The sequence below is a fragment of the Aegilops tauschii genome, chromosome 7, assembly GCF_002575655.3.
Source record: "Aegilops tauschii subsp. strangulata cultivar AL8/78 chromosome 7, Aet v6.0, whole genome shotgun sequence".
NCBI lineage: Eukaryota > Viridiplantae > Streptophyta > Magnoliopsida > Poales > Poaceae > Aegilops > Aegilops tauschii.
In genome coordinates this window covers 623,711,792-623,783,490 of record NC_053041.3, presented here as the reverse complement: position 1 = coordinate 623,783,490, position 71,699 = coordinate 623,711,792, and the positions used below count along the sequence as shown (strand labels likewise).

The following is a 71,699-nucleotide window of genomic DNA, read 5'->3' as shown; positions in this document are numbered from 1 at the left end:
CACTACCGGACGGTCTTCTCCGGCCCGAGCCAGATAAGCCCGTGGATCGACCCGGCGGTGCTGAATCTGAAGCACCGGATAGGGAGAGGCCCCTTCGGGGATGTGTGGATAGCGACACACCACCAGAGGACGGAGGATTATGACCGGTACCACGAGGTCGCCGTGAAGATGCTGCACCCGGTCAGGGACGACCAGCTGCAGGTGTTCTCGGCGAGGTTCGACGAGGTGTTCGGCAAATGCCAGGGCCTGGGCAATGTCTGCTTCCTACATGGCATCTCGACGCAGAATGGGAGGGTATGTTTTTGTCTGGCATAGCCTTGCTGTTGGGTCGCCTGTGAATGAAAGATGGCGTTGTGGCTTAATTTTTGTTTCATGGATTTTCAGCTTTGCATAGTGATGAAGTTCTATGAAGGATCCGTCGGGGACAAGATGGCTCGGCTTAAAGGTGGAAGGCTCCCTTTGTCAGATGTTTTAAGGTATGGTGGAAGTCTCCACAGTTTTGAACATATTTGATGTCCTGAATACTGAATGTTCGTCGGCTTATCTTAAGAATACAGTTTACCACAGAGGCAAATATACAGTTTTTTAGATGAAGTGTCACCTAAGCATGCAGTTTCCAACTTTCTACCAGTGAACGTGTTGATTGATTAACTGGCAGATCTAGTTTATCACCTTAGTGCAGGCAAATGATCCTGTTGACTTTTGAGAATGCTTATGATGCTCTGTTTAGAGTAGTACATATTTTTATGAATTCTTATAACTTGCAGATATGGCGCTGATTTGGCACGTGGTGTGCTGGACCTACACTCCAGGGGAATATTTGTTCTTAATCTCAAGCCTTGTAATTTTCTCCTTGATGATCATGACCATGCTGTGTTGGGGGATTTTGGGATTCCATCCTTGCTGTTTGGGCTGTCGCTGCCAAACCCAGAGCTTATCCAAAGACTTGGGACTCCAAATTACATGGCCCCAGAGCAATGGCAACCAAACATCAGAGGTCCAATTAGTTACGAGACAGATTCATGGGGCTTTGCCTGCAGCATTCTTGAGATGTTCAGTGGCGTTCAGCCTTGGCGTGGCAAATCACCAGACGAGATTTATCAGTTGGTTGTCCTGAAGAAAGAGAAACCGATATTCCCGTACAATTTACCTGCAGAGGTTGAGAATGTCCTTTCTAGCTGCTTTGAGTACGACTTTCGGGATCGCCCCTTGATGTCAGATATCTTACAAGCATTTGAAAGGTAACATGCTAAAACTCTCTTTCTTCTTCTACCTTATCAACTTGCAGTATTTGGTTAAACTGCCATTGGATGGGTGATTTTACTATGGTTCTTCCCTAAATTTGTTTTCTTTTTTCATTTCTTCAGTGCTAAAGATGTGGATTATGACAACAATGGCTGGGATAGTTCTGAAAACCCAAGGGCAGTAGTGCCAACTCACACTAATTGGTCACACTTCAAGGATAAGCTGCAAGTTGGTGACAAGGTCCGCTCGAGAAAGGTTAAAAACTCTTGTACTCCTGAAACAATGGAAATCCCTGATGGAACCATAGTTGGCATGGAGGATGGAGAACGCGATAGCTACATTCTTGTACGAGTCCATGGAATACATGACCCTCTGAAGGTCCGTTCCTCAGCAGTGGAGAGGGTGACCTATGGTTTCGCTGCCGGAGACTGGGTAAGGCTTAGGGAGGAAGACAAGAAGCGGTCTCAGGTCGGAATTCTTCATAGCATTGACCGTAATGGCACCGTGTATGTTGGTTTGATAGGAATGGACACCCTGTGGAAGGGGGAATATTCAGATCTGCAAATGGCCGAAGCCTACTGCATGGGACAATTTGTGAGGCTGAGAACTAACACTTCAAGCCCCCGGTTTGAATGGCCGCGAAAGAGAGGCGGAGTGTTCGCCATAGGCCGTATTTCACAGATACTCTCGAATGGATGCCTTGCTGTGACCTTCCCTGGCAAATTCAGCCTTGGCGAAGTGTGCAGCTGCTTGGCCGACCCTTCAGAGGTGGAGGTGGTGAGCTTCGACAAGTGCGAGGGCGTTGTGAAGAAGTATGAGCACCTCGAGGACTTCCATTGGGCGGTGAGGCCTCTGTTCATCGCCATAGGTTTCTTTACTGCTATGAAGCTAGGTGTCTTTGTTGGGAAGAGCATCACAAGGCCAAGGAGTCGAAAGGTCGCCAGCGTCTCTGATCAGGGTGCCGATCCTCAGAAAGTTCAGCAGCAAGAAGTGCACAACAGTGTCAGCACGGCATGGCTCCCTCCACCCGTCGCAAACATGCTTTTCGGGGACGGTCCTGCGCCTTCCGGGTAAAACTGCAAAAGCAATGTTCGGCAGAGCCTGAAGTATATCTCGATCATGCGACGCTTTGAACAAGTCGTGCTGTGTATATTTAGGGCTGTAATTGTCTACCTTGCCAAAACCTTGTAAATTATCTGCCTCTGCAACTCAACATGCCTGAGCCCAACTGCTCTAGGATCATTCCTAGATGTTTCTAGAAGCATGCAACTACATGAGGTTCTCTTTTCATGCATGGCTAGTTGGTAGTTGGTACTCCCTCCGTTCCTAAATATAAGTTTTTTTTAGAGATTTTCAATATGAACTACATACAGATGTATATGCATATTGAAAATCTCTAAAAAGACTTATATTTAGGAACGGAGGGAGTAGTTTACAGCTACTTCATGTTTCTGTAAACTTACCAACCTTCACAAGAAGAACCATCTTAAGAAACACAGAACCCTGGTAATCTGTTATCACCAGTATATATCATGGTAGTACAATCTAAACCTTTCAGAATACAGGTATGTATGCTGAAAGTTGTATACACCAAAAACTGAACGATACATGAGATGGGAATGGATAGGCTAAGCTGCCTCCATTGCAAAACCAAAACAAAACCTCTAAAAGTTGCATTTTCAGTAACAAATACACACAGCAACTAGGAGCCTTTCTCAGCTACTTTCTGTTTCCAGTATCCTATAATAAGCTGAAGAACAGTGGATGCTTCCTTCTATTCTCGAAGGGAAGCTCCAGGACTCCCACTAGAAGTCGAGCTGCGAGCCTTGCGTCGAGGACGAGCAACTGCCTGATCCACCAGACGAGGGCCCGCTCGACCCATCCACCGGGGCCTGATTCAGCCGTTCTAGCACCAGCGACCTCCTCTTTCGCAGCTTCAGAGAAAATGTGGACGCCTCTAATATCACAGGAACCTGCATATCGATGTAAATGCCATTGTTAAAACAGAAGGGCACAACAAGTTTTGTTTACAGCAGCTATGAGCCTATGTCATGTTGACCTGGGTTGGTACCTGGCTGTTGGTCTGTGCCACCTTATGAACATGTAGAAAACCAACCATATCCTGATACCCTGTGAGGAGTTTCGCCAAGTCCTTGTCCTCATCTAATGATCAAGGTGATGGACAATCAGGCTTTACGATCGGCAGTCGAAGTTGCAAACAGGAAAACATATTTCGAACTGTGAGGCTTGCCTGGGATTGCTTTTATTGACAGCAACGTGTCTGCTAGGTGCTGCCATCTCTTGCAGAAAGAATCTGATAGGACTGTGTATGGAAATGTTATAATGGCAACGGCGTTAGACGAGCGCACCATGGCCTTCAGTGATCTGAGAAACGAGACCATGTCCCAGTCCTGCAATGCATAAACAATCTAATATGTCAAAACTGAGTTGGAAGGGAGGAAGCATATAACTTGGCTTCAAATTTTGAATGTGGCCATCAGCCAGTCAGCACACATCATTTCAAGTAAAAACTTACCTTCCCAAAATATCCACACTGTGGTGCACAGAGTGACTGTATAGCAATACGTCCTGCACTCAGATTCCCACCCTCTTTTCTGAATGCAGAAAACACGAGATATGTCAGAAGCAATACGGCAAAATGCATCAGATCGTATACAACTCCAATTTTGTGGTAATTAAACAATCATAGTCATCTTGAGGCAGATCATTCTGTGATAACAAGCTCAACAATATGTCCAGGAATCAACCTCACCTTTGATGTTTGGATAAGAAAGCAGAAGAACGATTCTGGAGATCATGGAGAGTATCCACATCTTGGGTGCTCAAACATTCAATATGCTGTGCATTAAGTAAATGCCGTTCCAGGGGCTTCCGTAAATCAAAATCGTGGCTAAATTCCTGCTTGTTGTCTGCAACATTGCCAAATGAGTCAGCTCTGTTCAAAAACATCTCGAAAGACAGTAACGGTAGCTTAAATTAAATAACAGACTTCGAAATGATGCTTACACAAGTAAACTATAACAGGTAGCACGAATATAGCTGTTGTTCCTTTAGCATCAGGCGGGAATTACAATGACAATGTGATACTTCTTTTATCTTAAAACTTCCTAGAACATCATCTAATTTCCATTTTTGACACAGAGACAATGGCTCTTTACGACAACTAACCATCAAGTAAACAAAGGGAAGGGAAGTATTCGATATCACCTCTGTGTTCAGCATTGGAATTCCTCTCGTCCCCGAAATATTTCCTGTACTGCCAAGCTATCCTCAAACCCTCATCCTGCACAATTACAGTACATATCCAGATCAATAAGGAAACATGTTCAGAACACATATTCACCACAAAACACATTTCTTCCACGAGACAGACATACGCTTGCCCGTCCGTCGCCAGCTGCTCCGCCACCCATAGCTCTCTGCCGCGCGTCCTCCTTCGAGGACGCCACCGGAGCAGGCAGCGCGCCGAGGAACGAGCGGGGCTCTTTCATAGGCGCGGCGAAGAGCAGGGGCTGCTTGTGCACGACGCCCTGCGCCATGAAGGCCCGGAGCAGGAGGAGGTGGTGCGGCGCGTCGGAGTCCTCCATGACCATCACGACCGAGCCGAGGAGAAAACCGCCGTCCAGGATCCCTGTGACAGAAACGCTGGTAAATTACCAAGGCCTGATGAGCGCCAACCGAGCCACCTAATCGGCCAGTGCACATAGCCATTCTTCCATAGCAGACCATTCTCTCTCCCTGTTCATAATCTTTCCTTCTCCTGACCTCAAGAACTTAGCTTTCAATTTTCATCATACATATTGCAGGCAATTTAGGCATCTACTTGACAGTTCACACCCAAAACGCAAGATTTGAAATACAGATATGGCCTCAGTCGGTTCCTGGTGTTCTTTGAGACTAAGCTCGATAAAAAATACTTGCTTGATCTGAACCGAGGGTATGAGCAGGGACATGCTTACTGTCGAGGTCGGGGATGCCGGAGGAGACGAAGGCGGCGCCGTTGGGGCCGAGCTTGACGCCGGAGGCGGTGGGGGAGGAGGAGGAGGAGGCGGTCTTCGATGAGGCGGCGCGCGAGAAGCTGCTCCGGCCGAGGGTCTGGCCCCCTGTTCCGGTGGCGGCGGCGGCCATGGGCGGCGGCGCTGCGACTCGGCCTGGAGAGAGAGAGGTGGCTGCTGGTGCGAACAGCGAACCGCTTGGGCTGCTGCGCTTTCATTGCATACGTGGGCCGTCGCCGTCGGGCCGTTTGGGTGTTGTCTGGGCTTCGTGGATGGGCCGAAAACTGGGGTGCTGACTGCTGAGATAATAAAGTTTAGGGGCGCTGTGGACCTGCAAATGCCGAAATCACTAATTAAGGAGCACTCGTTGCAAAGAACACTCCATCTTTTCAGGTCGCGACAAGCGACGCATATGCAGTGCGCCACTTGTCGCAACCTGGGAGTTTTCCTTTTTTTCGTAGATTCGTTTATTTAAAATGTTTTATCTCTTAAACCGTGCGTCCAAATCTCGAACCGTTTTCACCGTTGGATTCCTCGCGTGAGATCTTCAAAACTAAATTCCATGTTGATAGGTTTTGACGAAAAAAAAATGCACGAAAAAACCGGACGAAAAAATCAAACCGGGAGCACGGGTTTTTTCCTTTTCGAAAGAGGCACGCCCGTGCCTCTCACGAAATCACAACCGTGCCTCTCGTGGAAGCAAATCCGTGACTCTCGTGGAAGAAAAAAAAAAGAAAACGCTTTTTTTTCGTTTTCGAGAGGCACGGCCGTGACTTTCGCGAAAGCACAACCATGCCTCTCGCGGAAGCAAAACCGTGACTCTCGTGAAAGAAAAAGAAAACAAAAAACGGGTATTTTTTCCTTTCCGAGATGCACGGCCGTGACTCTCGCGGAAGCAAAACGGTGACTCTCACGAAAGAAAAAAAACAGAAAACGCGTTTTGTTTTTCCCCTTTCTGAGAGGCACGGCCGTGACTCTCGCGAAAGCACAACCGTGCCTCTCACGAAAGCATAACTATGACTCTCGCGAAAGAAAAAATAATAAAAAACGTGTTTTTTTTCATTTCCGAGAGGCACGGCCGTGAATTTCGCGAAAGCACAACCGTGCCTCTCGCGGAAGCAAAACCGTGACTCTCGCGAAAGAAAAAGAAAACAGAAAACGCATATTTTTTCTCTTTTCGAGATGCACGGCCGTGACTCTCGCGAAAGCACAACCGTGCCTCTCGCGGAAGCAAAACCGTGACTCTCATGATAGAAAAAAAAACAGAAAATGCGTTTTGTTTTTCCCTTTCTGAGAGGCACGGCCGTGACTCTCGCGAAAGCACAACCGTGCCTCCTGCAGAAGCATAACCGTGACTCTCGCGAAAGAAAAAAAAACAGAAAACTCGTTTTTTTCGTTTCCGAAAGGCACGGACGTGACTCTCGCTAAAGCACAACCGTGCCTCCCGCGGAGGAAAACCCGTGACTCTCGCGAAAGAAAAAAAAGCGTTTTTTCGCGTAAAAGTTTTTGGGTCAAAAAGCTAAGGAAGACCGGGGGAAAACCAAAACGTCGAAAACCCCGGAAAAAACCGTTTAAAAAGCCGAAAACGCGTACGGGAAAATAAAAAAAAACAAAATCTGGAGGGAGCGTCCAGAGCGCGACACATGGCGAATGGCTGAGAGCGCGCCAAGTGGCGCTGATCGCTGCGAGGTTCCCCAAGGAGCGCTCGTTAACTAGTTGCTATCTGCAAATGCTATATGTCGCCTGTACCGATTAATCGCCTACGGGCGACGACTAGCGGGCCCGCCCATTAGCGCCGCTGAGCCAATAGTATCGCGATGCAGCTTCGCTCTGGTACGGTGCTTTTTTGTTGTTTCTTCGTTTTATTTGTTTACTTTTCCATTTAACTTTTGTTTCTTTTGTCTTCTCATTGGATTTTATGGTTTTTCTTTCTTCATTTGTTATACTTTTTTCCTTTTTTCTTGCTTCTACGGTTTTCTTTGCTTTTCATTTTGTTTTTTGTCGGTTTTTATCTTTATCTTTATTTCAACACGTATCTGCTTTTTCTTAGTATGCAATGTACATTTTTAGAGCACACGTGAAACATTTTTTAATACACGTTGGACATTATTACTAAAACACATGATGTACATTTGTTTTAAAATACATGTTTTGAAAACTTTTTCAAATAGACGACGTTAATATTTTTCATATACACGTTGTACATATTTTAGTGGCAATAAACCATTTTATAGTACACGAAACAATTTTTCACATTGTATAATTGTTTTTGAACATTTCATGGACATTTACGGAAACAGTTGATATTTTTTTAATATCACGTACATCTTTTAATGGAAATAAACGTTTTCCAAACCTACATACACATTTTTTACATTCTATATAACACTTTTAAAAATGTCACAAAGGTCTTTTTAAATGCAGTAATATTTCCATACAATCTCAAGTACATTTTTTAATGGTACTTAACATTTGTTTTACATTACACAGATATTTTTTTACATTGTATACACATTTTAGAAAAAATCACATCATTTTATTAAACATAGGTACATATTTTTACATTGTATACACATATTTTTGAAAAAAAATCACATCATATTTTTTAAACGTAGGAACCTTTTTCATTGTGAAAAATATTTTTTATGAAGTTATCAACATTTTTTAAAACTGCACTATACAGTTTTTATACTATGATTACATTTTTCAAATTCATGGATTTGAATTTCTTAAATAATTTTTTTGAAATATATGCATTTAAAATATAACTAAAAACACGGAAAAGTAAATTCAAGTTTTTTTAGACATAAAAAATAAATTCAAGTGATATCAGTGTGACAACTCAGGTCCTACTGGGCCGTCCATCACAGCGCCCTGTAGGTGAGGCAGTTGTTTGTCTTACCGAATCTAAAAAAAAGTTGTTTGTCTCACAGCAAGCGGCACATAGGCGCTCCTTTCTAGACCACTGTTATAAAACCATTTAAATCCACTATTCTTATAAAAAAAGTCTCCACCCCCAAAAAGATATTCCAGGCAATTTTAAATGCAAAAACTAAAGTTAGACACGAGGACTTGAAAGTGCCTAGTATATAAGTGTATGTGGCGGTCTCAAGTGGGTGGGAAGGGCGGCCATCTCCGACGTACGGTACCTGCCGTTGGGCCGCTGTCAGGTGGGCCAAGTTTCAGCCGGGCCGACGTGCCAGCGATGGAACGACACCCTGCTATACGTCAGGGGATCCTCGTCCGAGTAAGGTGCGGTTGCCACAGCTCGCCGATTTCAATGCCCGAGAAACGTGGCCGTGAAGGGAGTAAGTTGAGGATGGGATTTTGTTTGAGTGATATAGAATTAATTTATTTCTGTGATAAGAAATATGAGGCAACAAATGTGTGTGTCACCTAGGAAACTCTGTGACCTTGCCTCCGCCCAAAGAATGGGACTTATCGCCAACGAAAAGACCGCTATCATGGAACAAATGACCTTGCATTACAAAAGGATGTACAAAATAGCCACAAAGGCAAGAAATGGCTGGTTGACCGAATGATAAACTTGGTGAATATCCTACCCCTCCGGCCTCTTTGACCTAGCCAGCCGCCCCTCAAAAAAGCTAGGGTACTCTGCCTCCCGCCGCCGCCGGCGCCGGTCCGTCCCGTCTCCGGTGGCCTTAGGGCCATGGAGGCGGAGTGGATCTCGCCCTTTGCCGGTGGGAGGGCTCCGTTTTTAGATCTTTTTTCGAGCTTTGTTAGGGTTTGTGTCCTGCTCAGGAAGGTGAGACGGCGGAGGCCCCATGAAGATGGAATAAAGGTCTCCCCGCCTAGCCCCCATTCCGGTGATGCGTCCAGCATCATCGGTGGGCATGTGGAGTTGTGTCTCCGGCTGATCTGTCATTGGTGGATTTGCTCGGATCTATTTGTCGTTCGCCTTCGTTCGTGTGCCTTCAGGTTGGATCCTTTTAATCTACACTCTTCATCTGTGGCGGTTGCTGTTCTGGTGCGTTGGTTCTATGGAGCCTTAGCACGACGACTTCCCGACTGTCTACTACAACAAGGTTTGCCTGGCTCCGGTGAGGGAGGGGCGATGGCAGCGGCGCGCCTTCGGCTCGCTTCAGTGCTTGTAGTCGTCATTAGGTGGTCTACGGATCTGGATGTAATTTTTATCATTTCTAGTGTTCGTTGTACTACCATGATTAAAGATGAATAGATTGGAAGTTTTTTCCGCAAAAAAAAAATCACAATGCCAAAATGGGCCCAACAAGTCTAGAACAAGGCAAACAAGTGACGATTAATGTTTTTCAGCTGAGAGAAAAACAAGAAGCATCTACATCCTCCTTCATGTTAGATTTACAAAGCAACTATAGTTTTTCTTGTCGCTTCACATTCCACACACTATATGTCGTAGCTGTCTCTGTCTTCGGTACTGCAGATAGAAAAAAGAATGGAACGGGATGAAATTGAACCCATACAGGCCGGCAGCCGGCCGGAGGTCACATCACATCATCCCCATCACCAGACCTGGTACACCGTTTTTGTTATTTGAGACACGCATTCTTGTTTGAGTTCTGTTGATTCTAGCTGCCATATTCTTTACCCAGAGAGGACAAAGACACGTTACAATATGCTAATCATAGTACTTAGCTACCAGCCGAGGCATGACATAAGCTAGCCAATTGTTAAGGTGTTCAACCTTTGCAGCTGGCAAGCAGGCAACATCTTCTTGGTACCATACTCCTGGAGCGACGATGCATGCCAAGATTGTTACAGGTACACAGAGAGTTGACCAAGAACTCGAAACTTGTTTATTTAGGATCTGCTTGTGGCTAACAAAATGGCCATCACAAATGTGGCAAGATTTGGCAAAAAATTGAACCTATGACACATGGACCATATAACTAGAAAGGTGTGGCAAGCCACAAGTGTGGCAATGAACTAAACACATGTTTAAAATGTTGTGGCAATGACTAAGATTAGGCGTGGCAACCTTTGGTTGAACATACAATCAGGTAAAGCCAAACCTAGTTCGGCAGAGATAAAACCGTCCACACGATTGTCATATTGCCATACCTTAAATCACCCATAAACTGATTAATCACTAGTTCGGTAGGAGTGCCCACTTTCCCGTTCGCTCGCTTTAGGAAATAATTGAAAGACAACAGTGCATTCAACAGGCTCAAACCCACAACCTTGAAGGCAGGACGACGCTTCCTAGGCTAGTCATAATGGGAGTAACTTAGCTAGTAACATATTTTTAGAAAGGAGCTTAAACCCCCGGTCTCTGCATCAATCGAAGCATAAAATTATCTTTATTAATTATTCCACAAAGGTATGACAAAAACATATATCAATCGATCTGAAGCCACTATTGACACCTACAAACTCGATAATGTGGAGTGCTCTTACTCCCCATATCTAAAACCGGTGTCGTCGACGATCCATCCACATAACGTATCAGGACAAACAGGCGGTGCAGCCTACCTAAAGCGCACACCACATGCACACGTTTTAGGAGCCGCCATCGTCATCGGATTACTGACCCATATTCAGGAGAGGCTTAGCTAGTAACATAGTGCATTCCAAAACAAATTTGCTTATGTGACATGTATTTAATGAGGGGAGATGTGTTTAGAGTAACATAATATCTTACTGTCATAGCGCTTCCCAAGAGAAGATGAGTTTACAGGCTAATAAATGAAGTCATCTATGACACTACTACTATGTTACTTTGCATTATGAATGTAGTAACTTAGACTAGTGGCATATGCATGACACTAGTACAAGTTACTCCCCATTATGACCAACCTAACCACTAGGATGCTACTGTAAGTTTGTGGAATAATGCTACATCTACAAAAGGCTACTTCATTTTTTTTACGCGCAAACTAATGTGAGGGATTATGATTGGCAATAGAGGGATGAAGTGGCCCACCATAGAAAAATACCTTCTCAGCCTGAGCTTAAATGAGCTCGAATGAATAGTAAAATTTAAAAAAAAATCAAAACAAAATCGAAAAAATCTGAATTTTTAGTGACAAATATTCTAAAAGCTTGAAAATTTTCATCATGAAATCACATTTGTGAAAGTCGTGGCAAAAAAAGAACAAAATCAGTGCTCCAAAGTGCTTTCAAAATTAGCATTTTCAAAGTATCGATTCTTTTGCCACGCCATTTCAGAAATGTGATTCAATAATGAAATTTTACAATATCTTAGAACCTTTGTCAATGTTTGTCACAAAAAACAATCAGTTTCTTTTTTCAGTATTTTTTTGATTTTACTGTTCACCCGAGCTCATTTGAGCTCGGGCCGAGAAACTCCACTCCCCCACCCAAGTTGGATTCAAGGGAAGAGAATTATATTTCAAAAGTTAAGTAAACATTTGTAGATTCTTTATAGGCCTAGCATTATTGGTACTTTTGTGTACGGACGCATGAGCGCCTTATTCACTCGTACTCCCTCCGTTCCAAAATAGATGACTCAATTTTGTACTAACTTTAGTACAAAGTTGGGTCATCTATTTTGGAACGGAGGGAGTACGAAGGAAGTATTAACAACTCCATGCATCTACATCCTTCATGTTAGATTTACAAAACAAAACAATTATTAGGTTGTTAAAAGAGGACAAAGACATGTTATTATACTATACTTGAGCTAATAATGCAGTCATTAGTTATACTAGTACAAATGCCCGTGCGTTGCACCGGGCAAAAAAAATTGTACCAGTGTTCATTTCTTATATCCAATCCAATAAACTGTCAATTGGTTTTATCTTTTGCTTTTCTGGAAAACACGGATATTTCTTTACTTTTTAAGAAACTGAACATTTTTTAACTTTTTAATTAGAATTGGAACATGTTTTGAACCGAACATTTTATGAACACACATATTTTTTGTTTTTTTAATGATTTTGTGAACAAATTAAAATATGAAAAAAATTGAAACCAAGAACAATTATGAACACTCATTATCTTTAAAAAAACTCACACTCAGTGGCAGTAACTAAAAAATGAGTGTTGGTGTCCGGACCATGGAGAATAGAGTTAAGATATTCTACCGGCTGGAGATGAGTGGTGTATTTATTTTTAATGGGACATACAGATGTTGGCATGTTCTATACTATTCGAGAGTTTAATGACTAATCTATTTCTTTTTGGAAATTTCAAAACATTTGAATGCAAACAGACTTATACTATGTCAAATTTTTATATTTGTGAGTCTATGTTTGTACTGTGGTTTTCAAAAGAAGGTCTCCTTTAACCTTTGTATGCCACAATTTAATATGTGGTGTGTTGCACCAGAAGGAAAAAAATCACCACATGTTGTTTAGTGATTCATTCATGTTGCCACTTTCCATGTTCGCCACCGTCGTCAAAGATGATACAATTTTTGGTGTCCGCGGCTGAAAAAAGTTGATGAATCCACATTCATGTCCCTCACCGTTGCCTCAATCAGCATCACACTATCAACGGATGGGAGAGTAGTGGTGCATTGAAGTGTGATTGTTTATATACACAGTTATGTGTTAATATTCATAAGCGAAAAGGGTTTTTCTATGCTATTTTTCTTTTTAGAAAATGTTGGTTATCTGGTTTGCAAAATTATATTATGTTCCTTTTCTTTTTGCACTTTTTGGACTTGGCCAGACACAAGTTTCTCACGTAGATTGCAGGCTCTCTCTTTACAAAAACGTGCATGCTTTGGAGAGAGCAGAACTGCACCCACGCATCTCTTTCTGTTCGATATCACAATAAAAAGAAGAAAAGGTTTCCTATCAGAAGATCTTAGTGTGCCTGCATCCAATGGCTTGGAAAGGTGACGGAGACTACGTTAAATCTCAATCAACTGAAATTTAGCGAATCTATTTAAAATTAGTAGCTAAACTCATTAAAAAATGGGCAGCCAGTTCAAAGTACCTAGCACAATGGCCCATGTTACAGGCGAAAGGTGATGATCGACATTTTTTTTAAGAAAACTTAGTCGGCACTTTTGTACAATTACAATAGTTCTTTTGGACAAACTAATTGTGTCAATGTTAACAAATACGGATCATATGCATAGCCAGCACAACTTCATACATAGATCCATTCATCGCCCACAATTGGTCCAATCCATCATTACTGATTTAGTTAATCCATTTAATTCTGAAAGCAAGGCAACATGCTTCTTTAGAGGAAGGTTAATATTTATTACTTAACTCAGATAATAAAAATACACAAAATCTTATAATTACCTATTTTCTTGAGTTTAGATATTGTAGCACTAAACAACAAATTAAATTATTGTGACTGCATTCATCTTCGAGAGCACACACACATATATATACACAAGACATACATCTGCAAGTGTTTCTTACCGCTCATATCACCCTTGAGCTAAAATTAGTGGACCTAGCATAAAATTTGAAATGAGCATATGGCAGAACAGAGACCTATAAAGAGTTCATTTTGTACCTTAGATATGTATAGTACGGTACATCGGGAAAATGCAGACTTTTAGTTAGAGAAATATGTAAGTTGCAAAGTATAATTTGAACCAATTTATCAAAGCTTCGTACCCAAAAGATAGACTTGCGAGGTATAGCGCTGAAAATACTTGAGTATGGGGACAACATTCAGACTGCATCAGAGTCATCTCGTTTCTAGAGTACGCGCTGAATTTGCCCGATGCCAATTGTGCTATTCCCAGGTTTGGGATCCCGCTTTAGATTGGAAAAGACCTTCAAGGCATCTTTGATGACACTCAACGAAAGGCTCTTAATTTTTAATTATGAATTTGCCCGATGCATTTTTCTAAAAATTAGCAAACATGCCCGTGCGTTGCAATAGGACTTTTAGAAAATAGCTCACAGTCCTAGATCCTAATCCAATAAGCATGACTGAAGACACCCCCACCCCTGAAGTTCAAAATCTCAAAAAGAAAAAAACATCTAAATATTTGATTCATCGGTATGCCCTTACATATCAGTTAGAATCTAAACAGAAGAACCTCGACACAAAAACTATTGCCAACAAATTTCCTAGTTTTACAACAGATTGCAAAATAAACATTCACATGGATAACATTTCGGATCATGAATAACTTAATACAGCCATTCCCTGGATTTAGGTAAGAATCATATCTAACGTTGTATGGCTCGTGTGTATCAACTACATTTCGTGGTCTATACATGGTTATTCATATCAATGAATATTTGAAATATGAATGCTATTAATAAGCAATCTAATTTGCATAAAGGAAAATCTTACAAAGCCACGAGAGAATACTTTTTAAATGTGATATAGATAGGGGCTTTGGTAGCAATATACTGCAGTAAACAGATGTCGTATATCCTAAGATTGCAAAGTACAACTCATGGTGGTAACAAACATCATTTTGAACATCTATGATCACTCGAAGGATAATATACTATCTGATTGCAACAAATATTTAATATTATATCTGATTGCAGTGCTAACAATTACATGAGGCAAGCTTAATGATAACGACAGGAACACAAACAAAGGTCATAAAATCCTTATTTACAAATGAATGCACTACAATGGGATATATATCAACACTATTAGCTACAGCAACAAATGGGGAAAATAGCAAGGTAAAATGTCATATTAGGCCGTGAAGACGAAACATAATTCAGATGTCTCACCATATCTTTTGGAGATCGAATGTACCAAACCTTAACTTCATGTGCCAAATCTCCCTAGAGATCCTTCATAGAAATTTCTTTTTCGCTTTATTTCGTCTCCTAAAACAGAGCAGTATAAGAAAGTACTGAATTTCACAAATGAATCGGATGAGTAACTTGTTTTTTCTTTATATGTTCTCCTCAATTGATTTAGAAAAAAAATAACAGTTAGATGGAAACAGTCATTTCTTATCCTAAGCCATGGATGCATCATGCAGGACCAAAATCTGTGTAGAGTGGAGAAGAAAGCTCATCAGCTAACATAAAAAAATGGAGGAACTCGTATGGCGTATGGGGCCTACATGTAGTAACGTATATCCACTCTGAATCTCTACTACTATTAAACAAGCAAACATATTCTTCTCTAAACGCACCCCGTCTAATGTACACACAACAGCCCGTAGCAATTAGAGCCACCTGATTAGATTCAGTCATTTAGATCAAACCGTCAATATAACAATAGGCCTCGTCAAAGGTGCATTTAGCAATTTCTGGAGATGGACGAAAACTCTACCATCCCCATGCGCCCCGCGGTCGGGACACCTACAATCACGCACGGAAAAGAGAAACAGATCCCAATCGGATCACCTCACGCTCAACCGGGCGTTGCAGCTCCGGCTTGCCATCGCAAGACCTCCCATTGGAGTGATCCTCCACCCCCTCCTCACCTGATTTTGTCCTTGCCATCAAGTGCTCTTCAAGGGGACGCCGGTGACTCCACTACTCCTCCGATGATGGTTGTGGGGTCGTCCGAAGAGGCGGGGAGCAGCGGCGCATTGGTGGACTGACCGGGAGCTGCCTCGCGCTAGGGTTCCTCCACACCCCCGCTGCACCTCATCTCCCTCTCGCTGTACCCCTCCCATCTATGGTGTGTCGTGTGTCTCTCCCAGTGGCGGAGGCATAGCGCGGGGCGACGGCTGTTGTGGCGCGTGCGCAGCTCGACGGGCTGAGGGGCGTGGGGTCGATGGCCGGAGGTCAAAGGCGAGCGGGGGCGGTGGCTGGGGGTTCGCGTGTGGTACGCACGGGCTGTGTGCTGGCTGTGTGCGTGGTGCAAAGGCGGTAGTAGCAGCAGCCATGGGCTTTTCTCTGAATTTGTATCGCAGGGTCACGGGCAGGACCATCAAATCTCTCTGAATTCTTCCCGGTTCAGGTTCTGCCCATGCACCGGCTGATCGAGGCGGTGAAGCACATGTTGGCCGTGTGGAAGGACCTCGACGACCCCAGCTTAGTCAATGTTGCCGGCAACGTGTCCGAGATGATGTCGCTCGGAGTTCTTGTCTTACTATGTTGTCTTCTGAACTACTATCCCTGAATTTATTTAAGGTTACTTCTCATATTTATGTTCTAAAGTAAATGCATCTTGTCTTTGTATCTTCTATACATTTATGTGCTACAACATGTGTCTTGCTTGTTATGTGGATGTGCAACAGATTTCTCCAACAAAGAAGGGTTCGTGTGCAAGGAAGCATAGAAGATATGAGGCAGAAAAAGAAAGAAAATAATAAAGGGTAGAATAAATTCAGTGTGAACTTAGAATAAACGTAGTATGGGTGTTTAAAAATCTTCCCTTTATGACTGTTTGGAAATCTGAAGTATCAAGATTGATCTATTTATATATGATTTTTTATTATGAGGTACAAAACACGCTTGCTGATATATAGTTTTGAAATCATGCTTGGGATTTTCTTCCTCCCATGTTATCTCCAATATTTGTTGTCAAACCTGAACCCGAACATCCAAAACCATTTTCATTTGTATTTGATAGTAGGATAAATAACTACTCCAAAGTCATCAAGCCATCATCATTCATGGGTTTAATTTGCAGGTAAGGAATAGTTGATTTCTTATTAGATTAATAATTTGCAAGTGAACACGTGTATAGCTGATGTTTGCATTATTTTGTGAGAATTATTTAGCTGCTCTAAAAGAATAGAGGTACGGTTCTGAAAGAATAGATGTTGATCCAAACCTTGCTTGAGTGTAGGTGTGTCATGTTAATCAATGATTTCGTATTTGAGTGTCAGAAATGCTTTCTGAGTGAATCATTGCTATTGAGTGCTCCTTCTTATTACCATGTATTTGTAATGAAAGGTTGTACTTATACTTTTTCTTCCTCACATAGGTCCATGAGTCCAGCCTAAGGAGACAACTCATACAACAAAACAGACTGAACAACTTAATCTCTTATATGTCTAACTATGCGGATATAGGTAACACAACATATATTTGTTTTCTATAACTTTACTGTGCATATGTGTATGAGTATATATTCAGTTTGTTCCACACCCCTCTTTTTTATATAATCCCGTGCCATTTTATATTTGTACAACTTGCATGGAAGGAAGTGAAGCAAATCTGGGTTTCACCATGACGACGTGCATTCTAGGATTCACCATGACGTCGCGCATTATAAAAAAGCATAAACAAATTCCTATCACTTAGAAGTTAAGATACATTTACTACTAGCGGAACAATGGAATGTAGTGTGCAAAGTCTTTCGTGCCAATTATTCATGCTGATGGAATATCCATCCTTCATGCTTTGCAGAACCATGGAGTGGAATGTACAAAGTCGGTAACCTCATGACGAGAAGGGGTACCCTTGGTTGGTGAATAAGACATACTTAGTCCACTCCTTGCTCTGCTTACTAATGATGTACGAAGCTGCAAAATACTAATTCTTTTGTTTTATGTGCGTGCAACATTTTTTATGCAGATGTAGACCAACATCTTTGGCTCCACTGTTATGGATGAAAACTGGTTGTGGTGAGTGTCGTCGAAATTTTATCTATTTTTTATTTTATTCACATTTTTAGTAGAATGACTATTCAGGCAAGATTAGAAAATAGAGCAATTGGTTCCATAACGTTTGGATTTTGGAGGCTTGTAATGCACTGCAAGTTTTACATGTTGATAAGTTGTCTTGCATATCAACGAAGTTATTGAGCCAGTGCTCGCATACATACATTTGGTTTTATTGTAAGAGCTCTCTTCATAAGTCTTATTTTCAAGGCCGAGAAGGTGTTGTTGTTCATGACATGTGCTGTAACAGTGGGACTTCTATTGTTGTTTATCTTGTAATAATAACTCAATTTGATAGCTCAAACTGGTTGAATTATCAATGTACATTTGGGCGTAGAGCATGAGGATGGATGAAACTTCTGTACACTTTCAGGTTGTCTATAAATTAGCAGTCTTGGCCACTTATGAAAAGCACGTTATACAGGCGAGTTCCAACACTGGATGGCAAGGCAATGCTTGGAAACAGTTATTCACTTGAAGGAGGTAGAAGGCGCTGCAGCAGCTGCAGTTTTCACCTCACTTGTGCTAGCCATTTTTTCTTGAAGATTTGTGCTAGCCAATTTGGGTACGGGTGATGCTCACGGAAGCCATCCTAGATGTAGCTCACGGACTGTCTTGTCTATATAATTCTTGATGTAGATGATGATTGAGTCGTGGAATGCTAGGTTTCCATGAAAGGAAAATGCGTGTGCAAGATTGGTACATTTTGTGATGGAAGGATTAATAGATTTGATCTTCTTCTTTGACAACCCGTGAGAACATTGAATAAGTGAAACAACAGACGTTATTGACCACAAATTCGCAATGGTTTCTCACTATTGGAAACACAACTTGGGTGGCATTGCAACATCGTGTATTTTTTAATTCACATGTTAAAAAAATTCATGTTTTAATTATATACTTATTATGAACTTGGTTAAGGCTTGAGACATGCGTTGCATGTGCACACTTACTAGTCTAACATATAAAGATCAAAGTCTCCTCACCATGATTCGCTGGAGTTATGTATGTACGTAGCGGCTGCCACTCCATGGCCACCAGATCCCTACCGCTGAAGCATCAATTCCTTGTCACCATGATCAAGGGTACATAGCAGCAGCATACATAAGGAGATGTACATATCATGAAGCAATTGTAATCAGCAAGCAGCAGCCTTCTCTGTGTTCTCTGTATAGATGTGTAGCAACCAAGCAGCAGCATGAACAAAATTGCAGCAGCGGGCTGCTGCTCTCCTCTCTGATCTCTCTCTATATGCAATAGTAGTATAGCAGAACATCAAAATTAGCTTTTTTTTAGAAAAGGAGGACGACCCCCGGCCTCTGCATCTGGACGATGCATACGGCCATTTTATTAATTATTGACACAAGACCTTACAGAGTCATACAACAATAAGCCTAAAGCCACCAAACTAAGCAACATATGTCGCTATCCCTATCCAGTTGATGTAGGGGCGCTGAAAGTCTTGGCCTAATACCAAACAGACCTCGCAGCCAAACCTAACATCTAAGACTTGAGGTCCCAACCAGGACGCCTGCCGGGTATGGGCACCCATCAGTCTGGCGTGCTTCTCAACCAGGACGCCTGCCGGGTATGAGGCCGCCGCAGCCACCTGCCACCAATCCATCTTCAGAGCTGTACTGCTGCATCAACCTTGCCCGGTCTAACTGCCGCCGACGCCACCACGATGCCAGGCAGCGTCACCCTCCTGCGCGAGTCCTTCTCCGCTCATCAGGCGCCGAATCTCCATTGCGCCACGCCGCCGAGATCCGCTGTCATCAATGGAGCAGAGGAAACACCGCTCCTCCTCTTGTCCCCTCCAACCAGCACTTGCTCCAAAACGATGCCCCCATGAGGGAGAACGATACCGAAGGCACCGTCATCGTCCGATCCGGTATACCCAGATCTAGGGTTTCCCCCGAAACTTCCCGATCAGGTTGATGTGACCTGCAACGACGATGCCTCCAGAAGGGAACGACGTCTGAGACGCCGCCAAGACCGCAGTCAGGTGCGATTTTCACCGGAAGCCACGTCTTCCCGACCTCGTGGCTGGCTGGAACCGAGCGGAACCTCGCCACGAAGACGTATGTCGCCGTCGGTACTCCGGCGGAGATCCGGCATCTCCTCACCGGTCCCTCCACGCGCCGCCGGTCGGCGGAAGGCCTCCCCGCGACGGATCCAAACGGGGCGTTGGATCCGCAGTGACCGCCATCACCATCACGACCAGGACAGCCCACCCCGCCGGATGGGGCGCTGCCACCGCCGCCGTCCATGCAGGGCCGCCGCTCCGCAGGCGATGGTGCTCCGGCCCCCGCCGCACAGCCCGGATTCGCCGTCCTAGCCGCCGCCGTTGGATCGCACGAGAGGAGCCGCCCCCGCCGCCTCAGATGGGATCCGCCGCATCCACCCGCCCAGAAACCTTCGGCACCGGGCCCGCCGCCACCGCGGCCCACGCCGGCGGCAGCGGCGGCAGGAAGGGGCGGCAAGAAGGTGCTGGCGGCGCTAGGGTTTCGGGGCCCCTGGCGGCGCCTGGGAGGAGGCGACGCGAGGGGGAGGGGGAGGGGAAAGGTTTGCTCTCTCATCAAAATTAGCTACCGCAGAGCAATCTCGAAAAAATAGTAGGAATATAATTAAAAAGATTCTAATGTGTTTATTTTGGCATATCGGAACATTCAGTGTGTATATCTGAGTTCTACACCAGCTATAATGGCTGCCAATCTTGGTTAAGTACTGATCAAGTAGCATTCGGCTGAACAAAAGCAATAAACTTCAGTCTTTATGTCCAGAGAAAATTAAGAATAATAGTGAGCAAAGCATATGAACATATCTCATTATTCAAAACTTAAGTTAACAGATCTACAATGTGCATCCTTGTGCACAACCCATCTCTAAGAAATTGTTTGGAACATCGTTGATAGAAATTTATTAGCAGAATTTAAGCTATAACATTGTAGGCAATACAAAGGAATTCAGATGTAAGCTGAATCTTCCTTGAACTTTCAGGCCTGGCCACTCCGACCCATTAGTCATTAGTTTAAAGTTCAAAACTGATGATAGAATTGGACGATGGCGTTCCTTGGATGGAGCACATGCCGACAGTGTTTCGGCGAACTAAGTGGAGCAGCGAGATTGAAAGCTTCGGGCGCAACTGGAACTGATGCCAGACGGTGTACAGGAGGAGTTTACCTGAGCCGATTGCACTCTCCCTTGTCCCGCACTTCCATCTTGTTGAGTCATCACAGCTACTGTTCTCCTGCACGCAGCCATGCAAATCATATCAGAACAATGTAACAATCAATGATTTAATTAGCATGGCACAAAGAGTCAGATCGACCCATAATCAATATGTCACGGCATGCATGCATCATGAAGATGAATCAAGCAAGGATATATTACATACCTCGAACTCCGCCGCGGCGGGATCCATCTGCCCGAGCATAGTTATCGCCGCTGGTCGCTCTGTGCTTGTCCTGCGCACTCGAGCCAGTCACCGTCTACGCCGAGGCAGCCCACACCGTATTGAAGAATCGAGACGGAGAAATTGTATAGCGAGACACACACCTTGGCCCAGGGTGGATGGCCATTGTCTCGCTTGTCCTCGGCTTCCGGCAAGGCCCAGTACGCCGTCCCGGCATGGCGGCGAGCGGCAGGGGAGGAGGCCCGTGGTGGCTCGGCGTCGCGTGCGGGCCGTGGATCACCTTCTGCTTCTTCATCTTCCCCATGAACCCCACCATCACCCTTCCTACTCGCTCTCCTAGGAAATCCACCTCAAATCCCATGGATTCCTAGCGGGGGTCACTCGAATCGACCGCTGGTTGCTTTTGGTGCCGGCGGGCTTGAAGATTGTAGGCGGATTGGGTGCCGGCGGGCTTGAAGATTGCAGGAGGTTGGAGACCGAGAAGGCTCAGGGTGGCGCAGGAGAAGATTTGGGCAGATGGAGAGGGGAAGGAGACAGAATTGCAAAGGGTCGGGGTCGGGGAAGAAGATCGGCCGTGCGGCCGCGCGTGGGGGCGGCGGCGGCGGCGCCGTGCCTGTAGGCATCGAGGAGGAGAGCCCGTGCTGGTTTATTTCATTTTACAATTCGAAGGACGGACCAAAACTGTTACGGACGAATTTACGGGCAAGTTAGAATAGTACCACCTCGTTTATATTACGATTTTGTCTATACAAATTGTAAAAGCGTATTATGACATGAGAAGAAAGCGTGTTGTGACGGTGAATCCGACAAAGTCAATCCGTACTTTATTATTATTATATATATATTATATATATAAAAAAATTAGGGAAAGATGTTTTAGCTACTAGATAGATTAAACAAGCCAATTAGTAAGCTGGTCAACCTTCGCAGCTGTCAGGCAGGGCGCAGCATCTTCTTGGTGCCGTATTCCTGGTGCGTCGACCGTCGATGCATGCCAACCGTGTCGTTACCCGCACGTACGCCGCGGCAGCCAAGGCCATACGCGCGCTGGCCTTGACGTGTCTAGCGAAAATCCTGGGCACACGGACAAGCACGAGCGTCTTATGGGGATCTTCACGCTAATTAACCTCCCTGTGAAATTTCAGAGAGATGGCCCTCCCCATTGATCTGCAATCAAAATAGGCCAACTAGTAGGTTAAAAAAAATAGGTCAACTAAGGGCATCTTCAACTCCGACCCTCAAACCGTCCGCATACGTCCGGACCATGCTGTCCGGATCATGAAAACCATCCAGCGCGGTCCTGTATCGGTTGCGGTGCAACTCGGACGTACTTTCTTCCATAAATCGGAGACAAACGTTGGGGGCTTTGCGGGCGTCTGGACAGCACCTATATGCGTTTGTGACCACCCTGGCCCACCAAAACCCCCTCTCTTGCCCGCTTTTGACCACCGTGACCCACCCAAACCTCCTCCCTCGTCCGCGCACGCTTTCCCGCTCGAAATGGTCAGCGTCGCACCAGAGTGTCACTGCCCGCGTTCATGCCCAGTCAGAGCAGACGTGCCCATTGTAGCGACCCGGTTCCGATAAGGATCCAAGTCTCCTATGCTCAGTGTGCTATCCCTGGATAAGAAGTTAGAACACAGTACTCGATGAAATAGCAGAAAATGACATGTTATAAAGTAACGTAAATACTATTAGCTGATAGTCCACACAGCAGAAAAAACAACAAAGATTATGGAGTCCCATCAACACCAACGGCAAAGTTGAGTATAGACATTATAACCCTACAACACATCACGTAACCGTCGTTTAAAATTCCGCAACATAATAAGTTGCAGGCATGTAGGTCAGTACGTTGAATGTACTGCCAAGTTACACTATAAGAGAGAATAATAATCCTATCTCTACATGCAATTTGGCTGGTGGAAGGTTCTAAGTTTAATTTCGTATAAAGCCAATTTTGTCCTATTTTCATGAATATCAATTTATTACTACGAAGCTTATCACAATATGATTGAGATGGTTCCTCCATTCAATCTATTCCCAAGTTGATTTAAAACCCATTAAATTAATTAAACGTGATGAGATCACTCAATATCCCACTTCTAGATGCTCAAATTGTCTGTAACCGGGGACACGGCTAATCGATTAGTCTTACACTCCGCAGAAGCTTGCACACTTTCCCCCACAAGACTCGATCACCTCTTTTGTAGTTCTCATACCGCCTGGTGTTTGAGAACTGGAAGATCGAGACATAATCTTCCAAACTGTTTCCCCTTAACCACGGATAGGCCGGTACACCTACATATATAACTACATCTGCTAGCCTAAAGAGGCCACACAACCAAATATAAAATAGCATACAAGTGCATATAAAACATCCAAGACTGATAACATAATAGCATGGAACAATAAAAAATTATAGACACGTTGGAGACGTATCACTACTGCATTCATATAGAGAGTTTGCATGTGATGTCTACTACACAACTTGTTCTTGTAGACTCGTATTGGGTTTCCAAGCGCAGAGTTTTGTAGGACAGTAGCAAATTTCCCTCAAGTGGATGACCTAAGGTTTATCAATCCGTGGGAGGCGTAGGATGAAGATGGTCTCTCTCAAACAACCCTTCAACCAAATAGCAAAAAAATCTCTTGTGTCCCCAACACACCAAATACAATGGTAATTTGTATAGGTGCACTACTTCGGTGAAGAGATGGTGATACAAGCGTAGTAATGATAGTAAATATTGATTTTTGTAATGGTAACAATAAAAAACAGTAAGGTAACGAGTAATAAAAGTGAGCACAAACGGTATTGCAATGCTTGAAAATGAGGCCTAGGGTCCGTACTTTCGCTAGTGCAATCTCTCAACAATGCTAATCTAAATGGATCATATAACCATCCCTCAACGGGTGATGAAGAATCACTCCAAAGTTCTTATCTAGTGGAGAACATAAGAAGAAATTGTTTATAGGGTACGAAACCACCTTAAAGTTATTCTTTCCATTCGATCTATTCAAGAGTTCGTACTAAAATAACACAAATCTATTATTTCCGTTCGATCTATCCAAAGTTCGAACTAAAATAACACCATATGATACGCATCAACCAACTCTAGTGTCACCTAGATACTCCAATGTCATTACAAGTATCCATGAGTTAATTATACGATACACATCAAACAATTTCAAATTCATAATACTCAATCCAACACAAAGAACCTCAAAGAGTGCCCCAAGATTTGTACCGGAGAAACAAAGACGATAACGTGCATCAACCCCTATGCATAGATTACCCCAATGTCACCTCGGGAATCCGCGAATTGAGTGCCAACATATCAAGTGAATCAATATAATACCCCATTGTCACCACGGGTATTCATATGCAAGACATATATCAAGTGCTCTCAAATCCATAAAAGTATTCAATCCGATAAAATTAAATCTCAAAGGGAAAACTCAATTCATCACAACAAGATAGAGAGGGGAAAACATCATATGTTCCAACTATATTAACAAAGCCTGCGATACATCAAGATCGTGCTATCTCAAGAACACGAGAGAGAGAGAGAAAGATTAAACACATAGCTATTGGTACAAACCCTCATCCCTGAGGATGGACTACTCCCTCCTCATCAAGGTGGTCGTCGGGATGACGAAGATGGCCACCGGTGATGATTTCCGCTCCGGCAGGGTGCTAGAACGGGGTCTAGATTGGTTTTTCGCGGCTACAGAGGCCTGCGGCGGCGGAACTTCTGATCTAGGATTATCTTCGGGGGTTTTGGAATATTCGGCAATTTACACTACTAGGGAAAACCCTAGCAGTAGCGCGGGTATTTTGCCTATCAGTAGCGCGGGACGACGCACTACTAATAAGGCGCTACAGCTAACGTGTAGCAGTAGCGCCTGTCGTCCCACGCTACTGCTATACATGGCTAGTAGTAGCACGCTTTAGTGCAGAGCGCTGCTGCTAATATCTGCAGCGCTTTTTAGCAGGAAGCGCTACTGGTAAGGGAGCGCTACTGCTAGTTTTATTAGTTTCTGTTTTTTTTCTACATATTTATTTTGTATTTGAATAGGCTTTATACAATAATCTTTAGCATATCATACACATACAAATGTAATCATAGCATATACATACAAATAGTCTCATCAAATCATGTCATCATCTTAATCATCATCCAACACAAAGTGGTCTCTCGTCATCATCTCAAAAATAGCGATACAAGTCTCGATTACTTGCAACTACATCGTCATCCATCTAAACAATGATATACGCGAGAAGAGCTATCACTATGAGTGAGAGCGGAACTATGCAGTACATGAGTTCGTATCCCTCTCTCGCATTAGCGTGAACCTAAACTAACTATTGGCTGTCGCTCGGAAACTGGAAACCGGTACACCTGGGCCTGACACTCCGGCCACTCGTCGTATACTCCTGGCATAGCACTTCTTCGCCATCGATGATCTATGCACCTGCGTCGTCACATGAGTCGATGATATGCAACATATATAGTTGAGCAACAGAAAGAGACAGACTTGGCAAAAATAGAAGTAACATATCATAAGCATAAATAACAAAGTTCATCGTACCCAAAATGCCCTAACTAGAGTGATCTTCGCTAGTCGAGGAGGACGGTTTAATTACATCAAAAATAAAGTTTCGCCGTGCATAACTCAAAGTTTTGTCATACAAAAAGTATGGACTAAACGGACACATTGTCATATATCGACAATCACTCCAACATGTCGTGCCATCCATCCATGTCAGGGAGATAGTCCCCGAGCTTAGTGAAAGGCTTCACGTCGAGACGGTGAGAGGCTACGCGTGTTCGGACGTCTTCCCGCGACATTTGTCCTTCTTCGTAGAACATCCCTGTTTTTTCGACGACCTCCTTCATGATGATTTGGGCAAGTTCGCGCTGGATGTGATAGAACTCAGCTCGAAGTCGATGATCCTCGATATCTCCTAAGTCCTTTGCCCATTGCAGAATATGGGCATCGCCGGATTTAGGTGACATGCGAAGGTTCTGGTGATCCCGTCTGTACTCCAGAATGTGGTGTAGGACATAGAATCCATCATTAAGAGAATCACTCGGTTGCTGGATGCAGTAGAAGTCGGTCTTATGGCTGAAGGCGGGCCTGCCGTCCCTTGTCTTCTTGTCATTGACCTCTCCACCCCGTTTGCCGTAGTAAAAGATAGCACTGTCGAGAACAGACTTGATGTGGGTGTAATCCTTTTTGGTAATGTTCTTTGACGAGTCCAAGTAAAGAGCGTGGGAGTATCGGGGGTAGAGGATGATGAGGACGGCGCGCCCGCCGCTGCGCAAAATAAGTACACCTCAAATTAATTAGACTCCACCGTGCAAATGAATGATTGAAATCGAAGAAAGGATATCCGCGCGGATGACTTACAGGGGATGATAAGGCACGAGAATCGCCTCCTTGTCCTTATTGGCAAGCATGAAATTGACGAGGTAGTCCCTCGCGTATTGACAGTGCTTTGCGCAGACTGCCAAGAAGCCCTCGTGCATGAAGTACGGGTCAGCGACACAGATAAAAGGTATCTGCTCAACCCCGATGAGGTAGTTCATGTGCAAGGCAAAAAGGCGAACAAACGTAAAATCCAGCTTCTTCCAGTGAAACATGTCGAAGATGTAATCGAATCAAAGGAAGAACTTCTCCGTGGGGAATGTGTCGACGTAGGACAATTGTCGCGGCACGTTAACCACGTAGAGTGGGTATCCTGGATTTTCCGAGGCAAGGAGGCCTTTCTCTCTCCACAGCACATCGTCATGAAGTCTCCTTACATCGCCGAATCTGGCCCCTATCGCTGCTTTAGGTAGGATTGGTTCACGGGCGATATGCCATTTTGCCGCACCGGGGATATCTATACGGTCTTGAACCCGAGGCTGCTGAGGCGGCTGGATCATAGAAGCAGCTTTTTTGCCTTTCCTCGGTCTCTTCCTAGACTTCTTTACTACCAGAAGGTTGTCCATAATACGTTCAGACTCCGGAGGCGGCAATTCAGGCACCGACTCATGACGCTCAAACCCTAAGTAGGTGCCAGTATTGGCATACTGTTGAGTGTCATCGTCATCCTCATCCTCATCTATGGCGACGTCACCAGCGACTAATGGAGCCTCTTCCTCACCCCCTCCGCTATCACCCAGCACGACAGCCGACGCTAGTTGGGTAGGTGAGGTGTTAATGTTCATACCTAACTGCGTGCTCGTAGGTGAGGTGTTGCTTTCGGTTCTATACCGGCTCCGCTAGTCTCGGCGCCGGTCTCAGTCTCAGCGCCGGTCTCGATGCCGGTCTCAGTCTCAGCGCCGGTCTCGATGTCGGTCTCAATCTCCGATGTGACAGGTGGACCCAGCAACATCAACTCTTGATCGCCAGCTTCCCTCAAAAATTCTTCTGCCGCCAGGTAGACGTTGTCGCAGTCACCAGAACCCTGTCCTTCATCATTGCTAGCCATGTTTCCTACGATTAAATCTAGTCAATTAATTCTAGACCTAATAAAATGAATAATGACATAAAAAAAGGCCTATGCTTTGCAGGAACGTTGACTCCTTCCCGGTGCGGCAAATCCCGGGCACTCGATATGTCCTAGTTCGTAGCACAAGTCATGCCGAAATTCACGAAAAATTTCGGCATGACTTTTGCTAAAAAGTGGACAAATCGAGAACCTGAAATTTGCCGGAACGGAAATGAATCAACATTCCGGCAAAACATAGGCCACTCGGCTTCATTCCCTGGAAACAACAAAGCCACCTGGGCCCAACCGAACCACTTCAATGAAAAGATATAACATGAGCAAACACTATTGAGGAATTTGCATATAACATGGCCACTTCAATGAAAAGATATAATCAACAATAATGGAATATGCAAATGAACATCAATGACATATATCATATAACAACAATCTTGTTTTTTGTTTACATAGCAACAATTAGTTTAACCAAGTTTTTGAAAAGAAAAACAATTCTGTTTTTTGTTTATAGCTAAATGCCATAGCTACTTTTTTTATTTATAGCTAAATACTTTTGTTTTTTGTCTAAAGCTAAAAGTCTAGGAACTCCATTTTCTCTAACCCTTCTGACCTCACCAAAATTTCCACAGCAAGACCTTAGTACCTACACCCAATTTCTTCAAAAATATTCAGGTCCATAGTCCAAATAATTCAAATTTCATTTGAATGAAATTTGGAACAAATTCAGGTCCATAGTCCAAAATTTTTTTATAGCTAAGTGTTTTTTGTTTATAGCCTCTATTAATTTAAATCTAAATGCTACTATTATTTACATACCCTCTATTAATTTAAAGCTAAATGGAATTACTGTTTAGGCATTTTCATAAAAAATTGCCCTAGCTAATTTCCTAAAAAAATTGCTAATCATTTTTCCTAAATGCTAGAAAATGCCTACTGCCCTAAACAAATCTAGGGTTCATATGAACACCAAGGGTTCATATGAACATCAACACAGCATCAACATATATATGAATTGCCCTAGCAGAGAGAGAGAGAGGAGGGTAGGGGAGAGGAGAGGCAGAGCCTTACGGTCGACGGCGAGGGCAGGCTCTGGCTCAGGCGGCGGAGGTCCTGGGCGGGCTCGGGCGGCGGCGGTGAGCTCGAGGGAGGCGACGGTTAGGTCGACGACGGCCTCGGGTGGCGGCTGTGAGGTCGAGGGCGGCCTTGGGCGGCGGCGGTGTGGTCAAAGGCGGCGTCGAGCGGCGGCGGTGTGGTCGAAGGCGGCAGGGCGACGGCGGCGATGGAGCAGTTGGGGTGAGGGGGGAGTGGAGGGGGAAGGACTTAGCGAAATTTTGAGCCCGCGCGGCCGGGGGTTAAGTCAAACTAGCAGTAGCGCGTTTTGCCGAAACGCGCTATAGCTAAGTTAGCTATAGCGTTTTCCAGCGAAACGCGCTACAACTATTCCTTTCTGTTTTATTTTTCTTTTTCTTTTGTTTTCTTTACATTTTCTTTTTTTCATTTCTCCTTTTTCTATTTCTTTCATTTTCATTTACTTTTCTACTTATTTTTCTATTTATTTTATTTTTCATAGCAGTAGCGCTCTACAGCATAAACGCGCTGCTACAAAGTTTTTAGCAGTAGTGTGCTTCTGGAAGAACCGCTATTACTATTCCTAGCCTACTGGCACCAGCGAAGGAATTATAGTAGTAGCGCTTTTCCGCGCAGACGCGCTACTGCTACAACAATGGTTGTAGCGTGCTTTTGTAACAAGCGCTACTAATAAGTAGCAATAGCGCTGTGTTTTCACCAGCGCTACTGCTATACCTCCGTGTATAAGGTTTTCCCTAGTAGTGTTATTGGGCGAAGAGGCGGAGCGGGAGGCCACCGAGATGGGCACAATCCACCTGGGCGCGCCTGGGCCCCCAGGCAAGCCCTGGTGGGTTGTGCTCCCCTCGCAGCTCCCCTCTGGTACTTCTTTGGCCCACCGGGTGTCTTCTGGTTCAGAAAAAATCTCCAAAAAGTTTCGCTACGTTTGGACTCCGTTTGGTATTGATTTTCTGGGATGTAAAAAACAAGCAAAAAACAGCAACTAGCACTGCGCACTATGTCAATAGGTTAGTTCCAAAAAGTGATATAAAGTTGCTATAAAATGATTGTAAAACATCCACGAATGATAATATAGCAGCATGGAACAATCAAAATTATAGATACGTTGGAGACGTATCAACATCCCCAAGCTTAATTCCTGCTCGTCCTCGAGTAGGTAAATGAGAAAAATAAATTTTTTGATGTGGAATGCTGCTTAACATGTTCATCACATATTCTTTTCTTTTGTAGCATGACATTTGTTCTTTTTATATGGTTCAAAGCAATAGTCTAGTTTTGACATGAAGATTTCAATACTCAAGCATATCAACAAGCAACCATGTCTTTCAAAATATCAACACTAAGAAAGTTATCCCTAGCCCATCATGCTTAATCATTGATCCATTAATGAAACACACTCGCATATTAGCTACATCCAATGCTCAAGTATGATCATAGTGCTATATTTATACCCTAGTTGCATAATTTTGCCACAATTTTTATCATTTTTATAGACTAACCTATTAAGTTAGAGTCAAGTGTTAGTTGCTGTTTTATGTCATTTTTGGACATTTTCAGGAAAATCAATTTTTCAGAGACAAAAACCGTGGGAAAAATACATTGCGAGTTTCAAGCGAGGACAGAGTCATGGCCACCTAGGCTCACCAGAGGGGGCCCGCACAGAGGTCACACACCACTAGGACGCGTCAGAGGGGCTCATGGTCGCGCGGTTTGTCCTGCACCGCCTCTTTCTTTGGACGCTTTTTATATACTCCTAAAAAAACCCAATTTTATTTATCAAGAGTTTTTGCTGCCGCCACCTCTCCTTTCCGTGGAGGTCCACCCCGTGGGCCTGATTTGGAACTCTGTCATGTTTTGGAACTCTACCGGAGGACGAATCCATCACCAGAGCCATTTTCATCATCCTTGTTGCCATCATGCCTCTGTGTGAGTAGTCCTCCTTGGACTATGAATCCATAACAGTAGCGAGATGATAACCTCTCTCTCCCTTGTTCTTCATTGCAATAATCACATGAGCTGCCCTACATGATTGTGACCCATTTGATGTAACTTGTGGTGTGTTTGTTGCACTGTGATAAATTGTCAATTTATGATCAAACCTATACATGGTTTAGTTTTGGATTCTGTATGAATTTTTTGCTGGATAATATTTATTCATATATGCTCTTCGATCTATTAGTCTTGTACTAGCCATGTTTAGATGAATGATCTAGAAGAGAGAGTTGTGTATGATGGATGGGCTCAAACTTGCAATTATCTATATGTATCCTGGTCCATTTATTCTTATTCTTTTCATCCTCGATCACTTTCTTTTATTTATTGTTTACAGTCTGAACCGTTATTTTGTTTTTGTTGAAAATATACATTCTTACCAAAAGATTTATTATTTTTTGTAACTAACAAGGCTAGTGAGACCGACAATCTCATTAGCTTCGTTGGTGACCAAGACAAATACAGTTGTTATGTGCAAGTACTGATCATATGTTGCAATTAAAGCACTGCTTCTCATTCGGTAGCCTTAAGGCCATCAATTTGAGAAAATAGAATACTACTTTCTACAAACCTCGGTATATTTGGAGGTCCAACACCATTTTATCATGAGATGACGCAATAGGCGGGAGGAGACGTCTTGAGGAGGATGGGGGCGATTCACCTGGTGTTGGTACGTCGACGCTGGGGCTGAGGTAGAAAGAAGAAGGCTAGAAAGTCTTTGGATCAAGATCCGACCATGGTGTTTGATTTGATTAAAAGAAATTACATGCGGCTGTCTAGTAGTGTCCGCCTTAAATCTTAATTACATCGTTACTCTTTTTTTTTTGGGTAATTACCTCGTTACGCGGCATGCACTTAGCTTACACGTAATAACGTGGATGATCATCTATTGGAGATGCTTTAAATTCGAGTATAGGAAGGTCTTTTTCTGAAAGGGGAAATCCACGGCCATGACCTCGACGTTACGTGTGTCGAAACAAATGCACCGGGCAACAAATAAGAGTCTTTTCTCCATTCCTCGACCGCATCTTTGATTTACGTACGTAGGTCGCGTGTTCTTTGATGCTCACCACGACAAGGTGCCAAAAAGCTATGGCTGCCAGTGGAGTGTACCGCGCGTCTATATATGAAGGGGCACACTGATCCATCAATGCATGGCATCACGAAAATGGAGGACATCGTCTACATCTTCCTGGCCCTCGGGTCGCTGCTCGTCGTGCTGCTAACCAGGCGGGGGAGACGAACCTCGGCGGACGGTGAGGACAAGCTGCGGCTGCCGCCGGGGCCATGGACACTGCCGGTGATCGGCAGCATGCACCACATCGCCGGGGCGCTCCCGCACCGGGCCATGCGCGACCTGGCGCGGCGGCACGGGTGGCCCGTCATGCTGCTCCGGCTCGGCGAAGTGCCCACGCTGGTGGTGTCGTCCCGGGAGGGCGCCCGCGAGGTGATGAAGACCCACGACGCCGCCTTCGCCACGCGCGCGCTGAGCTCCACCGTGCGCGTGCTCACCAACGGCGGGCGGGACATCGTCTTCGCACCCTACGGCGAGCACTGGCGCCAGATGCGCAAGATCGCCGTCACCGAGCTCCTCACGTCCCGCCGCGTGCTCTCATTCCGCGCCATAAGGGAGGAGGAGGTCGGCGCCATGCTCCGCTCCGTCGCGTCCGCCGCCGGGAACGGGGACGTGATCGACATGCGCGCGCGGCTGTCGGCCCTCGTGGCGGACAGCACGCTGCGCGCCGTCATTGGCGACCGGTGCAACGATCGCGACGTGTTCCTCCGGGAGCTCGACCGCTCCATCGGCCTCGCCGGGGGGTTCAACCCGGCCGACCTGTGGCCGTCGTCGCGGCTCGCCGTCTGGGCCAGCGGCGCGGTCCGCCGCGCCGAGGAGTGCCGTGACACCGTGTTCGGGATGCTCGACGGCATCATCGCTGAGCACCAGCAGAGAATGGGCACCGTCGACGGCGACGACGAGGACCTCATCGACGTGCTCCTGAGGGTGCAGAACGACGGCAGCCTCCAGCTCCCTCTCGACATGGACACCATCAAAGGCGTCATCTTCGTAAGCAAGCAAACAAATAAGCCTCGAACGCGTACACTCTGCCATGCCGTGAACCCTTATTAACTGTTTCGCGCGCATATGCAGGACATCTTCGGCGCCGGCAGCGAGACGTCGGCGACAACGCTGGAGTGGATAATAGCGGAGCTGGTCAAGAACCCAAAGGTGATGCATCGGGCAACAACAGAGGTGCGGCGAGCCTTCGAGGCCGGCGGCAAGGTGGTCGAACATCAACTCGGCGAGCTCGTCCCATACCTGCACCTCGTCATCCGGGAGACGTTCAGGCTGCACACGCCGCTGCCGCTGCTTCTCCCGCGGGAGTGCCGGGAGGAGCCGGCGTGCCGGGTGCTCGGGTACGACGTGCCGCGGGGCACGCAGGTGCTGGTCAACGTCTGGGCGCTGGGCCGCGACGAGCGGTACTGGCCCGACGCGCCCGAGGAGTTCCGGCCGGAGCGGTTCGAGGCCAAGCAGGGGGGCGCGTCGGCAGCGGGGGTGGACTTCAGGGGCGCGAACTTCGAGCTCCTGCCATTCGGCGCCGGGAGGAGGATGTGCCCCGGGATGGCGTTCGGACTCGCCAACGTGGAGCTCGCATTGGCCAGCCTGCTGCTGCACTTCGACTGGGAAGCGCCCGGCGTGGCTGACCCAGCCGAGTTCGACATGACCGAGGCGTTTGGCATCACCGCACGGCGGAAGGCTGGCCTCCTGCTCCGCCCCGTCCTGCGCGTGCCTGTCCCCGGTGTCTAGCTGATGTAGCCCGCCGGCCAATATGTGCGCAAATCACATGTATCTCGACGTACATGCATGGGGAAGTGAGCCGTTTTGGTTCAGTTTGTGATGCGTGCCAGAGGAGTTAATCATAAGTGGAAGGCTTGTTCAAGTAAGAACAGCAACCAAGCACCGGTCAATCCACATATATCAAATTATCAAAATAACGAACGCGAATCAAAGAAACATGATGAAGATGAATTCCCATGTGTCATAAAAAACGATTTACTTACTATAAGATAAACTTCCGGCCTGTCATTTGTTATAAAAAGGATTGGGCTACGTTACTGCAGCTTTATTACTATTGCTACTTATTGTTCGTTAGAAAATATCTTGCTATCAAACTATTCCTTACCGATAATTTCAGTGCTTACAGAAAATACCTTGCTGAAAACCGCTTATCATTTCCTTCTGCTCCTTGTTGGGTTCGACACTCTTACTTATCGAAAGAACTACGATTGATACCCTATACTTGTGGGTCATCATCGCCCTAAATGCAACTGCATGTCTTCAATGCGGCTGCAACTTTCCAGTGTTTTGTCGAGGGGAAGGAAGTTGTATGTCAGGCACTAGGCACACGACTGCAACTGCATGTCTTCTATGTGGTTGCAACTTAGTGGTGTTTTATCGGAGGAGAGGGCAACTGCATGTCTTCTATGTGGTTGCAACTTAGTGGTGTTTTATCGGAGGAGAGGGCAACTGCATGTCTTCTATGTGGTTGCAACTTAGTGACGTTTTGTTGGGGTGAGGGGGTAGTTGCATATCTATCACTAGGCACGCAAATGCAAAGTGTCGCGCCCCGACTACAACATATGTTTTCCTCACGGCCGCAACTCTGTGTAGTTTAGTCGGCGTGGGGACAGTTCCATATCAGCCACTAGGCACACAACTGCATGTGTTGCCCCGATTGCAACTCTATGGTGTCTTGTTAAGAAGGGGTAGTTGCATGTCTACCTCTAGGCATGCAACTGCAAGTGTCGCCCCTGACTGCAACTGCATGTGTTTAGTGCGATTGCAACTCTGTGATGTTTTGTCAGGGAGGAGCAGCTGCATGTATTTAACTAGGCATGCAACTGTAAGTGTTACCCCCTAGTGCAACTACGTGGTGTTTAGTAGGGAGGGGACAATTGCATGTCTGCCACTAGGCATGAACTGCAAGTGTCGCTCTTGTCAACTGCATGTCTTCCACATGACCCTAACTCATTTGTGTTTTGTACAGGAAGGGGATAGTTGCATGTCTGGCACTAGGCAGGCAACTGCAAGTGCCTCCCGAAGTTACAACTGATCTTCAACATGACTACAACTTGGGAGGGCTAAAGCGGTGTTTTTACCAGGGAGGTGACAATTGCATGTTTACCACTAGGCACGTAACCGCAGGTGTTGTACTCGACTGCAACTAAATGTTTTCAACGTAGCTTCAACATGGATCTTTTTTTTTAAATTACACAATGAAACACTTTTTCCCAATAAAATTTAATTTTTTTAAATTATTGATTATTTTTCCAAATATACAATGTATAATGAATATATTTTCATAAAAGAGAAATTCTTTTAAAATTGGGTGAACACTTTGCATTTATTTTTTCAGGAACAAGAAAAGAAAAATGAAATAAGACTTAAACAATCATGACATTTGATAGGTGTTCATGAAATACACCTTTTAAAAAGTGCTAGCCCATTTCAAAAAATTGTTCTTGTATTATTCAATAAATAAAGGTATATCATTTAATATTTATTTCGTGAAAGAAAGAAAATAGAAAAAAGAAAAAAGAAAAGAAAAGTGAAGGTAGAAGAAAAAATAAACAGAAAAGCGATGAAATTAAAGAAAATAGAGAAACAAAAGATGAAAAAAGCTCAGAAAATTCATGTTCCAACTAAACCAGAAAATATTTAAACCCGTGGCTAGGGTGTGCGCTGGGCTAGTTACCCACACGTAACTTCATTTTATGTTTTTTTAATTATTTTTATAGTGTTTTCTCTATTTGTTTCATTTCTCCATTTTCCACTTGTTGAATAGGCCAAAGCATTTCTCATAGGGCCAGCAAGTTTGCTATTGAGCTTTCTCGTCTCTCTTTTTCTTCTCAAAATGAAAATAAATCGATAAAAAAGAAAACGAGTCACATGCATGGGACAAGGCTTGCCCAAGACGTAGAGACAACTAAGCAGCACCAGCCAATGTGCGAGGAGCAAACAGGCCTAGGGCCGATGGCGCTGACGGTAAGTCCCATTCGACCGGACATAGACACTCCTAAAGGAAAATGAAACCAAGAATATCAAATTTAAAAATGAATGTTATTATAGTCAATTTTTTAAGGCCATTAGATTAATTTCCAATGTTTGTGTTTCTTTCTTCTTCCTTCAGCTTTCTGACAAAATGGAAGGGTTCGACACGCTTTGTTGTGTTGTTGGGTTTTCATAGTTTTTTTACTCCACTAGTTTCGAAATAAAAGGTACTCCCTCCATTCCATAATGTAGTGCGCCCGTGCTTTCCGAGATTCAAGTTTGACCGTAAATTTAACCAACAAGACCGACTGCGGCAGGAACAAAAATTATACCACTGAATTCGTATTTTCGATATAAATTCAGTGATATAATTTTTGCTTCCGCCGCAATCGGCCTCGTTGGTTAAATTTACGGTCAAACTTGAATCTCAGAAAGCGCGGGCGCACTACATTGTGGAATGGAGGTAGTATATCAGTTTTTTGAAAAGTCAAATCTCTTTAAGTTTCACCAAATTTGTAGAGAATATATTAATATCCAGAATATCAAAATTTTATCATTAGATTGAATATGAAATGAATTTTCATATTTTATTTATTTAGTATCATGGTTGTCGATATTTTTGGCACTGAACTTGGTCGAGGTGAATTTGACTTTTCAAAAAACTAATGGACAATATATTTTAGAATTGTGGGAATATTTGGTTTGTCAAGTGCGATATATGATAGAGTGTTTTTTTAATAATGTGGTATTTTGGTGGGCCTCTCGCGGTGCGATTTTGTGTTATCCGTTAATCAACTCATATTTATATGGGGAAATTTTCCGCCTCGGAAGCTGGAAGTACTATACCGATGCTATAGTATCATATGTTGGCACTTCTTTTTTCTATGTGGTAAGAGGATGATAGAACTAATATGTTTTTCTAAGCCTGTTACTAGTGACTGAATTGTAAAATTGTTGACTGATACGTCTCCAACGTATCTATAATTTATGAAGTATTCATGCTATTATATTATCCATCTTAGATGTTTAATGGGCTTTATTATGCACTTTTATATTATTTTTGGGACTAACCTATTAACCCAGAGCCCAGTGCCAGTTTCTGTTTTTCCCTTATTTCAGTGTTTCACAGAAAAGGAATATCAAACGGAGTCCAAACGGAATGAAACCTTCGGGAAAGTTATTTTTGGAACAGAAGCAATCCAGGGGACTTGGAGTGCACGCCAGGAAAGCAACGAGAAAGGCACGAGGCAGGGGGGCGTGCCCACCCCCCTGGGCGCGCCCTCCACCCTCGTGGGCCCCTCGTGGCTCCCCTGACGTATTTCTTCCTCCTATATATACCAATATACCCTAAAACCTTCGGGGAACAGAAGAGATCGGGAGTTCCGCCGCCGCAAGCCTCTGTAGCCACCAAAAACTAATCGGGACTTTGTTCCGGCACCCTGCCGGAGGGGGGAACCCTCACCGGTGGCCATCTTCATCATCCCGACGCTCTCCATGACGAGGAGGGAGTAGTTCACCCTCGGGGCTGAGGGTATGTACCAGTAGCTATGTGTTTGATCTCTCTCTCTCTCTCTCTCTCTCTCTCTCTCTCTCTCGTGTTCTTGAGGTGATACGATCTTGATGTATCGCGAGCTTTGCTATTGTAGTTGGATCTTATGATGTTTCTCCCCCTCTACTCTCTTGTAATGGATTGAGTTTTCCCTTTGAAGTTATCTTATCGGATTGAGTCTTTAATGATTTGATCCACTTGATGTATGTTTTGGTGATCAACTTGCGGGTTCCGCCCATGAACCTATGCATAGGGGTTGGCACACGTTTTTGTCTTGATTCTCTGGTAGAAACTTTGGGGCACTCTTTGAGGTTCTATGTGTTGGTAGAATAGATGAATCTGAGATTGTGTGATGCATATCGTATAATCATACCCACGGATACTTGAGGTGACATTGGAGTATCTAGGTGACATTAGGGTTTTGGTTGATGTGTGTCTTAAGGTGTTATTTTACTACGAACTCTAGGGTTGTTTGTGACACTTATAGGAATAGCCCAATGGATTGATCGGAAAGAATAACTTTGAGGTGGTTTCGTACCCTACCATAATCTCTTCGTTTGTTCTCCGCTATTAGTGACTTTGGAGTGACTCTTTGTTGCATGTTGAGGGATAGTTATATGATCCAATTATGTTATTATGGTTGAGAGAAGTTGCACTAGTGAAAGTATGAACCCTAGGCCTTGTTTCCTAGCATTGCAATACTGTTTACGCTCACTTTTATCGCTTGCTACCTTGCTGTTTTTATATTTTCAGATTACAAAAACCTATATCTATCATCCATATTGCACTTGTATCACCATCTCTTCGCCGAACTAGTGCACCTATACAATTTACCATTGTATTGGGTGTGTTGGGGACACAAGAGACTCTTTGTTATTTGGTTGCAGGGTTGTTTGAGAGAGACCATCTTCATCCTACGCCTCCCACGGATTGATAAACCTTAGGTCATCCACTTGAGGGAAATTTGCTACTGTCCTACAAACCTCTGCACTTGGAGGCCCAACAACATCTACAAGAAGAAGGTTGCGTAGTAGACATCATTGACCCGATCAAAATGAGAACCAAATTCAAAATTGAGTATCTCAATTGAATGGGAGACCTCTAAAATTAGAGATCATAATAAAGTAAAAGAATTCAACTAGAGAACTCGTTGAGAAATTGTTGACTCAATCAAAATGTGATGACGCAATTTCAAAATGAAGACCTCAACTGATTGTGAGGCCTTAAAAATTAGAGAGCATAGCGTATTTACTAGAAGGAAAAGGGCGCGCTTTGCCATGCCATTTTTGTTTCGTGCATAGTTGACATGTTGTTTAATGAGCAGTTGTGTTTTAGTTATGATTTTAAGTGAAAGAATAAAAAGAAGGATAAATATTTGTATTGTTTCAAGTCATAACTATAAGCAATAATATAAATTAGGGTTCTAAATAAATCTTAAAGAAGGAAATCGTGCAATCTTGCATTTTGAAGGCGATCATATAAACAGAGGAATTACTGGCTCATTCCTTTCCAAACTGAGATTGGAGCTTTACTTTCAACCTATTATAAGTAGACTTCTTTTAGGTGTAGCGGTGTACTAGTGTTGCGTACCAAACCGAGTCGACTTGACAGCCAAAACCAAACATTACACATATCGATACATAAGTTTACAGTTAAAGGTGTTCCTACATACAAAAAATTGAAATGAGGAAAGCATTAACCATAGAATTTGAGTTAAGAGAAGAACCACACATGACTCGTCCTCTAACATGTCCTTCAAGTTCCTCGAGGCAAGCTTGTGAAGTTTCTAGTACTCATGGTTGGCTGTTAAGTGTGAGCAACATTGCAACAACAACATACACCTGGAGATATGAGGAACACATATTTTTTTATCTCCACATGGGCACTCTACATAATATTTAGGAAATTCTTTACATCATTTGCCAATATCACTACAAAAATACACTTCCATGATAATACGTGTTTGTCATAGTAGGTTACGTTATTTGTCATGTATGTACATCCGTGAGGATTTTATGACAAAATCAAGTTAGTCATACTTGTGTTGTCGTGGAAGTGTTCCATGACAATACTCCATTTATCATCACGAAAGTGTTCATTTTCGTGACGATAAATGGTGCATCATGGAAGTGATTTCGTCAAGGGTAACCGACACATGGCAGCCACCGTAACAGGTTGCCGTTAAGCTATCGGGTACCAGTTTTGGATCCGAAACCCGTTAACAGCCATGACCAATGGTGATTTTCCACGTGTCAATTTCTCATTCGCTAACGGAACCATGTCTCAGCTCTGCATTGTGACAGATGTCATCCATCCAATGGATGAGAGGTGCCTATGATACGTGGACACGTGGCATGGCCCAACAGTGGCATTTAGTATAAATAGGTCGGCCCAATAATGGCATGTTTGCACATGGCCCATTTACAGCCACGCCCCATAAGGAGGGTATAAATTTAGCCCATCACTAACCCGTTTTTCATTCGACATCATTGCGGCCCATCGGCACTTTCAGCCCGTTAACAGTCTGCTACCTCTTGAGCACTGTGTTGGTTTTCCCTTGAAGAGGAAAGGGTGATGCAGTAAAGTAGCGTAAGTATTTCCCTCAGTTTTTGAGAACCAAGGTATCAATCCAGTAGGAGATCACGCACGAGTCCCACGCACCTACACAAACAAATAAGAACCTCGCAACCAACGCGATAAAGGGGTTGTCAATCCCGCAACGGTCACTTACGAGAGTGAGATCTGATAGATATGATAAGATAATATTTTTGGTATTTTTATGATAAAGAGAAATAAAGATGCAAAGTAAAATAAAAGGCAATAGAAATAAGTAAGTGTTGGAAGATTAATATGATGGAAAATAGACCCGGGGGCCATAGGTTTCACTAGTGGCTTCTCTCAAGATAGCATAAGTATTACGGTGGGTAAACGAATTACTGTCGAGCAATTGATAGAATTGAGTATAGTTATGAGAATATCTAGGTATGATCATGTATATAGGCATCACGTCCGCGACAAGTAGACCGAAACGATTCTGCATCTACTACTATTACTCCACACATCGACCGCTATCCAGCATGCATCTAGAGTATTAAGTTCATAAGAACAGAGTAATGCTTTAAGTAAGATGACATGATGTAGAGGGATAAACTCATGCAATATGATATAAACCCCATCTTTTTATCCTCGATGGCAACAATACAATACGTGTCGTTTCCCTTTCTGTCACTGGGATCAAGCACCGCAAGATTGAACCCAAAGCTAAGCACTTCTCCCATTGCAAGAAAGATCAATCTAGTAGGCCAAACCAAACTGATAATTCGAAGAGACTTGCAAAGATAACCAATCATACATAAAAGAATTCAGAGGAGATTCAAATATTGTTCATAGATAATCTTGATCATAAACCCACAATTCATCGGATCTCGACAAACACACCGCAAAAGAAGATTACATCGAATAGATCTCCAAGAAGATCGAGGAGAACTTTGTATTGAGATCCAAAGAGAGAGAAGAAGCCATCTAGCTAATAACTATGGACCCGAAGGTCTGAGGTAAACTACTCACACATCATCGGAGAGGCTATGGTGTTGATGTAGAAGCCCTCCGTGATCAATGCCCCCTCCGACGGAGCGCCGGAAAAGGCCCCCAAGATGGGATCTCACGGGAACAGAAGGTTGCGGCGGTGAAAATAGGGTTTTGGCTCCATATCTGATAGTTTGGGGGTACGTAGGTATATATAGGACGAAGAAGTACGTCGGTGGAGCAACATGGGCCCCACGAGGGTGGAGGGCGCGCCTGGGGGGGTAGGCGCGCCCCCCTGCCTCGTGCTCTCCTCGTTGATTGCTTTACGTAGACTCCAAGTCCTCTGGATCACGCTTGTTCCGAAAATCATTCCCGAAGGTTTCATTCCGTTTGGACTCCGTCTGATATCCTTTTCCTTCGAAACACTGAAATAGGCAAAAAAAACAGCAATTCGGGCTGGGCCTCCGGTTAATAGGTTAGTCCCAAAAATAATATAAAAGTGTATAATAGAGCCCATTAAACATCCAAAACAAATATAATATAGCATGGAACAATCAAAAATTATAGATACGTTGGAGACGTATCACAGTCCTCTATGTATATCGGACCAAATACGTCCTCGCCTCTTTTCGGCCTATTAACGGCACATGCTGGAATTGGGCCGTTTTCTGTCAGGTCTATCTTTCAGCCTTTTAATGGCCCATTAAAAGGTTGGGTATTTTCGGCCTGTTAACGACCCATGCTGGAATTGGGCCGTTTTCTATCAGGTCTATGTTTCGGCCTTTTAACGGCCCGTGAAAAAGTTGGGTATTTTCCTGGCATGTGTAACTTTCGTCTGTTAACGGTTGACAGTACACTTGGGCCATTTATAGTCCGACGTGACATTCAGCCTATTAGTGACCCATGTCCTCCAGGTCACAATTCCGGCCCGCCCTCTCATTCGGCCTATTAAAGGCCTGTGTAGTACGGCAGCACATTTATGGCCCGAGCAACATTCGGATTCTTAACAACCCAACATGTAATTCGGCGAACACTGGTCTAAGGTAGGGTTCGGCCTACTAATGGCCCATGGGCTTTCAGCACATTTCAGGCCCAAGCTTTCTTTCCGCCTACTAAGAGCGGTGGGTATCTTATGGCCCATCAAGGCACGAGTTGAGTTTTGGCCTGCTAAGGGCCCATGACCTATTTGGGCCAAATAAGTCCTGCATCTTATTTTGGGCCTATTAACGACATATTGTTACTATGGGCCCATGTTATGGCCCAGTGTTTATGGCCAGATATTTTGAGGCCTTCATAGATTTTGGTCCAGATTTTCAGTGGGATATAGGCCCATTAGGGCCCATAATTGTTCTAAAGTCAGTTTTGGGCCCCAATTATGACTAGTTATGCCTCTTGTCCGGTCCGCGTGATTTGGCCCGTTGGCCTCCTACGTTGCTTTCTGCCTACCAGTAGATCGATGAAACCAAATACGTTAACTAACAATAAACTTGGATTATACAAAAATGGCTTGCTGTGTTGTATAGCCGGTGGCTGCCCATTAAGAACAATTGTTGTATCGGAACAAAATAAATTACACCCATATAACAAAAGGCCAGTTGGCATAAAAGTTGCAGTCCGGCAGATAAATACACCATCAGAAGTTCAAAAACTCAGATCATTTGACCTGACTGGTACGTTTTCATACTGTAGATGTGATGGAGCACAAGAAAAAATTCGGCGTGCCGCCACAAGCCCAGGACCCACAGGAGGATCCCTCCTGCTTGAACTGGCATGAGGGAAGCATATGCGGTTAAGAAGCCCGAAGCATGCAGAAAGAATATCGGGCCACCACATGCGGCAACAAGAAAAGGCTACTTCAACCTTCCTTCTCTTTTAAAATTCAGTATATCAGGTTTGTTTTATGAACAAGCCTTCGGCAATAAATCAGTGCTTCTATTATCCTATGGCTTGTTATACAAGCATTGATGTGATGGCTCTATAACCACACCTTAGCACCTTAATCAAATCAAACTTTTTATACATGACGTATGGTAACATGTGCTACCTCTTGAGCTTGCGTTGGTTTTTCTCTTGAAGACGAAAGGGTGATGCAGCAAAGTAGCGTAAGTATTTCCCTCAGTTTTGAGAACCAAGGTATCAATCTAGTAGGAGACAACGCAACAAGCCACTGAATATCTGCACAAACAAACACCAACTTGTAACCAACGCGACAAAGGGGTTGTCAATCCCTTCATGGTTATTCGCAAAGTGAGATCTGATAGAGATGGATAAACGGTAGAGTAATATTTTTGGTATTTTTGGTTTATGGAACGGAAAGTAAAAATTGCAAAATAAGGGAACTACGGCAGAAATTGGCAAGTTGATGGGAAACTAATATGTTGTAAAATAGACTCGAGGGCCATAGGTTTCACTAGAGGCTTCTCTCAAGATAGAATTTATTACGGTGGGTGAACAAATTACTGCCGAGCAATTGATAGAAAAGCGCAAAGTTATGATGATATCTAAGGCAATGATCATGAATATAGGCATCACGTCCGTGTCAAATAGACCGAAACGATTCTGCATCTACTACTATTACTCCACACATCGACCACTATCCAGCATGCATCTAGAGTATTAAGTTCATAAAGAAAGAAGTAACGCTTTAAGCAAGATGACATGATGTAGAGGATTTAACTCAAGCAATACGATGACAACCCCATCTTTTTATCCTCGATGGCAACAATACAATACGTGCCTTGCTGCCCCTGCTGTCACTGGGAAAAGACACCGCAAGATTGAACCCAAAGCTAAGCACTTCTCCCATTGCAAGAAAAACCATCTAGTTGGCCAAACCAAATCGATAGTTCGAAGTGACTTGCAAAGATATCAAATCGTCATGCATATAAGAATTCAGAGGAGATTCAAATAATATTCATAGATAAGCTGATCATAAATCCACAATTCATCGGATCTCGGCAAACACACCGCAAAAGAGTATTACATCGAATAGATCTCCAAGAACATCGAGGATAACTTTGTATTGAGAATCAAAGAGAGAGAAGAAGACATCTAGCTACTAGCTATGGACCCGTAGGTCTGAAGTAAACTACTCCCACTTCATCGGAGAGGCAATGGTGTTGATGTAGAAGCCCTCCGTGATCGAATCCCCCTCCGGCAGGATGCCGGAAAAGGCCCCAATATGGGATCTCACGGGTACAGGGTTGCGGCGGTGGAAAAGTGGTTTCGTGGCTCCCCTGGTTGTTTTTGGGGTATAGGAGTATATATAGGAGGAAGATCTAGGTTAGGGGGTCTATGAGGGGCCCACAAGGTCAGGGGGCGTGCCCTACCCCCCTAGGCGCGCCCTCCACCCTTGTGGCCGCCTCGAGGCTCTCTGACTTGCACTCCAAGTCTACTGGGTGTCTTCTGGTCCAAGAAAAATCACCGCGAAAGTTTTATTCCGTTTGGTATTCCTTTTCTGCAAAACTCTAAAACAAGGAAAAAACAAAAACTGGCACTGGGCTCTAGGTTAATAGGTTAGTCCCAAAAATCATATAAAATAGCATATTAATGCATATAAAACATCCAAAACAGATAGTACAATAGCATGGAACAATAAAAAATTATAGATACGTTCGAGACGTATCAAGCATCCCCAAGCTTAATTCCTGCTCGTCCTCGAGTAGGTAAATGATAAAAACAGAATTTTTGATGTGGAATGCTACCTAACATATTTGTCCATGTAATTCTCTTTATTGTGGCATGAATGTTCAGATCCGTAAGATTCAAAACAAAAGTTTATATTGACATAAAAACAATAATACAAGCATACTAACAAAATAATTATGTCTTCTCAAAATAACATGGCCAAAAAAGCTTATCCCTACAAAATCATATAGTCCGGCTATGCTCCATCATCATCACACAAAATATTCAAATCATGCACAACCCCGATGACAAGCCAAGCAATTGTTTCATACTTTTGACGTTCTCAAACTTTTTCAACTTTCACGCAATACATGAGCGTGAGCCATGGACATAGCACTATAGGTGGAATAGACGATGGTTGTGGAGAAGGCAAAAAGAAGGAGATAGTCTCACATCAACTAGGCGTATCAACGGGCTATGGAGATGTCCATCAATTGATATCAATGTGAGTGAGTAGGGATTGCCATGCAACGGATGCACTAGAGCTATAAGTTTATGAAAGCTCAAAAAGGAAACTAAGTGGGTGTGCATCCAACTTGCTTGCTCATGAAGACCTAGGGCATTTTGAGGAAGCCCATTGTTGGAATATACAAGCCAAGTTCTATAATAAAAATTATATGAAAGTGATAACATAAGAGACTCTCTATCATGAAGATCATGGTGCTAATTTGAAGCACAAGTGTGGCAAAAAGATAGAAACATTGTCCCTTCTCTCTTTTTCTCTCATTTTTTTGGGCCTTCTCTTTTTTTGGCCTTTCTCCTTTTTTTATTTCCTCACATGGGACAATGCTCTAATAATGTAAATCATCACACTTCTATTTACTTACAACTCGATACTAGAACAAAAATATGACTCTATGTGAATGCCTCAGGCGGTGTACCGGGATGTGCAATTAATCAAGAGCGACATGTATAAAAAATGATGAACGGTGGCTTTGCCACAAATACGATGTCAACTACATGATCATGCAAAGCAATATGACAATGATGGAGCGTGTCATAATAGACGGAACGGTGGAAAGTTGCATGGCAATATATCTCGGAATGGCTATGGAAATGCCATAATAGGTAGGTATGGTGGCTGTTTTGAGGAAGGATATGTGGTGGGTTTATGGTACCGGCGAAAGTTACGCGGTACTAGAGAGGCTAGCAATGGTAGAAAGGTGAGAGTGCGTATAATCCATGGACTCAAGATTAGTCATAAAGAACTCACATGCTTATTGCAAAAATCTATTATTCATCGAAACAAAGTACTACGCATATGATCCTAGGGGGATAGATTGGTAGAAAATACCATCGCTCGTCCCCGACCGCCACTCATAAGGAAGACAATCAGAAAACATCTCATGCTCAAACTTCGTTACATAACGGTTCACCATACGTGCATGCTACGGGACTCACAAACTTTAACACAAGTATTTCTCAAATTCACAACTACTCACTAGCATGTCTCTAATATCACCATCCTCATATCTCAAAACAATCATTAGGAATCAAACTTCTCATAGTATTCAATGCACTTTATATGAAAGTTTTTATTATATCCCTCTTGGATGCCTATCATATTAGGACTAATTTTATAACCAAAGAAAATTACCATGCTGTTCTAAAGACTCCCAAAATAATATAAGTGAAGTGCGAGAGTTCATCAATTTCTATAAAATAAAGCCACCGCCGTTCTCTAAAAAGATATAAGTGAAGCACTAGAGCAAAATTGCCTAGCTCAAAAGATATAAGTGAAGCACATAGAGCATTCTAATAAATCACGATTCATGCGTGTCTCTCTCAAAAGGTGTGTACAGCTAGGATTATTGTGTCAAACTAAAAAGCAAAGACTCAAATTAGGCAAGAAGCTCCAAGAAAAACACATATCATGTGGTGAATAAAAATATAGCCTCAAGTAAACTTACCGATAGACGAAGCGAAAGAGGGGATGCCTTCCTGGGGCATCCCCAAGCTTAGGCTTTTTGACATCCTTGAATAGTACGTTGGGGTGCCGTGGGCATCCCCAAGCTTAGGCTCTTGCCACTCCTTATTCCATAGTCCATCAAATCCTTACCCAAAACTTGAAAACTTCACAACACAAAACTCCAACAGAAAATCTCGTAAGCTCCGTTAGTATAAGGTAATGTTGTTAAATCATTCTTTATTTATATTGGTGTAATATCTACTGTATTCCAACTTTTCCATGGTTTATACCCCCCGATACTAGCTACAGATTCATCAAAATAAGCAAACAACACGCGAAAACAGAATCTGTCAAAAACAGAACAATCTGTAGCAATCTGGATATTTCGAATACTTATGTAACTCAAAAAATCCTTATAAAATAGGAAGTCCTAGATAATTTGTTTATTAATCTTATGCAAAAAGAATCAACTAAGAATCACTCTCCATCTAAAAAGAAGAATTGTTTTTGTGAGCGCAAAAGTTTCTGTTTTTCAGCAAGATCAAATTAACTATCATCGTAGGCTATCCCATAGGTCTTACTTGGCACAAACACTAACTAAAACACAAAACCACATCTAACCAGAGGCTAGATGATTTATTCAAAGCAAAACAGGACCTAAAAGAAAGAACAAAAATAAAATTGGGTTGCCTCCCAACAAGCGCTATTGTTTAACGCCCCTAGCTAGACATAAAACACGAATAGATCTGAATATTATCATCTTTGGCATGCAATCCATAAGTGGCTCTCATAATAGATTCATAAGGCAATTTAATTTTCTTTCCTGGAAAGTGTTCCATGCCTTTCCTTAAGGGAAATTGAAATCTAATGTTTCCTTCTTTCATATCAATAATTGCACCAATCGTTCTAAGGAAAGGTCTACCAAGAATAATAGGACATGTAGGATTGCAATCTATATCAAGGACAATGAAATCTACGGGCACATAATTCCTATTTGCAACAATAAGAACATCATTAATTCTTCCCATAGGTTTCTTAATAGTGGAATCCGCAAGATGCAAATTTAAGGAACGATCATCAAATTCACGGAAACCTAACACATCACATAAAGTTTTCAGAATCGTGGAAACACTAGCACCCAAATCACACGAAGCATAGCATTCATAATCTTTAATCTTAGTCTTAATAGTGGGTTCCCACTCATCATAAAGTTCTCTAGGAATAGAAACTTCCAAATTAAGCTTTTCTTCATAAGATTGCATCATAGCATCAACGATATGTTTAGTAAAAGCTTTGTTTTGATTATAAGCATGAGGAGAATTCAATATGGATTGCAACAAGGAAATACAATCTATTAAAGAGCAATTATCATAATTAAAGTCCTTGAAATCCAAAATAGTGGGTTCATTACTATCTAAACTTTTGACCTCTCCAATCACACTTTAATCAATTTTTGCATCAAGATCTAAAAATCCAAATCATTGGGATGCCTTCTAACTAAAGTTGACTCATCTCCAGTCCCATCTTTATCAAGATTTACATTGGTAAACAAAGATTCAATAGGAGTCACATCAATCACTTTAAGATCTTCATCATTATTTTCATGGAAACTAGAAGAACACGCTTTTATAGACCAATCTTTCTTAGCTCGCATCTTAGCGGTTCTTTCTTTGCACTCATCAATGAAAATTCTCATGGCTTTGAGAGACTCATTGATATCATGCTCAGGTGGAATATATCTAAGTTTCAAAGAATCAACATCAAGAGAAATTCTATCCACATTCCTAGCCAAATCATCAATCTTAAGCAATTTCTCTTCAATCAAAGCATTGAAATTCTTTTGCGAACTTATAAATTCTTTAACACTATTATCAAATTCAGAAGTCATCTTATTATAATTTCCATAAGAATTGTTGTAGGAATTACCATAATTATTAGAGGAATTACTAGGAAACAGCCTAGGATTAAAATTACCTGTATACGCGTTATTACCAAAATTGTTCATACCAACAAAATTCACATCCATAGATTCATTATTGTTTTCAATCAAAGTAGACAAAGGCATATCATTAGGATCAATAGGAGCACTCTTACTAGCAAACAATTTCATAAGCTCATCCATCTTTCCACTCAAAATATTTATTTTTTCAATTGCATGCACTTTTTTACTAGTGGAAGATCTTTCGGTATGCCATTGAGAATAATTAACCATAATATTATCTAGGAGTTTGGTAGCTTCTCCTAAAGTAATTTCCATAAAAGTACCTCCCGTGGCCGAATCTAAAAGATTTCTTGAAGCAAAATTCAATCCGGCATAATTTTTTTGTATAATCATCCTTAAATTCAAACCATGAGTAGGGCAATTTCTAATCATCAATTTCATCCTCTCCCAAGATTGTGCAACATATTCATGATCAAGTTGCTTAAAATTCATAATATCGTTCCTAAGGGAGATGATCTTAGCGTGAGGGAAATACTTGGAAATAAAAGCATCTTTACACTTATTCCATGAATCAATACTATTTTTAGGCAAAGATGAAAACCAAGTTTTAGCAAGATTCCTAAGCGATAAGGAAAATAGCTTCAACTTACAATATCATTATCCACATATTTTTTCTTTTGCATATCACACAAATCAACGAAATTATTAAGATGGGATGCGGCATCTTCATTGGGAAGGCCAGAAAATTGATCTTTCATAACAAGATTTAGCAAAGCAGTATTAATCTCACAAGATTCCGCATTAGCATCGGGAGCAATCGGAGTACTAATAAAATCATTATTATTGGTGTTGGAAAAGTCACACAATTTGGTATTATCTTGGGCCATCGTGACAAAGCAAGCAATCGAACACACGAGCACACAAAAAGTAAGCGAAGAAGATGAACGGAAGAGGGGCGAAGAAAAGGCGAATCTTTTTGAAAATCGTTTTGGAAGTGGGGGAGAGGAAAACAAGAGGCGAATGGCGAATAATGTAATGCGAGGGATGAGAGTTTATGATGGGTACTTGGTATGTCTTGGCTTGGCGTAGATCTCCCCGGCAGCGGCGCCAAAAATCCTTCTTGCTACCTCTTAAGCTTGTGTTGGTTTTTCCCTTGAAGAGGAAAGGGTGATGCAGCAAAGTAGCATAAGTATTTCTCTCAGTTTTGAGAACCAAGGTATCAATCCAGTAGGAGACAACGCAACAAGCCACCGAATACCTGCACAAACAAACACCAACTTGCAACCAACCGACAAAGGGGTTGCCAATCCCTTCACGGTTATTCACAAAGTGAGATCTGATAGAGATGGATAAACGGTAAAGTAATATTTTTGGTATTTTTGGTTTATGGAACGGAAAGTAAAAATTGCAAAATAAGGGAACGGCGACAGAAATTGGCAGGTTGATGGGAAACTAATATGTTGTAAAATAGACCTGGGGGCCATAGGTTTCACTAGAGGCTTCTTTCAAGATAGAATTTATTGTTGGAAATATGCCCTAGAGGCAATAATAAATGGTTATTATTATATTTCCTTGTTCATGATAATTGTCTATTATTCATGCTATAATTGTGTTATCCGGAAATCGTAATACATGTGTGAATACGTAGACCACAACATGTCCCTAGTGAGCCTCTAGTTGACTAGCTCGTTGATCAACAGATAGTCATGGTTTCCTGACTATGGACATTGGGTGTCATTGATAACGGGATCACATCATTAGGAGAATGATGTGATGGACAAGACCCAATCCTAAGCATAGCACAAAGATCGTGTAGTTCGTTTGCTAGAGCTTTTTCAATGTCAAGTATCATTTCCTTAGACCATGAGATCGTGCAACTCCCGGATGCCGTAGGAGTGCTTTGGGTGTGCCAAACGTCACAACGTAACTGGGTGACTATAAAGGTGCACTACGGGTATCTCCGAAAGTGTCTGTTGGGTTGGCACGGATCGAGACTGGGATTTGTCACTCCGTATGACGGAGAGGTATCTCTGGGCCCACTCGGTAATGCATCATCATAATGAGCTCAATGTGACTAAGGAGTTAGCCACGGGATCATGCATTACGGTACGAGTAAAGTGACTTGTCGGTAACGAGATTGAACAAGGTATTGGGATACCGACGATCGAATCTCGGGCAAGTAACGTACCAATTGACAAAGGGAATTGTATACGGGATTGATTGAATCCTCGACATCGTGGTTCATCCGATGAGATCATCGTGGAACATGTGGGAGCCAACATGGGTATCCAGATCCCGCTGTTGGTTATTGACCGGAGAGGCGTCTCGGTCATGTCTGCATGTCTCCCGAACCCGTAGGGTCTACACACTTAAGGTTCGGTGACGCTAGGGTTGTAGAGATATTAGTATGCGGAAACCCGAAAGTTGTTCGGAGTCCCGGATGAGATCCCGGACGTCATGAGGAGTTCCGGAATGGTCCGGAGGTGAAGAATTATATATAGGAAGTCCAGTTTCGGCCACCGGGAAAGTTTCGGGGGTTATCGGTATTGTACCGGGACCACCGGAAGGGTCCCGGGGGTCCACCGGGTGGGGCCACCTATCCCGGAGGGCCCCATGGTCTGAAGTGGGAGGGGAACCAGCCCCTAGTGGGCTGGTGCGCCCCCCCATGGGCCTCCCCCTGCGCCTAGGGTTGGAAACCCTAGGGATGGGGGCGCCCCACCTGACTTGGGGGGGAAGTCCCCCCCCCCTTGGCCGCCCCCCCCCCATAGATGGGATCCCAGGGCCGGCGCCCCCCCAGGGGGCCTATATAAAGGGGGGGAGGGAGGGCTGTTGTACCCTAGCCCTTGGCGCCTCCCTCTCCCTCCCGTGACACCTCTCTCTCCCGCTTGCGCTTGGCGAAGCCCTGCCGGGATCCCCGCTACTTCCACCACCACGCCGTCGTGCTGCTGGATCTCCATCAACCTCTCCTTCCCCCTTGCTGGATCAAGAAGGAGGAGACATCGCTGCTCCGTACGTGTGTTGAACGCGGAGGTGCCGTCCGTTCGGCGCTCGGTCATCGGTGATTTGAATCACGACGAGTACGACTCCATCAACCCCGTTCACTAGAACGCTTCCGCTCGCGATCTACAAGGGTATGTAGATGCACTCCTTCCCTCTCTTTGCTAGTAGACTCCATAGATGGATCTTGGTGATGCGTAGAAAATTTTAAAATTCTGCTACGATCCCCAACAGTGGCATCATGAGCCAGGCCTATGCGTAGTTACTATGCACGAGTAGAACACAAAGCAGTTGTGGGCGTAGATGTTGTCAATTCTTCTTGCCACTACTAGTCTTATCTTGTTTCGGCGGTATTGTGGGATGAAGCGGCCCGGACCGACCTTACACGTACGCTTACGTGAGACAGGTTCCACCGACTGACATGCACTAGTTGCATAAGGTGGCTAGCGGGTGTCTGTCTCTCCCACTTTAGTCGGAACAGATTCGACGAAAAGGGTCCTTATGAAGGGTAAATAGAAATTGGCACATCACGTTGTGGTTTTACGTAGGTAAGAAACGTTCTTGCTAGAAACCTATAGAAGCCACGTAAAAACTTGCAACAACAATTAGAGGACGTCTAACTTGTTTTTGCAGCATGTGCCTTGTGATGTGATATGGCCAAAAGGATGTGATGAATGAGATATATGTGATGTATGAGATTGATCATATTCTTGTAATAGGAATCACGACTTGCATGTCGATGAGTATGACAACCGGCAGGAGCCATAGGAGTTGTCTTTATTTTTTGTATGACCTGCGTGTCATTGAATAATGCCATGTAAATTACTTTACTTTATTGCTAAACGCGTTAGCCATAGAAGTAGAAGTAAACGTTGGCGTGACAAATTCATGAAGACACGATGATGGAGATCATGATGATGGAGATCATGGTGTCATGCCGGTGACGAAGATGATCATGCCGCCCCGAAGATGGAGATCAAAGGAGCAAAATGATATTGGCCATATCATGTCACTATTTGATTACATGTGATGTTTATCATGTTTTTCATCTTATTTGCTTAGAACGACGGTAGTAAGTAAGATGATCCCTTATAATAATTTCAAGAAAGTGTTCCCCCTAACTGTGCACCGTTGCGAAGGTTCGCTGTTTCGAAGCACCACGTGATGATCGGGTGTGATAGATTCTAACGTTCGCATACAACGGGTGTTGACGAGCCTAGCATGTACAGACATGGCCTCGGAACACACGCAATACACTTAGGTTGACTTGACGAGCCTAGCATGTATAGACATGGCCTCGGAACACGGAAGACCGAAAGGTCGAGCATGAGTCGTATAGAAGATACGATCAACATGGAGATGTTCACCGATCTTGACTAGTCCGTCTCACGTGATGATCGGACACGGCCTAGTTAACTCGGATCATGTTTCACTTAGATGACTAGAGGGATGTCTATTTGAGTGGGAGTTCATTGAATAATTTGATTAGATGAACTTAATTATCATGAACTTAGTCTAAAATCTTTACAAATATGTCTTTTAGATCAAATGGCCCACGTTGCCCTCAACTTCAACGCGTTCCTAGAGAAAACCAAGCTGAAAGATGATGGCAGCAACTATACGGACTGGGTCCGGAACCTAAGGATCATCCTCATAGCTTCCAAGAAAGATTATGTCCTAGAAGCACCGCTAGGTGAAGCACCCATCCCAGAGAACCAAGACGTTATGAACGCTTGGCAATCACGTGCTGATGATTACTCCCTCGTTCAGTGCGGCATGCTTTACAGCCTAGAACCGGGGCTCCAAAAGCGTTTTGAGAAACATGGAGCATATGAGATGTTCGAAGAGCTGAAAATGGTTTTCCAAGCTCATGCCCGGGTCGAGAGATATGAAGTCTCCGACAAGTTCTTCAGTTGTAAAATGGAGGAAAACAGTTCTGTCAGTGAGCACATACTCAGAATGTCTGGGTTACACAACCGCTTGTCTCAGCTGGGAGTTAATCTCCCGGATGACGCGGTCATTGACAGAATCCTTCAGTCGCTTCCACCAAGCTACAAGAGCTTTGTGATGAACTTCAATATGCAGGGGATGGAAAAGACCATTCTTGAGGTATATTCAATGCTGAAATCAGCGGAGGTGGAGATCAAAAAGGAACATCAAGTGTTGATGGTGAATAAAACCACTAAGTTCAAGAAAGGCAAGGGTAAGAAGAACTTCAAGAAGTACGGCAAGGGAGTTGCCGCGCCCGGTAAGCCAGTTGCCGGGAAGAAGCCAAGGAATGGACCCAAGCCTGAGACTGAGTGCTTTTATTGCAAGGGAAGTGGTCACTGGAAGCGGAACTGCCCCAAATACTTAGCGGATAAGAAGGCCGGCAACACCAAAGGTATATGTGATATACATGTAATTGATGTGTACCTTACCAGTACTCGTAGTAGCTCCTGGGTATTTGCTACCGGTGCGGTTGCTCATATTTGTAACTCAAAACAGGAGCTGCGGAATAAGCGGAGACTGGCGAAGGACGAGGTGACGATGCGCGTCGGGAATGGTTCCAAGGTCGATGTGATCGCCGTTGGCATGCTACCTCTACATTTACCTACGGGATTAGTTTTAAACCTCAATAATTGTTATTTAGTGCCAGCTTTGAGCATGAACATTGTATCTGGATCTCATTTAATGCGAGATGGCTACTCATTTAAATCCGAGAATAATGGTTGTTCTATTTATATGAGAGATATGTTTTATGGTCATGCCCCGCTGGTCAATGGTTTATTCTTAATGAATCTCGAACGTGATGTTACACATATTCATAGTGTGAATACCAAAAGATGTAAAGTTGATAACGATAGTCCCACATACTTGTGGCACTGCCGCCTTGGTCACATTGGTGTCAAGCGCATGAAGAAGCTCCATGCAGATGGACTTTTGGAGTCTCTTGATTACGAATCATTTGACACGTGCGAACCATGCCTCATGGGTAAGATGACCAAGACTCCGTTCTCCGGAACAATGGAGCGAGCAACCAACTTATTGGAAATCATACATACTGATGTGTGCGGTCCAATGAGTGTTGAGGCTCGCGGTGGCTATCGTTATGTTCTCACTCTCACTGATGACTTGAGTAGATATGGGTATGTTTACCTGATGAAACAAAAGTCTGAGACCTTTGAAAAGTTCAAGGAATTTCAGAGTGAGGTTGAGAATCAACGTGACAGGAAAATAAAGTTCTTACGATCAGATCGTGGAGGAGAATATTTAAGTCACGAATTTGGTACGCACTTAAGGAAATGTGGAATCGTTTTACAACTCATGCCGCCTGGAACACCTCAGCGAAATGGTGTGTCCGAACGTCGTAATCGCACTCTATTGGATATGGTGCGATCTATGATGTCTCTTACCGATCTACCGCTCTCATTTTGGGGCTATGCTTTAGAGACTGCCGCATTCACTTTAAATAGGGCTCCGTCGAAATCGGTTGAGACGACACCGTATGAATTATGGTTTGGGAAGAAACCTAAGCTGTCGTTTCTAAAAGTTTGGGGATGCGATGCTTATGTCAAGAAACTTCAACCTGAAAAGCTCGAACCCAATTCAGAAAAATGCATCTTCATAGGATACCCTAAGGAAACCATTGGGTATACCTTCTACCTCAGATCCGAAGGCAAGATCTTTGTTGCCAAGAACGGGTCCTTTCTGGAGAAAGAGTTTCTCTCGAAAGAATTGAGTGGGAGGAAAGTGGAACTTGATGAGGTGATAGTCACCCGTTCCGAACCGGAGAGTAGCGCAGCACGGGAAGATGTTCCTGTGGTGCCTACACCAATTGGGGAGGAAGTTAATGATGATGATCATGAAACTACGGATCAAGTTACTACTGAACTTCGTAGGTCCACAAGGACACGTTCCGCACCAGAGTGGTACGGCAACCCTGTCCTGGAAATCATGTTGTTAGACAACGGTGAACCTTCGAACTATGAAGAAGCGATGGCGGGCCCGGATTCCGACAAATGGCTAGAAGCCATGAAATCCGAGATAGGATCCATGTATGAAAACAAAGTATGGACTTTGACTGACTTGCCCGATGATCGGCGAGCCATAGAAAATAAATGGATCTTTAAGAAGAAGACAGACGCGGATGGTAATGTGACCATCTATAAGGCTCTACTTGTCGCTAAGGGTTATCGACAAGTTCAAGGGGTTGACTACGATGAGACTTTCTCACCCGTAGCAAAGCTGAAGTCCGTTCGAATCATGTTAGCAATTGCCGCATTCTATGATTATGAGATATGGCAAATGGACGTCAAAACGGCATTCCTTAACGGCTTTCTTAAGGAAGAACTGTATATGATGCAGCCGGAAGGTTTTGTCGATCCTAAGAATGCTAACAAGGTATGCAAGCTCCAGCGCTCCATCTATGGGTTGGTGCAAGCATCTCGGAGTTGGAACATTCGTTTTGATGGGATGATCAAAGCGTTTGGGTTTACACAAACTTATGGAGAAGCCTGTGTTTACAAGAAAGTGAGTGGGAGCTCTGTAGCATTTCTCATATTATATGTGGATGACATACTATTGATGGGAAATGATATAGAATTCTTGGAAAGTATAAAGGCCTACTTGAATAAGTGTTTTCAATGAAGGACCTTGGAGAAGCTGCTTATATATTAGGCATCAAGATCTATAGAGATAGATCAAGACGCCTCATTGGTCTTTCACAGAGTACGTACCTTGACAAGATATTGAAGAAGTTCAATATGGATCAGTCCAAGAAGGGGTTCTTGCCTGTATTGCAAGGTGTGCAATTGAGCACGGCTCAATGCCCGACCACGGCAGAAGATAGAGAAAAGATGAGTGTCATCCCCTATGCCTCGGCCATAGGGTCTATTATGTATGCCATGTTGTGTACCAGACCTGATGTAAACCTTGTCGTAAGTTTGGTAGGAAGGTACCAAAGTAATCCCGGCATGGAACACTGGACAGCGGTCAAGAATATCCTGAAGTACCTGAAGAGGACTAAGGATATGTTTCTCGTTTATGGAGGTGACGAAGAGCTCGTCGTAAAGGGCTACGTCGACGCTAGCTTCGACACAGATCTGGATGACTCGAAGTCACAAACCGGATACGTGTATATTTTGAATGGAGGGGAGTAAGCTGGTGCGGTTGCAAGCAAAGCGTCATGGCGGGATCTACATGTGAAGCGGAGTACATGGCAGCCTCAGAGGCAGCGCAAGAAGCAATCTGGATGAAGGAGTTCATTACCGACCTAGGGGTGATTCCCAATGCGTCGGGCCCGATGACTCTCTTCTGTGACAACACTGGAGCTATTGCCCTTGCCAAGGAGCCCAGGTTTCACAGGAAGACAAGGCATATCAAGCGTCGCTTCAACTCCATTCGTGAAAGTGTTCAAAATGGAGACATAGATATTTGTAAAGTACATACGGACCTGAATGTGGCAGATCCGTTGACTAAACCTCTCCCTAGAGCAAAACATGATCAACACCAGAACTCTATGGGTGTTCGATTCATCACAATGTAACTAGATTATTGACTCTAGTGCAAGTGGGAGACTGTTGGAAATATGCCCTATAGGCAATAATAAATGGTTATCATTATATTTCCTTGTTCATGATAATTGTCTATTATTCATGCTATAATTGTGTTATCCGGAAATCGTAATACATGTGTGAATACGTAGACCACAACATGTCCCTAGTGAGCCTCTAGTTGACTAGCTCGTTGATCAACAGATAGTCATGGTTTCCTGACTATGGACATTGGGTGTCATTGATAACGGGATCACATCATTAGGAGAATGATGTGATGGACAAGACCCAATCCTAAGCATAGCACAAAGATCGTGTAGTTCGTTTGCTAGAGCTTTTTCAATGTCAAGTATCATTTCCTTAGACCATGAGATCGTGCAACTCCCGGATGCCGTAGGAGTGCTTTGGGTGTGCCAAACGTCACAACGTAACTGGGTGACTATAAAGGTGCACTACGGGTATCTCCGAAAGTGTCTGTTGGGTTGGCACGGATCGAGACTGGGATTTGTCACTCCGTATGACGGAGAGGTATCTCTGGGCCCACTCGGTAATGCATCATCATAATGAGCTCAGTGTGACTAAGGAGTTAGCCACGGGATCATGCATTACGGTACGAGTAAAGTGACTTGTCAGTAACGAGATTGAACAAGGTATTGGGATACCGACGATCGAATCTCGGGCAAGTAACGTACCGATTGACAAAGGGAATTGTATACGGGATTGATTGAATCCTCGACATCGTGGTTCATCCGATGAGATCATCGTGGAACATGTGGGAGCCAACATGGGTATCCAGATCCCGCTGTTGGTTATTGACCGGAGAGGCGTCTCGGTCATGTCTGCATGTCTCCCGAACCCGTAGGGTCTACACACTTAAGGTTCGGTGACGCTAGGGTTGTAGAGATATTAGTATGCGGAAACCCGAAAGTTGTTCGGAGTCCCGGATGAGATCCCGGACGTCACGAGGAGTTCCGGAATGGTCCGGAGGTGAAGAATTATATATAGGAAGTCCAGTTTCGGCCACCGGGAAAGTTTCGGGGGTTATCGGTATTGTACCGGGACCACCGGAAGGGTCCCGGGGGTCCACCGGGTGGGGCCACCTATCCCGGAGGGCCCCATGGGCTGAAGTGGGAGGGGAACCAGCCCCTAGTGGGCTGGTGCGCCCCCCATGGGCCTCCCCCTGCGCCTAGGGTTGGAAACCCTAGGGGTGGGGGCGCCCCACCTGACTTGGGGGGGAAGTCCCCCCCCCCTTGGCCGCCGCCCCCCCCCCCCCATAGATGGGATCCCAGGGCCGGCGCCCCCCCAGGGGGCCTATATAAAGGGGGGAGGGAGGGCTGCTGTACCCTAGCCCTTGGCGCCTCCCTCTCCCTCCCGTGACACCTCTCTCTCCCGCTTGCGCTTGGCGAAGCCCTGCCGGGATCCCCGCTACTTCCACCACCACGCCATCGTGCTGCTGGATCTCCATCAACCTCTCCTTCCCCCTTGCTGGATCAAGAAGGAGGAGACGTCGCTGCTCCGTACGTGTGTTGAACGCGGAGGTGCCGTCCGTTCGGCGCTCGATCATCGGTGATTTGGATCACGACGAGTAGGACTGCAAGGGTATGTAGATGCGCTTCCGGTCGCGATCTACAAGGGTATGTAGATGCACTCCTTCCCTCTCGTTGCTAGTAGACTCCATAGATGGATCTTGGTGATGCGTAGAAAATTTTAAAATTCTGCTACGATCCCCAACATTTATTACGGTGGGTGAACAAATTACTGCCGAGCAATTGATAGAAAAGCGCAAAGTTATGACGATATCTAAGGCAATGATCATGAATATAGGCATCACGTCAGTGTCAATTAGACCGAAACGATTCTGCATCTACTACTATTACTCCACACATCGACCGCTATCCAGCATGCATCTAGAGTATTAAGTTCATAAAGAACAGAGTAACGCTTTAAGCAAGATGACATGATGTAGAGGATTTAACTCAAGCAATATGAAAACCCCATCTTTTTATCCTCAATGGCAATGATACAATACATGCCGTGCTGCGCCTACTGTCACTGGGAAAGGACACCGCAAGATTGAACCCAAAGCTAAGCACTTCTCCCGTTGCAAGAAAAACCAATCTAGTTGGCCAAACCAAATCGATAGTTCGAAGAGACTTGCAAAGATATCAAATCATGCATATAAGAATTCAGAGGAGATTCAAATAATATTCATAGATAAGTTGATCATAAATCCACAATTCATCGGATCTCGACAAATACACCGCAAAAGGGTATTACGTCGAATAGATCTCCAAGAACATCGAGGAGAACTTTGTATTGAGAATCAAAGAAAGAGAAGAAGCCATCTAGCTACTAGCTATGGACCCATAAGTCTGAAGTAAACTACTCACGCTTTCATCGGAGAGGCAATGGTGTTGATGTGGAAGCCCTCCGTGATAGATCCCCCTCCGGCAGGATGCCGGAAAAGGCCCCAAGGTGGGATCTCATGGGTACAGAAGCTTGTGGCGGTGGAAAAGTGGTTTCGTGGCTCCCCTAGATGTTTTTGGGGTGTAAGAGTATATATAGGAGGAAGATCTAGGTCAGGGGGTCTACGAGGGGCCCACAAGGTTGGGGGGCGCGCCCTCCACCCCTGTGGCCGCCTCGAGGCTCCTCTGACTTGCACTCCAAGTCTCCTGGGTGTCTTCTGGTCCAAGAAAAACCATCGCGAAAGTTCTATTCCGTTTGGACTCCGTTTGGTATTCCTTTTCTGCGAAACTCTAAAACAAGGAAAAAAACAGAAACTGGCACTGGCTCTAGGTTAATAGGTTAGTCCCAAAAATGATATAAAATAGCATATTAATGCGTATAAAACATCCAAAACAGATAATATAATAGCATGGAACAATAAAAAATTATAGATACGTTGGAGACGTATCAACATGAACACCTTGTATTGATCTCGCGGTTTTAAGCTTCTAGGAGAGTCGAAGAGATCCTTTTATGAATGGGTTCGAGGGCTCCATCGTTTTTCGTACCGGGCCGGCCCTCGTAGGAGCTGTATCCAACGACCACTCAATCTTACTCGGGGGCTACATCAACGTACACCCACACCTGAGCCATCCTAACAAGGAGGTCTCCCATGTTGACAAGGCTCGGCCATCCCTTCCCCTCCGCAATGAGTTTGCCACAGACAATCCTAACCAGCCGAGAATCCTACCCTAGCCCATTGGCCTGCAACGATTTATGATCATTCCGCGATTGCTGAGCTCTAGCTGGGGCTTCCCACAAAAATGTTGATGCTCACAGCGCAATAGCATCCCATTTCTCGCCAGCTAAACTTGATGTTGCTCCAACACACGCAAGGGACACAATAAACAACAACCATATGTACCAAAATACATAACTACAGTTCAGTTGTTCGGTATACATGCGGCCTATGAGTCACCCTCCTCTACGGAACACCGCTTAATGATTTGCTCCAACTTGCGGGCATCAGTAACATACTCTGCCTCCGCCCTGACCTCCCAGAAGGAAGCCTCAATGATGGGGAGTTGGGTTCCCCATGAAAAATGGGTGCCAAGGGAAAGTTCGGATGCTAGGCTCGTACGCCTGCCAGCACCGTCATCGCATCCTCATATGCGGCTGAATACTGCCAGTCGAGCAACAGGGCAGGAGATCACGCCAGCAGCTTGCACTACAAAATTTGCTCTATTAATTTGCGACGTTTCACTTATGTCACGTATAACTATTTTTCGTCACAGAAAATACGCGTGAAGTTTTCCGACCGACACCGAAGCGCCGTCATAGGCAATAAAAATTTGATGGTACCACGTATTTCATCGTGCAAAATCACATTTTAGGTGACGAACCAAATAATGTTACTGATGGCCATTTTCTGTGACGGCCCAGAATGTCACCTATGATAGCCCAATCTGTCGCCTAAGATCTTTTTCGCGATGATAATCCGTCACCGATGATCGGTCCGGGGGGGTTGACCGGTCAAAGATATAGACCGGTGGGGCCAGCGTTTGTTGACGTGGCTTCTTCCATGTGGGTCCGCCGTGGGTTTTATCACTGAAGGCCCTGTCAGTAATAACTCGGTGTCAGTTTTAACCGGTCAACAGTGCTGACATATGGGACCGGAAGATGCTGATGTGGCTTCTTACATGTGGGACCAGACGGTGCTGGTGTGGCTGCTTACATGTGGGTCCGGACGGTGCCGATGTGGCTGCTTAGAAGTGGGCACACTACTGTGGTGATAGTTACAATTTCCTTCACCAGTACCTTGACAGGTCTTCTTATAGCGTCAAAATGTGCATGGTTGATTCCATAGGCAATTTGAATTTGAATTAGAGAATTTTTGAAATTTAACATTGCCATCACAACTTTTATTATAATAACAACGGGACTTGACATTTCTCACAGCAGTGATCCACATATTAAAATGAGTATCCAAATGACATATTATCAAGCATTAGAAATAAGACACTAGAGATGGCATCATGACAAACAGTAGTGCACCATTATTAGTGATTGATGGGATGTGACATAGTCTCCTTCGAAGAATTCCTTAAGAGATGACTAAGAATTCCCTCCAATTCTTGTTGCTTTTCTTTAAAGCCTCTTTTTTCTGTCTTATCCATCTTGATAACTTTTATTTCTAGTTGTTGTTTCCTTTTGAGCTCTTCAATTTTCTACATATGTGCACTAAGTAGGACATTCAGATTTTCTGCAAATGTGGCATTTGCCTGTTTTGTATTTGTCGCTTGTGATGTAATATTCACTTCTGGCTCATGGATGAATTGTTCAGAGGATGAATTATGTGATGAGACGACAAAGCATGAAAGTATCGTGGCGGAGGAGCTCTTTTCCTCAATAATCTGCATGTCAGGTACTTGCGGTAGAACTTCTTGTAGACATGCCCTGTTTGTGGTTTGCATCATGATTGAAAGCGTTGTCCGTGCAAATTAGTACATCACACTATGACGACCCACACAATAATTTTGAACCCGAAACATTATAAATTACTTATGTGTGCTTCTATTGCAATCTGTCTCATACGGGAATCCTTCTAGATGTTGTGGGAGTTTCCAGAAAACTATGAACTTGATGCTCTCTTCTTGCCCTTTTTGGCCTTATGGAATAAGGACACTCGCATCAGTACTGCATATCATGTAATAATCCACAATATAGACGATTTCAATAATGTATTTAAACTCTTACCATAGTTCTATGAGGGATATCATATTTTTGAACTACCAGCTAATGACCTGCAAGTGCACAGGGCTGTTGTAGCACTTTCGTTGTGATAAGTAGAGTGTCGAACCCACAGGAAGCTGTAGGAAGGCACCACAAACCCCGCAACTACGTTGTCACTATCACGCAGTCAAGTACGCACCCAAACCGGAGTTTCGAAATAGTCTATTCTATCATTGCTAGGAAAACTAGATAAAAAGGGATTTAACTAAACTACTAACAAAGGGAGTAAAAATAGTAAATGAAAGATGCTAAGTTAGTAAGGACGGTGCTTGAGTAATAAAGCGTTCTCGATGGTTCCGGAATCACTACCACTAATATGAACTATCGAATCCTCTATTCACTGGTCAAATGCATAAGCGGGCGGAGCCGAGTACATAGCACGTTCTACTCGAAGTAAACTTCGTGCCACGCACGCCACCATCATAGTCTCCCCCACAAGGTTACAACTAATGATAATTAAGGGTTACCATGTGGACGTGGCTTCTCTAAGGGTTCTCTGTTATTCCCCTATCAATTGTGACGGCGAGGAATCAAAGGCTTTTACTGTCACCTCTAATTACCCCAATGCCCAAACCCTTCACAACGACAGTAGTTCCTCTACGACCTATATGACAGTAGTGCGAGTGAGGCCTCCTCTCAGCACTCATGAGAACACTAACTCAAATCGTGAACATAAGATATTGAATCACATCAAGAATCATATAGGGTTCAACTATATCCTCAAGTTACAAGCCAACATCAAGCTGGTGAAGGGAGGAGACATGGTGGTGTTGATGGAGACGGCGGCGCGATGGTGATGGAGATGGGGGCGGCGCCGGTGCCAGTGCAGGCGTGAGGGCACCGGCCTTGCTCATGATGGCGGAGCCTCCTCCTTCTTCCCTTGACATGTCTCTTCGCCTACTCTCTTGATGGGCTTCATCCAAGGGATCTCGATCTCTTCTTTACGAGCAAAGGATCCCGTGGATCAAACGGGGGCGAAATCGGTGAAGAATCCCGTCTTGAAGGGCAACTTTCAGAGAAATAGATGTATCTGGACGGAGGGAGTAGTGTTTTATATACATGATCAAATTTTTTCATACATATTTTAATTTTTATATACTTTTTTTGTATATGTGATAAACATTTCTTTATACATATTTAACATTTTTCAAATGCATGGTTAACATTGTTCAATTTTTTTATGTAAAGTGATTTTTGTTATATATTTATTTAGAATATTTTGAATTATAGATAAAATTTAAGAATGGAAAGCAAAAAAAATGCAAGGAAAAAAATTCGGGGCACTTGTTCCCACGTGCATGGCCGGCCCAACATGCGCGCCTTTCAGCAATGGTTCGTACCATCTCGCTGAACGCGAGACATAGGGCACCCCACAGATTACTAATAGGAATCGCCTAGGGACGACGACTAGCGGGCCCGCCCATTAGCGCAGTTGCTGGAAGTCGCTCCTATCACGCTGTAGCTTTGCTTTGGTACGGGTTTTCTTTCTTTTTTTTCTCTAGTTTTTTCTTTGGTTTTATTTGTTTATTGTTTTTTCATTTTACTTTGGTTTCATTTGTCATCTCATTGGACTTTTTGGATTATCTTCCTTTATTTCTTATACTTTTATTTTCTTTGTTTTTTATTTGTTCTCCGGTTTTCATGCTTTTCATTTTGTTTTTTTGCTGGTTTTTATCTGTTTTCTTTATGTCAACACATGTCTACTTTTTCTTAGTACGCAATGTACATTTTTGGAGCAAACGTGAAACATTTGTTTGTACATGTTCGTTATTATTCAAATACATAATGTGCTTTTGTTTTAAAAGACATGTTTTGAAAACTTTTTCAATTACATGGTTAAATTTTCCAAATACACGTTATATTTTTTAATGGCAATAAACCTTTTGTTAAACTATGCAAAACAATTTCAGATTGAATAAACCTTTCTGAAAATTTCAAGGATATTTAATGGAAACATGTGAATATTTTTTCAAATATCACGTACACTTTTAAATGGAAATAAATATTTTTTAACCTAAATGATTTTTTTACATTTTATATGAATTTTTTTGAAACGTCACAAAGGTTTTTAAAGTTTGGTTATATTTCCATAAAATGTCACATACATTTTTAATGGTGTGAAACACTTTTTTACATTACACAAATATATGTTTTACATTGTAGACAAATTTAGAAAAAATATATTAGTTTTTTAAACACGGGAACAATTTTACATTGTATATGTATATATTTGCTTTAAAAGACCACATCAAATTTTTAAACAAGGGAACCTTTTTTCATTGTGAAAGTAGGTTGAAAAAAAAATTATCGACATTTTTAAAAACTGCGCTAATGATATATTTTTTACGAAGATAACATTTTGCAAATTGGATTTGAATTTCTTAAGTAGATTTAAGTTTTTGAAATATAGGCATTTAAATATAAATAAAAGAACAAAATAAGGAATAAAAATTGAGTGATGTCAGCGTCACAACTCACGTCCTATTGGGCCGGCGCACCACAGCGCCCTGTAGGTGAGGCACTTTTTTGTCTCATAGCAAGAGACACATAGGCGCTCCTTTTTGGACCAGTGATAGAAAATCTTTTAAAATCCACTATTCTTGAAGAAAAGTCTCCACCCCTGAAAAGATATTCAAGGAAAATTTAAATGCAAAAACTAAAGTTTGACACCATGACTTGAAAGTACCTAGTTTATAAGAGTGTATGTGGCGGCCACAAGTGGGTGGGAAGTGCGGCGATGAGTATGGTGGGGTTGCCGCAACTCACCGATTTCGATGGCATGGCAGAAGTGCACCAGTGCCTGAGAAACGTGGCCGCAAAAGGAGTAAGTTGAGGATGGGACCTTGCTTGAGTGATAAAAAATTAAATTTATATCTATGATAAGAAATATGAAGCAACAAATGTGTGTGTCACCTAGGAAACTCTGTGACCTTGCCACCTGGCCAATGAATCGGACTTGCGGCCAACCAAAAGACCGCCATCATGGAACAGATGACTTTATATTACAATAGGATTTACAAAATAGCCACAGAGGCAAGAAATGGCTGGTTAACCGAATGATAAACTTGTGAAAATAGTCCGGCAAAATTATCACAATCAATCACAATACCAAAACGTGCACAGTAAGTCTAGAACAAGGCGAATAAGTGACGATTAACGTTTCCAGCTGAGACGAAAACAAGAAGCAAAACTAAAGATAGTCATCTCGACTATCTCAAGCATCTACACCCTTCATGTTAGATTTACAAAGCAGCAATAGTTTTTCTTATCGCTTCACATTCCACACACTATTATGTCGTAAGCTGTCTTTGTCTTTGGTACTAGAGATCGAAAAAAGAATGGAATTGAACCCATACAGGCCGGCAGCCGGCCAGAAGTCACATCACACCATCCCCGTCACCAGACCTGGTACACCGTTTTTGTTAATTGAGACACGCATTTCTTGTTTGAGTTCGGTTGATTCTTGCGCACGTTTTTTGGTGCTAGCTGCCATATTATTTACCCAAAGAGGACAAAAACATGTTATTATGCTAATCATAGTAGTTAGCTACCAGCCGATGCATGACAGAAGCTAGCCAGTTGTTAAGGTGTTCAACCTTTGCAGCTGGCAGGCAGGCAGCATCTCCTTGGTGCCATACTCTTGGAGCGTCGATGCATGCCAACATTGTCGTTACTGGGAGGGTGGTGCACATGATGGTACACTCATAGTGAACCAAGAACTCGAAAAGTGATCAGATTTAGATTTAGGGCATAAACTAGATTGTTTAATTAAATATAAAAGCATCTACTGTCGGACGCCGTCTCAAACCGACCTCAAACGTTCAGGTGGACGGACCGATCACTGACCGGTCAAAAATTCCGACCCAGTCAGGCGCCTCAAACGGATCTCAAAGAGGACAAAGACATGTCACTATGCTAATGATGGTACTTAGCTACCAGCTGGTGCATACATGACAAAAGCTAGCCAATTGTTAAGGTGGTCAACCTTTGCAGCTGGCAGCATCTTTGTAGTGCCGTACTCCTGGAGCGTCCATGCATGTTAACCATGTCGTTACCTGCACATGTACAAGCAAAAGTTAGACGCAGCGATGGAAAACTGGTAATAATTTGGTTGATCACCGTGTTCTTTTTAAAATATATATTGAACAATTTGGTAAAATATGCTAATGTTTTTAAAATACACACTGAACATTTTTGTGATATACGCTGAAAAAATATTATATACACATTGAACATTTTCATGATATACACTGAACAATATTTAAATACATATTGAACATTTTTTATATACACTGACTATTTTAAAATGCAATGAACATTAGAAAAATATGTTGAACATTTTGTTAATATAGGGTGAATATTTTTCAATATATGATGAACATTTTTTGTATAAATATGCAATCAACTTTGTATAATACACGGAAAATGAAAATCAGAGATGAAACATTAATGATGTATAGAATGAAACAATGAAAAAACACATGCAAAAGAGAATGCATGAAAAAATAATGAAAAACATGTAAAATATCCGTGCCACAGAAATGAAACTGTATAGGAAAAATATGAAAATACCACCTTTAGAACTCAGGCCAATCATGAAAGATAATTTAACAAAATGATATGAAAAGTTATTTCAAGACTCCAACAATAGAAACGAAACCTGAATGAGATAGTACCCAATATCCGGAATGAAAAAGCATTGAAAACATTCAACGAGAATAATTTGAATTTGAAAAAAAATATTCCACCGTGTCCAAGATTGATCTTGATTTCAAGACTTAAATATCATGCATACTAATATCCAAACGGTTAGTCAATCTGATATTTTGTTCAAAACATATAATTGATGCTCCCTCCGTTTCTTTTTAATCTACATATAAGATCTAGTCAAAGTCAAACTTTGTAAAAGTTTGACCAACTTTGTAGAAACAAATATCAACATCTACAATAGTAAAACTATATGGTATGAAAATTAATTTCATGATGCATCTAATAATATTGATTTCATATTGCAAATCTTGATGTCTCTTTGTATAAACTTAGTCAAAGTTAACAAAGTTTGACTTTGACCAACTTTTATATGCAGACTAAAATGAAATGGAGGAAATACTGCAAACTATGTTCAGACTAAAAAGTATTGGTTGGTGGGATGTAATACTACTTTTTACTTCAAACATACCCGCTAATCACTCTATCGTGGGGCTTCCTCGCTAGTTGTCCCACATGTCATAGAAGATGGATAAAAGAATTAGCTTGATTGAAGAAGAGAGAAGGTAGTGTGATGTATATGTGTCAGACAATATATGATATTACCATAATAGAGCGATACATGCACATATCCCCAAACAAATTTAGCACCATCCCACTACCCGGTAGAAACCGGGTCTGCTAGAAAAAAATCATGCTTGTCTTTTTTTAAACAAGTCCATCTCCCGTTATTTTACAGCACACTGTCAAGTAGATTCAACAACCACAAACTGAACCAATCAAATACATCGATGACGGCTTGTTTAAAGAGTGTACTTTCAATTTTGTTAAAAATTAATTTTTTTATGTTTGATCGTATTTATACAATAATACACCCGACATTTATGCCACTAAATTAGTAGCATTAGCTTTATGGTAAAATATATTTTCATTATATAACTATTTATTTTCACAAACATTAATATATTTTTGCATAAACATGATTAAATTTTAAGATAATTTGATTCTTCAATAAAGTCGAAAGTACACTCTTTTTTTTAAGGAGCACTGATGCACGTGAATCAACTAGCTAGACACCGGGTACGGGGACGCGCAGGACGGGGCGGAGCAGGAGGCCGGCCTTCCGCCTGTTGGTGATGCCGAACGCCTCGGTCATGTCGAACTTGGCCGGGTCAGCCACGCCGGGCGCCTCCCAGTCGAAGTGCAGCAGCAGGCTGGCCAGCGCCAGCTCCACGTTGGCCAGCCCGAACGCCATCCCGGGGCACATCCTCCTCCCGGCGCCGAACGGCAGGAGCTCGAAGTCCGCGCCCCTGAAGTCCACCCCCGCCGCCGACCCGCCGCCCTCGGCCTCGAACCGCTCCGGCCGGAATTCCTCGGGTGCGTCGGGCCAGTACCGCTCGTCGCGGCCCAGCGCCCAGACGTTGACCAGCACCTGGGTGCCCCGCGGCACGTCGTAGCCGAGCACCCGGCACGCCGGCTCCTCCCGGCACTCCCGCGGGAGCAGCAGCGGCACCGGGGCGTGCAGCCGGAACGTCTCCCGGATCACCAGGTGCAGGTATGGCACCAGCTCGCCGAGCTTTTGTTCGACCACCTTGCCGCCGGCCTCGAAGGCTCGCCGCACCTCCGCCGTCGCCCGCTTCATCACCTTCGGGTTCTTCACCAGCTCCGCCATTATCCACTCCAGCGTCGTCGCCGATGTCTCGCTGCCCGCGCCGAAGATGTCCTGCGTATATTTTTATATGCGCGCGAAACGGTTAGTGTAGTGCACGCTGATGGCATGGCAGAGCGATATGTACGCGTTGGGGGCTGCTTACGAAGATGACGGCTTTGATGGAGTCCATGTCGAGAGGGAGCTGGAGGCTGCCGTCGTTCTGCACCCTCAGGAGCACGTCGATGAGGTCCTCGTCGTCGCCGTCGACGGTGCCCATCCTCTGCTGGTGCTCAGCGATGATGCCGTCGAGGATCCCGAACACGATGTCGCGGCACTCCTCGGCGCGGCGGACGGCGCCGCTGGCCCAGACGGCGAGCCGCGACGACGGCCACAAGTCGGCCGGGTTAAACCCGCCGGCCAGGCCGATGGAGCGGTCCAGCTCCCGGACGAACACGTCGCGGTCCTTGCACCGGTCGCCCATGACGGCGCGCACGGTGGTGTCCGCCACGAGCACCGACAGCCGCGCGCGCATGTCGATCGCCTCCCCCTCCCCGGCGGCCGACGCGACGGCCCGGAGCATGGCGCCGACCTCCTCCTCCCGGATGGCACGGAAGGAGAGCACTCGGCGCGCCGTGAGGAGCTCCGTGACGGCGATCTTGCGCATCTGGCGCCAGTGTTCCCCGTAGGGCGCGAAGATGATGTCCCGGCCACCGTTGGTGAGCACGCGCACGGTGGAGCTCAGCGGGCGCGTGGCGAAGGCGGCGTCGTGGGTCTTCATCACCTCGCGCGCGCCCTCCCGGGACGACACCACCAGCGTGGGCACCTCGCCGAGCCGGAGCAGCATGACGGGCCAGCCGTGCCGCCGCGCCAGGTCGCGCATGGCCTGGTGCGGGAGCGCCCCGGCGATGTGGTGCATGCTGCCGATCACCGGCAGCGTCCAGGGACCCAGCGGCAGCCGCAGCTTGTCCTCGCTGTCCGGCGAGCTGCGCCTCCACCGCCTGGCGAGCAGCACGACGAGGAGCGAAGCGAGGGCCAGGACGAGGTACACGACGTCCTCCATTTTCGTGATGCCATTGACCGATCAGTGTGCGGCTTCATATATAGACGGGCGGTACACTCCGTGGTAATTTGCAGTGAGCATCAAAGAACATGCGACCTAGGTATGAAATCAAAGATGCGGGTGGAGGAATGGACAAAAGACGAGGTCATGAGGCCGTGAATTTCTCCTCATATATAATATATATGCGCATACACCCGGTCCTATGAATACACACGCACATCCTACGCGCACCTTCGAAAGACTGAGCCGTCATATCATCTTAAGATTGATGAAGTCACCGTACAAAAATACGTGCATCGTCAGAAATCCTGAAATGAATCAAGATAATGCAAGCACCAGAACTTGAACCCTGATGAGTTGGGGGTACTACTGTCATCCTAACCATTTAACTATCGGTTGGTTTGTTGAACTTCTTCTATTCGAAAAAGAATGTTGTGTACTCAAATCTCAGAGCATCTCCAATAGATATGATGATGGAGGCCACCGTCCAAATAAAAAGTAAGAACACAAAAAGGCCCCCAACATATAGTTTGTACCATTGCTTCGAATGGTCGTCATCATCCAAATTCACACATCGGTAGTCCAAAGGGCATCTATTACGGATATGAGGCGCGCGGTGGTAGATGCTCTTAGCCGCTCTCTTGTGCTACCATCCGGAGACTAGGAGTAGGAGGCCCTTGCGCCACCACCTGCGAGATTCTAGTTATGTGCTGCCTTGTCAACCAGAGGTGGTCCGTTTTCTCGAAGGAGGGAGGGAAGAGAAGAGGGCGAAAATGCTAGACCTACGTAAACTTCTTATATAGCCTACGAACGTCCCTTACACCTTAACCAAACATCGCCTTGAGTTTCAGGGTGGGCTTTGCGCCTCCACTAAAGCTCAATTAAACACCGGCAAATCATCACATAACCCCCCTCGTAATCCTTCGTAGGTGTAGCAAAACTCAAGGAGGGGGTCGATCGTGCCGCCACCGCATGCCTTAGGGGTCGAGTTGTGCTTATTTTGGGTTTCGTGGGGTGGCCAAATATTACCAGGCCAAATTTGTTGCCGGTGTGGATGCGACAACTGATAGTTGAATCCATGCCTGAAAATAGAGCTGGCACGATAGTAGTGATGGTGCCACCACTAACAAGAACAAAAACAACGCACGTATGTATATTTTGCATTGGAAAAAAAAAATGTTCGTTCGAGCCACCACGAATGGGTAATCGGCTGCCCGTTAGCGATAGTTATTGAACTAAAACCACGGCGTTATGGAACGGAGGGAGCATCTCCAATGGTCTTTTTTGTCCATCGGTGGTGATCAATCAGTAAAGGGTAACGGAGGGAGCATCTCCGATGTTATTTTTTTGTTCATCGGTGGTGATTAATCAGTAAAGGGTGTTTCTTACCTGGTGTCTCTTTAAAAAAAAGGAAAATGCTTCATTGTTTTTTCTGTATTGTAATCAAACAAACCTTGGTGTGAACAAATCATGTAAATTAAAATCAGCACGACATCTCAATCTCACTTTTTCTTATTTCTTTATTTTTAGAGTTACTAAGATGTGCGCTTGTGCCAGCATGTGCGTCTCATGTGCATTTGCCTAGCACCCTCCCACTAACGAGATGGCTCACGTGCTCCAAGAGCAAGGCACCAAGAAGATGCTGCGTACTGCATCTCGTCTTGTGTGTGGAACACCAAGATGCGCCTACCTACGTGCTGCCAAGATGGATCAGATAATGGTTTGGCTTCTACCAAGATACTCTGCATAAGTTACACCAATGACCTGTTCTGTTTGGTTCACCTAAAAAAATAGGTGGGCTTGCATGGAAGTTACTATCGAGCAATCAGTCGCCTTTGCAGCTATTGGGCAATCTACCCGTCTCGCCTTAGCATATTGCTCAAAGCACCTCAAAACGTGCCAGTACATAGTCACCTAAAAAATAGGAACGACTGAATTGGCTATTTCTTCTCATGCAAGCAAGAAAGATTTCTTGATACCTTGAATGGCTCTCTCACACCACCTGCAGCACATAGCCAGTACCAAACACTGCGAATGTGGATCATTTATTTTGGGGGGAATGTGAATCTACCAGCCCCCATCTATTTTTCTAGTACAAACCCTTACTTTTTCCTACTGTTTCGTT

The 71,699-nt window shown here is 43.9% G+C and overlaps 5 protein-coding genes across 7 annotated transcripts in view; 2 read left to right on the top strand and 3 right to left on the bottom strand.

Moving 5' to 3' along the window:
- Window positions 1–2,533, top strand: part of LOC109732609 (protein KINASE OF THE OUTER CHLOROPLAST MEMBRANE 1) — a 3,351-nt gene extending 818 nt beyond the window's left edge. For all 3 annotated transcript variants that reach the window (XM_020291795.4, XM_073505450.1, XM_073505451.1), the window contains 4 exons: window positions 1–294; window positions 385–476; window positions 768–1,241; window positions 1,368–2,533. The exon at window positions 1–294 is cut by the window's left edge and continues 68 nt beyond it. In XM_020291795.4, coding sequence (XP_020147384.1) covers window positions 1–294; window positions 385–476; window positions 768–1,241; window positions 1,368–2,319 — 1,812 coding nt within the window. In that variant the 3' untranslated portion in view covers window positions 2,320–2,533. The remainder of the gene's footprint in view (window positions 295–384; window positions 477–767; window positions 1,242–1,367) is intronic.
- A 198-nt stretch (window positions 2,534–2,731) lies between these two features.
- On the bottom strand, window positions 2,732–5,459 carry LOC109732610 (elongator complex protein 4). Its single transcript, XM_020291797.4, has 8 exons — window positions 5,226–5,459; window positions 4,644–4,897; window positions 4,474–4,549; window positions 4,019–4,175; window positions 3,782–3,860; window positions 3,497–3,656; window positions 3,317–3,408; window positions 2,732–3,218 (listed from the first exon to the last, which is right to left on the bottom strand). The coding sequence occupies exons 1-8, from the start codon at window positions 5,392–5,394 to the stop codon at window positions 3,051–3,053; spliced, it is 1,155 nt and encodes a 384-aa protein (XP_020147386.1). The 5' UTR covers window positions 5,395–5,459; the 3' UTR covers window positions 2,732–3,050.
- Window positions 5,460–20,535: 15,076 nt separating this feature from the next.
- On the bottom strand, window positions 20,536–21,787 carry LOC109732629 (uncharacterized). Its single transcript, XM_020291807.2, has 3 exons — window positions 21,292–21,787; window positions 21,131–21,200; window positions 20,536–20,983 (listed from the first exon to the last, which is right to left on the bottom strand). The coding sequence occupies exons 1-3, from the start codon at window positions 21,507–21,509 to the stop codon at window positions 20,765–20,767; spliced, it is 507 nt and encodes a 168-aa protein (XP_020147396.1). The 5' UTR covers window positions 21,510–21,787; the 3' UTR covers window positions 20,536–20,764.
- Window positions 21,788–31,893: 10,106 nt separating this feature from the next.
- LOC109732601 (zealexin A1 synthase-like) lies at window positions 31,894–33,531 on the top strand. The gene is made up of 2 exons (XM_020291783.1): window positions 31,894–32,790; window positions 32,875–33,531. The coding sequence occupies exons 1-2, from the start codon at window positions 31,894–31,896 to the stop codon at window positions 33,529–33,531; spliced, it is 1,554 nt and encodes a 517-aa protein (XP_020147372.1).
- A 34,055-nt stretch (window positions 33,532–67,586) lies between these two features.
- LOC109732602 (dolabradiene monooxygenase) lies at window positions 67,587–69,682 on the bottom strand. Its single transcript, XM_020291784.4, has 2 exons — window positions 68,678–69,682; window positions 67,587–68,586 (listed from the first exon to the last, which is right to left on the bottom strand). The coding sequence occupies exons 1-2, from the start codon at window positions 69,572–69,574 to the stop codon at window positions 67,933–67,935; spliced, it is 1,551 nt and encodes a 516-aa protein (XP_020147373.1). The 5' UTR covers window positions 69,575–69,682; the 3' UTR covers window positions 67,587–67,932.
- Between the last annotated feature and the right edge of the window lie 2,017 nt (window positions 69,683–71,699).

Bases quoted from the DNA above. Each gene is read 5' to 3' on its own strand.
- LOC109732610 (XM_020291797.4), bottom strand. From the start codon at position 5,394: ATGGCCGCCGCCGCCACCGGAACAGGGGGCCAGACCCTCGGCCGGAGC. The intron at 4,898-5,225 runs GTAAGCATGTCC...TTTCTGTCACAG, and splicing joins CGGCATCCCCGACCTCGACA to GGATCCTGGACGGCGGTTTT. The intron at 3,409-3,496 runs GCAAGCCTCACA...CTTGATCATTAG, and splicing joins GTCAATAAAAGCAATCCCAG to ATGAGGACAAGGACTTGGCG.
- LOC109732629 (XM_020291807.2), bottom strand. From the start codon at position 21,509: ATGGGATTTGAGGTGGATTTCCTAGGAGAGCGAGTAGGAAGGGTGATG. The intron at 21,201-21,291 runs GTGTGTGTCTCG...TCGAGTGCGCAG, and splicing joins GCCATCCACCCTGGGCCAAG to GACAAGCACAGAGCGACCAG. The intron at 20,984-21,130 runs GTATGTAATATA...GGCTGCGTGCAG, and splicing joins CCGCCGCGGCGGAGTTCGAG to GAGAACAGTAGCTGTGATGA.
- LOC109732601 (XM_020291783.1), top strand. From the start codon at position 31,894: ATGGAGGACATCGTCTACATCTTCCTGGCCCTCGGGTCGCTGCTCGTC. The intron at 32,791-32,874 runs GTAAGCAAGCAA...GCGCATATGCAG, and splicing joins CCATCAAAGGCGTCATCTTC to GACATCTTCGGCGCCGGCAG.
- LOC109732602 (XM_020291784.4), bottom strand. From the start codon at position 69,574: ATGGAGGACGTCGTGTACCTCGTCCTGGCCCTCGCTTCGCTCCTCGTC. The intron at 68,587-68,677 runs GTAAGCAGCCCC...AAATATACGCAG, and splicing joins CCATCAAAGCCGTCATCTTC to GACATCTTCGGCGCGGGCAG.